A 72089-nucleotide genomic window follows, 5' to 3' on the forward strand; every position below is an offset into this window, starting at 1 on the left:
CTCCTTATTTATCTGCTTATTTGGGATTTTACAAAGAACAGGAATTTATTTTTTACATAATTAGATTATTGAGGTTGATATTTATTAAGTTGAGATTCTCAACACATTTAGTAACTCAGCCAACCATGTGCTAGACCTTTTTAATATAATTGTGACTTTTTTGTCAAGAAGATGTCTTCTTCTGCTGATATATGCCATAATAAGCATGGATCATGTGTTTTATTTCACACATAGTCTCCACACTGTCAAGGATATTTACATTCATTAATAGATAATGTCTCTTGAAAAAGTTGATTTATATTCCAAGAAGATGTTTGAAAGGACTATCCGGCACTAGGTGATTACTGCAGTCGAGAACATAGGACTATAACCCTGCATGTGAGCTTAGATTACAGCTTTTTACTCTGTCCTATAATGTGGGTCAAAGTTAATAACATCCCCTCTGATTGTCCAGATATGACCAAATATTCATTGCATATGAACAGTTTTGATGCATGTGTTCTGAATTACAGGGAATGAATAGCCACCTGACAATGTTTGGTGAATGTGACATTTACTACTTTGTAAAAATGCTTCCATGATACGTTTGCATTTTTTGGTACACTGTTTTAATAAAACCCTGTTTATTATAGGGTGACAAATGTGAGCAAATGTAAAAAACAATCTACTTTTCAATTATTTTTTTTAATACTGTACAATCATGGATGAAATTAAAAACAAATTACAATGAGGCCTCAATGCTGTCAGTTTTAATCTGCAGGATAAAGGCTTCTATTTTTTTATCCAACCTGTATGGAATAACTATGTTATGGCTGATATTACATGTGATATCATGATCCAGAATCACTCTGATTGGATCATCAGTGGAGGCCCAAGCTTTCAATGACAGATGGGATTGAGAGCCAGCTACCATGCAACTGTTGCAACTGTTGGTAGGGGTCTTTTGTTGTGGGTGTTAGTCAATTGTTGCTGGGATGGATCTGTTGTGATGGCGGGATCTATTGTTGTTGGCTGCTAGAGGATCTAGTGATGATGGCTGCTGGGAGATCTATGGTTGCTGGCAGGTGTCTATTGTTGCTAGGGTGGATCTATTGTTCCTGTGGGGTATTTTGTTGCAGGGGAATCTATTTTACTGCATTTTTTTTATCATTAACAAATACCATACAATTTACTTAGCATCACAAAATGATACCTGGTTCTGTATTCTCTGAAAGGGGTAATAATGGTAGGTGAGTGGGAATAGAAACAAAGGGATGGTGCTTTGAGGTGGGTGAAGACAAAGGGTGATTTGGAAGTGGGGAGTACCTGCACCTGTTCTCTGATAAAAAAAAAGCCCTGTGTGATAGGGTGACAAACTAGATCGCCATAGTTTAGTAATGTTTATCTTTGCTGCTGCCAGAATGTGTACGATAATAGTGCGTGAGCGTATGGGGAATTTTTCTATCATTATATGAAGGAGGGCTAGACCAGGATTTGGGGTCATTGGTGAATCTATAATTGAAGAAATTATTTGGAACACTTTATTCCAATACGACTTGATGGATTTGCATGACCATAGCAAATGGAAGAGCGAGCCAGTTTTGCCACAATGTCTCCAGCAGGTTTGTGACTGCTGTGGATAGTATAAAGATAATTTAGCAGGGGTTAGATAACATTGGTGGAGAATTTTCAAATATGATTCCCAGTGGGAACTACACTTTGAGGCTTTGTATGTGATGGTAAACGTTGTTTGCCAGGATTGTGAGGTTGTTGGGAGAAGTAAATTCCTCTCCCAGTTAGTCAGAGATGACGTATGGGTTATAAATTGCGCTTCAATTAGTAATGTATAGAAGGTGGATATTCCCTTCTTTGGATAAATAGTCTTATGGAAGAAATGGTGTGCAGTAGCAGGAAAGTCTATTTCAAGTGGCATGTTTGTTTTATGGAGCAAGTAGGTTATTCGCATAAAAGTGAATTGCTCTTTATCAGGAAGATGGAATCTCTCCTGGAGGGTCTGAAAAGAATCTGGTTTTTGAGTATTGTAGAGATCTTGAATATGATATATACCGCACGCTTTCCAAGATGTCAAGTTCAAATGGGGGGAAAAGAAGTGCAGAGATGATATTGGGGTAGGGATTCGTAGATTAGCCTTATGGGAATGCATATATGTCAGGAAATCATGCCAAACCATCAGAGAGGCCTGGATACATGGATGTGTATGTAGAGGTCTAGTCTGAGCTATATGGGGCGTAAAAAGTAAATCTGTTAACGTGCCCGGCGAGTACAGGGAGGTTTCCATGATAGTCCAGGTTTTGTCTTGGGTAGGGTGCCACCAGTAGAAGAGCTGGTCTAATAAGACAGCTTGGTAATAGGATTTTAAATGCGGGAGACCGGCTCCCCCTCTGGAGGGCAGACGTATCAGGAGGTTTGTAGTACATCTAGGCCGTTTGGAGTTCCATAGAAATTTATTCAGAATTTTTTGAAGTGAGGAAAAGAAGGAGGAGGGTATAGGAATGGGCAGCGTACGGAAGATATATAATATTTTAGGCAATATGCACATTTTGATAGTCGCTATTCTGCCTAACATTGATAAAGTAGCCGTACGTAGGCTTCTAAGCTCCTGTGGAATTATGTCGAGTAGCGGTTTAAAATTAGCTGCATAGAGTTGAGTGGTATTGGCAGTCAGTTTAATCCCCAAGTAGGGAATATTATATTTTTCCCACTTAAACGGGAATCGTTTTGTAAGCAGGTTTTGGAGTGGAGCAGGAGTATACAGGTTTAAAATAGAAGACTTGGGTTCGTTGAGTTTATAGTATGAGACGTCTGCGTAGGTTTGTATGTGGGTGCGTATCGAAGTAAGTGACTTGTAGGGGTTCGTAATCATTAGAATAATGTCATCTGCAAAGAGGCTGATTTTGTGTTCATGCTTAAGAAATTTGATTCCGGAGAAACTGGGGTCATTTCTGAGGTTGGGTGCCAATGGTTCGATGAGTAAAGCGAAGATTATGGGGGAAAGAGGGCAGCCTTGTCTAGTTCCGTTAGAAATTTGGAACGGTTGTGAAAGCGTGCCGTTGGTGAGAACTCTAGCGGAAGGTTTGGAGTATAGGGATAGAATTGCAGACAACATCCAATCCGTAATTCCAAATTTTTGGAGAGTTAGCTTCATGAATTGCCAGTGAATGCGATCGAATGCTTTTTCTGCGTCAAGTGATAGGAGGAGTGAGGGTTGATTGTCTGATTCAAGGTGGTGCAGTAGTGATATAATTCGTTGCGTCGCGTCGGGGGCCTGTCTACCTGGTACGAATCCTACTTGGTCAGAGTGGATTAGGGTGGGAAGGTATGGAAGCAGTCGTTGAGCTATTATCTTGGCGTATATTTTTAGGTCTGTGTTAAGCAGTGAAATTGGTCTATAGTTTTGAACTAATTGGGGATCTTTGCCTGGTTTCGGGATAGCAGAAATAATTGATTGTAGCATATCAGAGGGAAATTCCCCTTTAGAAGCAACGTAGTTGTAGAGAACCGAGAGGTGTGGCTTGAGATTGGGTGCGAACGTTTTATAATATTCATTGGTGAAGCCGTCGTTACCCGGTGATTTGTTCAAGGGGAGTTTGTTTATGGTTTTCTCGATCTCCGTGGGTGAAATCGGCACAGAGAGGGAGGCTAGTTGGGAAGGCGTAAGATAGGGGAGATTGGTATGATGTAGGAAATTTTCAATCGATGGGGTTGTTGATTGGGTCATGTTTAAATCATCTTTTATATTGTATAGAGATTGATGGTAACATGCAAACGCATTAGCTATGTCTTGTGGGTTGGTCAATGGAGCACGTGAGATTGGGTGTTGGATCGTGGAAATTTTGTTTTTAAGCCGTTTTTGTTTGATGATTTTGGTAAGAAGAGAGTTTGATTTGTTGCCTAGCGCATAGAATTGGGATTTTGTTTTTTGGAGGTTCATATCATAAGTATGTAATAGAATAGTACGTAGTGCATTCCTATCTCGGTTTAAGGCCGCGGTCGTGGTAGGGTTCGGATTTTGTTTGTTAGTGTCTTCGTTTTTGCGTATAGAGGCTAGGAGTTGGTCAATTTGCTGTGACCGTTGTTTTTTAATGCGAGAATTTAGTTGGATGAGGATACCTCTCATATAAGCTTTATATGTTAACCAAAGTGTGGTAATAGAGATATCCGGAGTAATGTTAGTTTCAAAAAAGAGGTGATGAGCATCTAATATAAATTTTTAGTTTTCCGGGAGTTTCAAAAGTGTAGAATTGAGTCTCCAAATAGGTGGAATCGCTGACCGTTGGTTATCGCCTAAAAATATGCTGATCGGAGCATGGTCGGACCAAGCTATAGTACTGATGTTGGATGATGACACGTGTTGTAAAGTCCATTTGTCAGTGACGAAGATGTCAATTCTAGAGTACGAGAGATGTGGGGGTGAAAAATAGGTGTAGTCTCTCTCCGAACCATGTTGGCATCTCCAGATGTCGTATAAGTCATGGTCATGTAAGAAGCGGTTGAGGTCAAGGTTGGTGGGTTTCTTGTTAGAAGATGAATCTAAAAGTGAATTGCTAAGAACAATAAAGTCTCCACCAATAATGAGTCTACCTCGTTTGTGTTGGGAGATGAGGCTGAAGAGTTTGCGGTAGAATCTTATTTGTTTGCTATTCGGACCGTATATGTTCACCAAGGTATAAGTAATCTCGTTAATTTTGCATATCAAGATAAGGTATCGCCCTTGTGGGTCGATTATGGTGGAGGTAAGTTGGAAAGAGAGAGTGTCATTAACAGCGATAATAACTCTGTGGCGAAGTGAGATTCTTGTATAAAGAATAGGTCTGTTTGAGATTTTCGGATTTCTCTTGCTAGCATCGATCTCTTGAATGGGGAGTTGAGGCCTCGTACATTAAGAGATGTAATGGTAATCATTTAGAGGTGGAATTTCGGAGTATAGACATATTTGGGGTGTTCTTTGGCAGTATTCGGGGTCAGGAGGCCTAAATCCAGTGTCAGAGATATATAGCTGGTGGTGCCATGGGAAGGGATATGTGGAGAGGAAAAGAACAACAGTAAAAAAAACACTTGCGTATAACGCAAGTAACCAATGTAGCCAGGATCGCTACTTCAAAAATGGGGGAGTCAAACAGGTTTTGACCTCCGGAAGGGTCATACCTATAGAAAATTTTGAAAAAGAAAGTCATTGGGTATAGGCCGATCGCCAGAAATAGGAGTGTTCAGAGAGAGCCTCCAGGAAAAAATATAACCGTGTGTAAACGCGGCTTGTGCCGCTAGGCCCTTCAGGTCACTTCCATATTTTGGACGGAACCAGGGTTGTTCTTCTGTGGATCTGCAGGCAAAATGCTCCAGGCCTTAAGAAAGTCCAAGCCAGCCTCCAAATTCTTAATAGTATAAATCCTGCCTTGGTGTCGTACTATTAATTTTGTTGGGAAGCCCCATTGATAGGCCATACCATGATTCCTGAGCGCTTTCGTGATTGATATCATTTTTTTCCTATTGGAAAGTGTGGCCTTGGATAAATCAGCATAGAGACGCAGATTCGCATGAGAAGGTGGGAGTGGAGGTGGATTTCTAGCCGCCATCATAATTCTCTCTTTAATGTGGTAGAAATGTTTGCGGACGAGCACATCTCTAGGGATGGATGCTGACAGGAATGAAGGCTTAGGAAGTCGATGTGCGCGATCGATCATGGCCTCTACTTCGGAGAGTGTTGGGATTAAAAGTTTGAGGAAGTGTTGCAGATACGGCAACAGTGCTTCGGTAGACACTGTTTCTGGGATCCCTCTGAATTTGATATTATTATGGCGCAATCGGTCCTCCATGTCAGCCAATTTTAGATTAATTTGTTCGATGTCCGATACGTGATCTGTATGAGCATCAATCAAATCATTGTGTGCCTCTATGATGTCTGCTATATTGGTCTCAATATGGCGGATTCTGCGTTCCTGTCTTTGCACCAAGGCAGTCATTTGGGTTAATGGCGCAGAGATATCATTATGTAGAGTTTGGCGCAGTGATGTTAGCATGTTCTTCATGCAGATTTCGGTCAGTGGTTGGTCAGACGCTGGAAATGCATCTATGTCAGGCAAGGAGGGATGTGGGGGCTGAGGCAGAAGGTTTAGGGCCTGGCAAGTGTCCTCAGGGTCACTCTCTAGCCGTGGCCGTGATTTTGCTGGGCTGCAGGTCGTGGGTGACAGTGGGGGTGACAACTCACAAGGGTCCCCTGGGTAAAGCTGGTGCTGCAGCCTGGGATCCACACTCTGGGACCTATAGTCCTCCTCCTGGCCGTTGCTGCCTCCCCGCATGTCTGTATGGCGGCCGCCATCTTGGTTTCCCGGCATAACAGCCGGGAAGAAGTTTGTTAACTTCCCTGGCTGCCCCGGGCTCTTTTTCCTGCGGGGCATGTCTAGTGGGCTGCGGGCACACTCCGGGAGCTGCCGTGTGCTCTTAGTTTTCCCTGGGGTCTGAGTGAGCCGCTTCAATGCTGGCGGGTGGATGGAGCGGGAACTATCGCGCGTCCATGCTCGAGCCGGCCGCGCATGCGCCCCCATAGGTGACACTTTAAAAGCCTTTGCAGGTTACCAGTTTATAGTTAAACGTGAGCTCTGGCATAAGAATAATTGTTCTCACTCTGATGTTCATGCTGTTATGTCTCATGTGTGGTACAATATTTACACATGTCTGCAGGACCTATGTGTGCGTTTGCATTTGCGCATGAGGGACAGGTGTGCTTTAAATGTTTTTTTATTTAAATGTACTTTTTTTACACTTTTTTTTTTTATGTAGCCTCACAACCCTTGTTATTAAACATCTTCCCTTGTAATAGCTGTGGCAGTGACAGGTCCTCTTTATGGGGAGATCTCGAGTCTATTGGACCCCTGATCCCTCCTCTGCCCCCTAAAGCATCTGATCAAATGAAGATCGTTTTTTTAACCTTGTAAAAGTGATCAGGTGGCTGTAGAGTTGCTCAGATAGCTATTACCTGAAAGCTGTTCCCTGGTTGTAAAAATTTATACCAGGATCATGGATGCAGCTGCAGCCATGATCCTAGTATAAAAGCTTCCACCCGAGGACACCCTGGAAGTGGTTAAAATCCAGTGAGGCACTGTCTCATTGTGCTCTGCACAGCCTTAATTGCTCTCTATTTTGGCACAGTGCCAAGAATCAGAGGAGTGAGTGAGTCTCACTAAAGGCTGATTTGCTGACAGCTTTGAGATTTACTGCTGCTGAGAGGGGGAGGAAGCAATAGGAATAACATAGACTGTGCCAAGAATACACAGATTAGAAAGAGGGAAAAGAAAATCGGGGGAGGTTACAGAACAAAATCTGCTGCCAGGAAGACACAAAAGAGTTAAAGTGATTGTAAAGGCTCAAGGTTTTCTAGCTTTATACATTCTATGCAGGAAAAAAAACCTTCCCCCTCGGCCCCCCCTAATACTCACCGAAGCCCCCTCTCCCTTGCACTGGAGTCTCGGCTATCCTGGGACTCCGTCTTCTCATTGGCTGAGACAGAAGCAGGAGCCATTGGCTCCCACTGCTGTCAATCACAGCCAGCGAGCCAATGAGAAGAATGAGGGGGTGAGGCTGAGTCGCAGCTTTGTGTGTGAATGGACACATGGAGCAGCAGGTGCCCCCATAGCAAGCTGCTTGCTGTGGGGGCACGCGACAGGAGGGAGGGCCAGGAGAGCCTGCGGGGACCATGGAAGAGGAGGAACCGAGCTGCTCTGTGCAAAACCACTGCACACAGCAGATAAATACAGTGAAAGAAATAAGTATTTGATCCCCTGCTGATTTTACATCTTGGCTCAGCTAGAGGGGAAGGCTGATAGTAGCAGTACAGTACTCCAATTCACAGTGTTGCTGCTGCTGAGGGAATACGGAGAGAGAAACAGAGAGGTAAGCGTAGATATTATCCTTGTAAGTTTAAAGTGATTCTAAATTCTTATTTTTTTTAAGAAAAACTTTATAGACATGTTTGTTATTTTTTTCTTTAAAAACATAAGCATTTAGAATCACTTTAAACTTACAAGGATAGTATCTACTCTTACTTCCCTGTTTCTCTCTCCATTTTCCCTCAGCAGCAGCAACGCTGTGAATCTGAGTACTGTGCTGCTACTATTAGCCTTCCCCTCTAGCTGAGCCAAGATGTAAAATCAAGGTTAGAAATGCACACATTTTAAATACAGATGGGGGTTGATTTACTAAAACTGAAGAGTGCAAAATCTGGTGCAGCTGTGCATGGTAGCCAATCAGCTTCTAACTTCAGCTTGTTCAATTAAGCTTTCACAAAATAAAACTGATTGGTTTCTATGCAGAGCTGCACCTGATTTTGCACTCTCCAGGTTTAGTAAGTCAATCCCAAGGAGAGAGGGGAATTTTCAGTGAGGAAGTGACTACTTTTGGCCAGAAAAATGGTGGCCTCAGGCCAGAAGAAACAGGAGCAATGTTGAAGGCAATATACAGCACACACACATTTTGATAGCGTAATTCTTAATGCTTTTGTTATAGAACATTCATTGTTTTCAAATTGTTATAGTAAAGTTCTGCTTTAAGTTAACCAATAAAGGGAATCATTTAAACTCCAAACCTTAGAGACGGAGGAACCTGGGCAGAGGGTGCACTGACTCTGAAAAGTTTATTTGGACATGTGAACTGGTATGCAGCTCACAAACTTTTCTTTATGAACATATTGTAAACTGAGGTGAGAGGCAGCAGGCAGGCACCTGGATTGGGTGTAGTGCTCATCGGGCAGTTATCACTTCACTCACTGTCTTGGTGCAAGTGCTGTCACCGTGACAGGAAGTAAGGGGAAATCTCCAATGGACACACATAATGCAGACAATGGTTCTACACTTCAGGTCTGTATCTAGAAATAGAATTCTGAACACAGAAAAATCTATTTTTTGATTTTCTGAATGGCCCTAAACACAGCCAAATGACCAGTCTGAATGATACTATTGAGAAATCATTATGTGAATTTATTTATCAGGATTGACATTGCAAGTGTAAGTGAGTCCTAAGGTGCAGCATAAACCCAGCATAAACCCATGTACAGCCGCACACAGCCATTCATTACTTTGGTCAGCTGTACGCAGCAGGTATGTCTTCGATGCAGATATAAGAGCCCAATTCACATCTCAATCTATCTCTGTAGAAGAATCAATATTTTAGTCCCTCTTTTAAAGGCATTCACACTCTTTACGTCTGGAGGAAAATAAATTTAATCTCCAAATATGGAAAGGTTTCTTCACAGTAAGAGCTGTGAAAATGTGGTATAGACTCCCACAAGAGTTGGTTCTGGCCAACTCAGCGGATTGCTTTAAAAAAGGCCTGGATTCTTTCTTAGATGCACAGAATATAACTGAATACTAACATTTATAGGTAAAGTTGATCCAGGGAATATCTGATTGCCTCTTGGGGGATCAGGGAGAAATTGTTTTCCCTGCAGGAGCAAATTGGATCATGCTTTGCTGGGGTTTTTTGCCTTCCTCTGGATCAACTGTAGGTGTAGGATTATAACTTTTTTTTTTTTGGTTGAACTGGATGGATTTTTGTCTTTTTCAGCCAGGCTAACTATGTAACTATGTAAGTATATGAAATAAAGAAAAATAGTAGCAGAGGTTATATTATTCAAATAGAATTATAATTGTATTACTTTTCTCTAAATTTAAAAAAAAAAATAAGAAAATGATACAGTGTTGTTTACGCTCTATTCTATATTTATCTATTTTATAGTGCAGATAATCATTTATATTCTACTAACACTGACAAATAATGGATACTTATGATTCCCCTTATTGTAATATCCTTTCAGATGATCTCTGTTGTTTTAGCCTCCAGCATTCTACTCCAGGAGTCCTGCATTTCAATACAGTCCCTAGAGTGTCTTATTTCTACATGAAGAACAGGAGTGAAAGTGCCTGATACTGGAAGGGCAGGCCAAATCTCTAAGGTAATACCAGCCAGCAAATAGAAAATACTGGAAGGATTTAAATCAACTGTATAACTATAACATGTTCAGTTGTGTTACATGCAATTTGTGTATCATTCTGTGTTTCTTAACCTTGTGCATTTCTGCGTACAATTTAAGTATTGATTAGCAATAAATAATTATCGGAATGTCCACACATAATGTTATAGCTAATCCACTGTGTTGATTCTTTGCACCAGAAACTGAATTGTATTGAACCTAGAACAAATGACTGGCAAGCTGTCATAAATGTGACTTGGAAATTGTCCCTTACTCTAAATGAGACATCTCTTTTCTGAACACTTAAAGTGGAACAAAACCAAACAATTTAACTGTTTTCCATGTCAATTGCATTTAAAGCATGCATACTTTCATGCATACTTACAAGCCAGCTTGTATGGTGTAGAGTTGAAGTTCAACCCCACCCACCTTCTGCATCTCACTATTGATCACCAATCATTGTTAGGTTGCATTCACATCTGAACATTGCATTTTTGAGCATTTTTTTTGGGCACTTTGTTGAGCATTTATATGTATGATTTTGCATGTTTTTATATAGTGTTTTTAAAGCATTTTTGAGCATTGGCTTTTTTTTTAAAGAAAGTAGATAAAAATATATATTTCATCATTTGTTGCTAGGTTTGTAGCTTTTCCATCGGCTTTTATTTAACTTTTTATTTTTATTCATTTATATTTTTGTTTTGTTAGGGTAAGGGTTTAGAGTTAAGCTTGGGTGTTAGGGTTAGGATTAGGGTCTGGGGTTAGAGTTAAGGTAGGGGTTAGAATTAGGGCTAGGGGTTCGAATTAGGATTAGGGGTTAGAGTTGGGAATTAGAGTTAGGGGTTAGATGTTGGGGTTATGGATAAATATTTTATTTATTTTTGTATTATTATTATTATTTATTTATTTCTTAACTTATTTTGTTAGGGTTAGGGCATTCATTTTTTATTATGTTTATTTATTTGTTGTTAGGGTGATAATTTGTGTTTATTATTAATAATAATACATTTATTTCTTTAGTTGTAGGGGGTTAAGGTTGGGGGGGTTAATTATTTATTATTGCATGTTATTTGTTTATTTATTATTTATGATTATGTTTTATGAGAGAGAGAGAGAGAGAGAGATCATTTATGCTGAGCACTGTATGTATGTATATATATATATATATATATATATATATATATATATATGTGTGTGTGTGTATATATATATATATATATATATATATATATATACAGTGCTCAGCATAAATGAGTACACCCTTTTTGAAAAGTAAGATTTTAATCAATACCTCAATGAACAATTTCCAAAATTTTGACAAAACTGCGTTTTATAGAGCACTTGTTTAGCTCATTACAATTAGGTCATATGGTGCCACATGCGCCAATTCCAGTGAATGGGGGAAGTACAGGTGCTGTAGAATTTGTGGGCTGTCAATCAGGATTTGCAAGCACATTCGGAAGGACACTATGGGCTCTACAGGCCTGTGTTCAAATTCTTGATGGCTGCGGGACACTTCTTGTGCTAGCCTCCACACCAGCTTGTACTGCACTTATGGGACTCACCACGTCATCAAGTGATGCTGCAGTGCTGGTATGAAAAAGACCAGGATGTACTAGGCCGCTAGTGCTTGTCAGTTCACCAAAAGGTAGTGCGGCACTAGTACTGGCACTGCATATGAGAATCATCATGCAATTGTAACATCTCAGCAACCTGGGAATGGGGTTGGGTACTCCATCATCTGAGCTATCTGTCAGGGTGCTGCTGCTCTCTACAGGTTCATATTCTGAGACGGATTCTGTAAGTGAGGTTTCCCCTTCGCTCTCATCTGACTTGCTCAGAATCCTGTAGGCTCCTTCACTAGTGTACCTTTCATTGGACATTTTGGCCACTAAATTTATAGGTACCTAGTGTGACTCATGGGAAAAAGATCACCTGGCTGTCAGGGACTGCTTGAACCGCTACAACAAAAATTACCTGCTAGTGCTAGTAGAGATCAGGCCTGATCTTGCTAACCTTGCAGTTTTGTGTGCAATGTTTCAAGTGACAGCGATCTACTGACACTGCACTTGCTGGGGGAGAAGGGGGGGGGTTAAGAGTAGGGACTAATCACTGGTGCTGGCAGGCGCCAGGGCTGACCCTGCTAATGCTGCATTTTTGGGGCCACTATACTATTGTGAACGCTGGTATAGTACTGATTTGATCAAAGATATTGATCTGTTCAGACATTATACTAGCAATGAAGGTGTGTATGTGAGCATGTTCCTGGCAATCAAAGGGTTAAATGTGATGACTGATGTAGTGGCAGGCAATCTGACGCTATCTGGGAAGAATGCTAACTGGCGCTAATGCTATCTGAAGTCACCTGTGACACTAAAACAGTGGTCAGTGAAAAAATCTGTACACTGTACTAATGACACTGGTGACAGGGCAGTGAAGGGGTTAACTGGGGAGTAATCAGGGGGTTAAATGTGACCTATCAGTGCATTTACTGTGTGTATGTAGTGCTTTGAATCACATGGATCTGCTTTCTTCTCTCTCTGGAACAGAATGTGCTCCAGGGAGAGAAGATTGCATAATTTCCCGTGCCTGTGTAATGTAAACACAGGCACAGGAAGATCTGTGATAGGGCACTGATCACTCAGCAAATCCAGGCCGCACATCACTGGCCTGAATCTGCTGACAGTGCTGCACCGAATCCCAGCACCGCCGAGTCAGCGGGCGCGCACCCCATACCCACGAACTGGATCAAGTTTATATACATGATTTTGTGCTGGAAGTCCACCCCGTAGCAGTAAATCTTTAATAGGGGTGGAGCTTAACTGGTTAATGCATGTGTTGTTTTTGCTGCAAATATTGGACTGATAGTAATCAATATATTGAAAATGATCAGTTCATGTAGGATTGCTTTTTTATGAATGTTTTGTATAGTGAAGATGTATTAATACACTCACGAGAGGCTAGAGACATTTTTGCAAGTTAAAACATATTCAGAATACAAATATTCAATATTACATTTTAAACTGAGTTTCATAATCATATTAGACAGCTTCAATACACACACTATTTGCTAGCAAATACTTAATTGCAACTGAGACAAGTTAGCAGCTACACAACACACATCATAGACAATGTAAAGATCTTGTTGTTTCTCCATGGAGCCTAGGGCATCACTAAGGGGCCAGGCTGCTTGCTAGCCTGTATAGGTGGTCTCCTTCAGATGAACTATGTACATACACTATAGCAAAACAGTTTTACAATTTCCTAAACTTCTTTTTTGTTAAATAATTCATGCTTGCCTTACTCTTTTATCTCTATTTCACAAACCAAAAAAAGTGTTCAATAGTTTGGAGGAAGCCAAATACTTAGGGTATATCATTGGCTGAGGCCTAGTTTAAACCCCAGCAAAACTGAAACAGTTCAGAAGTGAGCCCAATTTATAAATAAAAACAGATTATTTCTTGGAATTACAAGCTACTATAGATGTTTTATCTCCAATTTTACTACCATTGCAGCACTTCTGACAGATCTCCCAAAAGGGTCAGTTATGATCAAATGGAAACCTAAAGCTGAAAAGGCATTTCAGACATGCCAGCTTGTGGGCAACCAATATTAGTAAATCCTAACTTCACAAAAGAGTTTGCAGTGCAGATAGATGCCTCTGATGTGGGAGATGGTACAGTGCTATCGCAAATCAGAGATGAGAAAGAACACCCTGTGGTGAACATAACGTAGATTAAAAAAGTATGCTATTTTTTTAAAAAGAATGCTTGGTTATCAAATGGACATTCAAGTGCCTGTCTATTTATGCTTTTGATTCTAAGTTATGTCAGGGATTGGCAGGAGAATTTCAGGCTGGGTTATGTGACTCAGAGGTCCAGTCTGGGTGTTGACTTCTGCCGGCCCACAGTCACAAGTGTAGTTAAAAAGCCAGTCCTGCCGACAGGGTGTGTTCTGACCTGGGACACAGAAGAAGAAGGTGTGTATGATCAAACTACTATCAATAATTGTTCCTCAAGAAAATTTAGAATTGGTTCAGATACTTCCAAACTGAAATTAGAAAAAAAAGAAAAAAAAAGAGCGCACTGACATACTGTAGCATATCATCATTGATTTTGGTAATGAACAGAGAGAAATACAGATTAGAAAGCCATAGTGAAATTATAAGTCATGATCTGTATCAGGGGTGGACTGACCATTTGGAAACTCGGGCATTGCCCTAGGGTCAGTAGGGGGCCCCATGAGATGCCCCTGGTACCTTTTCCATAGGCTTTTTTGAGTTTGGGCAAGAACACAGGGGCCCCATGATCCCCTATTGCCCGGGGGCCTCATGAGTTGTCAGTCCGCCCCTGATCTGTATACATGTGCCAGGTTGTGACCCAGAAAGTACTGAAACCATCTTTTTACCTAGATAACCAAGCAACTTGCCATCTATTCTAGACCTTTTCACCTAAATAGCATTTTCAGAAGGCTGTTTAGCAATGGCAATCTCCATTCTTTCTCTTTACAACTTTCCTTTAAAAGCACTTGAACATTTAAAGGAAGGTGGCATGAAGAATTGTCAGGGCAGGGCTGTGGAACGGACAGGTAGGCCTAGTGGCAGGGTAAGGCACTGGCTGACGACAACCACCACCAACAGACCGAAGTCCCTCAGGGCGCGGAGTCTAAGACCCAGGGTGCCCTTCACCAGGGCCCCTGATGGTGGGGATGGACTTGACGCAGCCAGGAACCAGGTCGCGGCCCCCGAGACACCCCGGCTGCGGTAATGGCCGCCGCCAATGGCGTGTAGCTGGTGAGAATGACAATAGCGTAGTCAGGCAAGCCGAGTCGACAACAACAGGACAAAACAGTACAGAACAGTAGACAGAGAATCACAGGTCACGGGCCGGGTTCAGCAACGGAAGGTCAGATCGAAGGAACACACAGAGAATGGTCTTAGTCACAAGCCGAGTCAGAATACCAGAAGAGTCACGAGCATATACACAGAGCTGTAGCAAGACCAAGACACAAGTGCAAAGAGCATGTGCAGATCACAGGCTTATATGTACTCAGCCACACCCCTCTGGGGGATGGACCTCAGAGGCCTGAAGGCATAAAAGCTTCCCACCATGCTCAGCAGAAATCCAAGATGGATGCCAGCACATGGAGTAACATAACCTCTGGGAAAAGGTAGGACCTTGACAAGAATAGCCTATCAGATTTGGTCTGCCACTTGATCAGTATTTTACCAGTCTGGCAGAGGACTTGATACTAATACTAATACCAGAAAATAGACAATAAGGTGTTTTTGTCTAAACAAGTGGCACTCCTTCTAACATTCCTCCACTTCCTACTGGACCAATAGCAGACCAATAGGGTTTCCCTACGCCAATGCTTTAAGTCATTTTCTTTGGATCCCTGCTTACCAGCATTTTCCACAAGCTGAGCAAACCAGAGGATAGGTGTAGAAAATAGACCTTTTCTTTATTGGTTTAGTATGTCAACATGCAATTTAGGTTTAATGGCTTTTTAACAATCATTTAACAGAATATAATATCAAATTATTGCTGCTCATTGGATGGTATGACTTTAAAGTGCATTGTGATATCTGTGTCTCAGCTTATGACAATTGCATTCAAGCACAATCCAATTATCCTCATTTTACAGTAGACATTTCCACTTCTAATCATAGCACAATTTTTTCCTGCTTTTGCATTCTGCAGATATTATGCTCTGTTGGAAAGTGTAATAAAATGATTAGTTTGAATGATTATTTCTCTCTCTGCCTGGCATTGATCTGCAATCTGTTCCTGAGCTGACCTTTCCTAAACTCAGCCCTTGCTTGTCATTGAATGAACATGAGCTTATTTCCAATATGAATTGCTTTTTATGTTCACTCAATATATTTCCTACTAGCCTTTTGTTCCAAAATAATGATGACATATGATACACGTTAGCTTTATTACCATAGCTTCTGTCCTCTACAATAACTGGAGGGTACAGCATGCTAGTGAAAATGACCATGTAAAAATCACAACTTACTTAGGGTTCTACTTTTTTATATAGTTTGTGCCTTAAATATATATTTTGTGCATTCTTTCACACAATCTTACTAATGTAATATTGTTTTATTGCCTTTAAGCAATTCTGTCCTGAAAAATGTTTGCTAAAACCTGCTTACCTGTAAAAATAGGAAGTATTTCCCAGGGAATGCATTGCCAAATTACACTCTGGTCATTAGAACTTGCCCCGCAAGTTCCACTGAGAGACCTACATTGCTGGAAATATCAATCATCCTGGGTCCCCTGCATCCCTCACTGATTTATCCCTCTGACCTCGCATCACTTTATAAGAAAGTAGTGACATAAAGTCAGATGGAGGAATCAGATTATCTTTACTTTCTTCCTCCCTAGCTACACTACCAATAAAACTACTGAATGAAAAAAAAAATTATGGACAGTATTTTTTTTAATTTCCCCCCAAAAAGCAGAGAAGGGCAGGGAGTAAGTAGTTATTATTATTATTGTTATTATTATTCATGATTTATATAGCACAAATAGTTTGCTCAGCTCTTTACAATATAAAGGGAGACAACACAGCAATGATGCAGTGCAATACAAGAGGGTTAGGAGGGCCCTGCTCCTTGGAGCTTACAATCTAAGAGGGAGGGGCTGGTGGTACAAAAGGTAATAACTGTGGGGGATGAACTGATAGGAGAAATAAAAGATTTGGCTGTCAGCTGAAGACAGGATAGGGTTCCCTGAAGAGATAGGTTTCCAGAGATCACCTAAAAGTGGGCAGAGTAGGCGATAGTTGGAAAGATTGGGGTAGAGAGTTCCAGAGGATGGGGGAGGCGCTGGAGAAGTCCTGGAGGAGGGCACAAGGGAGCTTGAGAGCAGGAGGTCTTATTTGGGTGATATTTGGAGACGAGATTGGTGATGAAATTTGGGGCAGAGTTATAAATGGCTTTATATGTTATTGTTAATATTTTGAATTTTATTTGTTGGGCAATGGGAAGCCAGTGGAGGGATTGGCATAGAGGGATGACAGATATGGAACAGTTAGTAAGGTGGATGAGTCTGGCAGCAGCATTCATGATACCCTGAAGAGGGGATAGCTTGCGATTAGGTAGGCCAATGAGGATGGAGTTACAATAGTCAAGGCGAGAGATAACAAGGAGTGAATAAGTTGCTTAGTGGTTTCAGAGGTTAAAAATGGGTGCATCTTGGAGATGTTGCGGAGGTGAAATCTACAAGTAAAGTATGGTTAGTAAAGGGTTAAACTGGAAACAATTTTATTTAAAACTAAACTTTTTTATCTGCTTTCATGGCTTCTTCAGTCCAGTGTGAAAAAAAAACTAACAAAAAATCACACAAATCAGGTGCATTTAGATCTCATTCACGTGAGCGGGGGGAAGCTGGACAGGTTGTGCAGCTGCAGCAGTGGCAAATATTAAACAGTTTTTGGCATGTGGAGGAGGATAAGTGAGTAAGACTGCACTGCAACTGCAATGTATGCGGTAGCTGTGTGCTGAATTGGCATTTTAAAAGTGAAAGAAGATGGTGAGAAAGTGCCATATCACCTCCATGACACCTGACAACTGCCCTCAGAAAGTTGATTCACTGTGTGTGTTTTCAAAAGTGACAACACTAAAGCCACGTGTCAACAACCCCTTAGTTTTTCTGACAGCTAGAGATTAAACATTGTATTAGTATGTGTTTGCATTTTAGCAGACATTGCTAGGTGACACTTGTTACTGTTATTTATTTATTTATATTTTTAAAGTGGAACTTAATCCCTATACACCTCTGGCCCTGATACTTGGGAATCCCAATTTCACTCTGGGTCTCCACCCCAAAATTTTTCCTGGTGGACTAATAAGGGTCAATTACAGATTTCTGAAATATTTAATCATAGGGGTATCTTGTCGAGGCAATATCTGCAGGAAAATCTCCAGCTTCCCAGCTCAGAATTTTATCGCTATACTCAAATAGCACACTTTTTAAATACTTTAAACCAGACCTCCAATTTAACATCCTCTACCACAACAGAACTATTATGCAGGACCTTCAACAAGCACACCGTTCATATATATAAAATTTACAATATTCTAGCCTCCACCAAGTTGTTTTATATGGATTAAGGGGAACATGATGTAGGAGAGGTCTTAGCAGTAGATGAATGGTATAAGTTGGCATCAAATACCTCTAAAACATTTATCAACATTTCCTTGATAAAAGCAAATTATAAAGTTCTCTTAAGATGGTACATGGTTCTGGTGAGAATAGCATCTTGTGTTCTGGGAAATTCCCCACTGTGCTTCCGTAGCTGTGGCCAAGATGACACAATATACCATACCTGGTGGACTTGTCCCAAAGTCAGAAGATTTTGGATTCACACCTACAATTTTATTTACTCTCTCACATATGTAAATCTTCCTAAATCATCATTACAAGCCTTACTTGGACATCCAGTGGAGGGGGTACCGGGACACACAAGGAAGCTCATTATATTCATATTTGCAGCAGCTAGGATCTCCATTGCTGGATCCTGGAAATTGCCTGTGATTTATTTTTACCTATTGAAATCCAAGTTGTCTTGGATCATGGTTAATGAACACCTCTTGGCAATCTTGGAAGACTAACTGGATTTCTTTGTAAAGATTTGGGACCCCTGGATCAAATATCTCTCAGATGTCTAACACGATACAATTATGTCTGTAACTTCTCTCTGGGTTGGGTGCACTTCTCCCTTTTTCTTCCTCTTCCTTTCCAACTCTTTCCTCTTCTTGTTTCCTTTTCTGTTAAAGCTCTGATATGGCCCTTAGGCCACATGTTGTGAGGTATAATCAAATAGGATTCCACTTTAGACTCCCCTGTTTTTTGGGTGATGGGGGCCTACCTGGGTCTAAGCTCGTACTGTATATCCTCACAGTATAAGGATTAAGATTTTGGACTGTGTTTACAGTGAATAATAATTGTTGATAATATGTTACCTTTGTTTAGCTAATTTGTTGCTGTAGTGTAATTATCGAATTCTATTGTTACATTCCTATTGAATATCTAATAAAAATATTGGAAAAGAAAGTGGAACTTAAAGTGGTTGTAATGGCTCAAGGTTTTTTACCTTCATGCATTCTATGCATGAAGGTAAAAAACCTTTTGTGTGCAGCAGTGTCCCCAGCCGTCTCAATACTTACCTGAGCCTCATTGCGATCCAGCAATGTGATTGACAGCCTCGGCTGTGCTCGGTCTCTGCCTTCTCATTAGCTGAGACAGCAAGTGGGAGCCATTGACTCCCACTGCTATCAATCACAGCCAATGAGGAGAGAATCACTTTAAGTGGAAGTCAAGTTTTCAGCTTCACCAGAATTTTGGTGGGTGTTGCCCCATGGCACTAAGGGCTCATTTATACTTTATTACTTTGACTTTAACACACTTTAAAGTGCCTACCTCTTTAACATGCTTTCTTGATGTGTTTTTGATGCTTCTGTAATGCTTTGGTGATGCTTCAATTATGCTTTGATGATACTTCGGTGATGCTTCTTTAAAGCTTTAATAAAGCTTGGCAAATGCCATGTGTGTGTGTTGATTTTCAATTTGTTTTAAAAAGGCTGAGCAGAAATTTGGCTCAGTAGTCCCCCCACTTAGCAGATCCCCAGCTCATTAGTACCCCTGTTCATTAGATCCATAGCTCATTAGTACCCTCGTTCAGCATATCCCCAACTTATCAGTACCCTCATTCAGCAGATACCCTGCTTGGTAGTACCCCCACTCTGCTGATCCCCCACTCAGTAGTAACCCCCAGCTCTGCAGATCCCCTGCTCAGTAGTGACCCCCAGCTCTGCTGATCCCCCACTCCATAGTAACACCCAGTTCTGCTGAACCTCTGGTTTGCTGTTCCTTTTCCATCTCTGGTCCCCGCTCACCTCCTGCTATATTGCTCCCACTCTGTGCACCATGTGTGACATTGTTCATTTCTCCTGCTCCGGTCTCCCAGCTCTGCTGATCCTCTGCTGCTTTGTCCTCTCTCTCTGGTCTGCGCTCAACTCCTGCTATAGCATTCCCATGTTGCACTTCATGCGTGACTTCTGTTAGTTGCTCCGTTCCAGTCCGGCCCCCACTCACCTTCCTGCTCCTCCATGCTGTACACCACATGTGACATCCGAAACAGACACTTCCAGAATATATGCACATGAACCGGAAGTGACTGCTGATGATGATTTTTGGTTTGCTTGTTGATTTACCAGTGCCTCCTGGGATATCTCATACCTGCAATACCTCCAAAACAAAGCAAAGGTAAAGCTGAATAAATGCCTCTCAAAAGCTGCAATCACTTTACTATAGACTTCTATGGAGGCTTTGAAGGCGCTTTGAAGCACTAGCGTATAATTTTTGAAGCAAAGCAAACACAGCGTGTAAACAGGACTGTAAGCTAACAATTTTATTTAGTGACAGGTGCTTAGATTGGCATTTAGAGTGCTTTAAAAAGCAATGTCCAATGCCACATTTTGAAGCAAGTGTAAATGAGTCCTTACAGTAGGAAGGCTTAATACACACTTAATTTACACACGTTTACCCTTATTTAGCCATTGGAGTTTATTCATTTAATTGGCCAGAGTACTTGCCATTAAAATGAATTAATGTCCAAGCACTAATCGCAGCTAGCGCTTAGGCACGTTTTCACAAGTTTTGGTGTTTCTTGATCAAAACATTCCTCTACTGAATGTGATTCTTCTGCGTTCAGGAGAGGGACGTTTAACTGCCCCTAAACTCTGCTGCTGCCAAACTCTGATAAAAGCCCATGTGTGCATGGACACAGGGCTAAAACTAGGGGGGGCATGTGCCCCAGGCACCAACTGAAGAGGGGTGCTGCCGGCCCCCAGAGCTAGATGACTGTCTGCGCATAGACTGACCTGAGCTGCATTCACAGGGAACCACCCACACTCTACTGGCTGCTCTGTGTGAGTCCACACTGCCATGCCACTGATTGCAGGGGAGCGGGGATCATGGTCAGATCTAGATTCTAGTTGCTCCCTCCCCAAAAAACAACCACCCCTCCTCCTGTCTCCTCCCTGGCTCGGCCCACTGAACTCCTCCTTTCAGGGTTGGGATGGGGCACAGCTGGAGTAATGTGAGGGAGGGGGGTGCCAGTAGAATTACTAGCGCTGGGATCCAATTGCTTCCCCATTGCAAACGCTGGCACTTGCGTGATCTCTTCCAGACTATCTCACCAGGGAAGATTTTATTAGGCTTCTCCTATAATAGAACATGAGGAGGAGCCTGGGAAAAACAAATCCTGTCCCGCCATTGAGTCATCTGAAGTCTGTGTATGGAGAGGATAGAGGGAAGTGTCGAGGATAGAGGTAAAGGAGCAGGGGCGGACTGACAACTCATGGGGCCCCAGGACAATAGGGGATCATGGGGCCCCTATGCCCTTGCCCAAACTCAAAAAAGCCTATGAAAAAGGTACCAGGGGCATCTCATGGGGCCCCTACTGGCCCCGGGCCCTCGGGCAGTGCCCGAGTTTCCAAATGCTCAGTCCGCCCCTGTAAAGGAGAATGTCCAGGGTGCAGAGTATGCAGTTAAAGAGGAGAAGAAACACAAAAGTAGAGGGAATAAGAGTATTTATGGTGGCATTAGTACAGAAAGGGGGGGAGGGCAATTGGGTGAGGAGGACAGGATCCAGACTTGTGTGTGTGCTGGGGGGGTGTAAGAGGATTGCTAGAAAGAGGGGTTGGGGGTGGAGAAGTTATTCTCTGTAGATCGGGAGGGGGATTTGGGAAGGAGTATATAGGATCTGTGCTTGGAGAAGAATTTAAAAAATGAAAAAGGGGTTTATGTGGATTTTTGCTAGAAGGAGGGATTGGGGGTAGGAGAATTTATGCCGGAAGCCCTTCCCCTATCCCATGCCTCACTTACTACTGACCCCTGAAATCTGTTTCACTTACTACTGACCCCTGAACTCTGCATCGCTTACTACTGAACCCTTAGCTCTGCCTCACCTTCTACTGACCTCTGCACCACTGAACTCTGCCTCACTTAATAACTGATCCCCGCTCTGCTTCATTTTCTACTGCACTCCAAACTTTGCTTCACTTACTACTGACCTCTGAACTCTTCCTCTCTTACTACTGACCCCTGAGCTTTGCCTCTCTTACTACTGACCTCTGAACTCTGCCTCACTCACTACTGACCCCTGAACTCTGCATCACTTACTACTGACCCCTGACCTCTGCCTCTCTTACTACTGACCTCTGCACCACTTACTACTGACCTCTGAACTCTGCCTCACCTACTACTGACCTCTGAGCTTTGCTCCACCTACTACTGACCTCTGAACTCTTCCTCACCTACTACTGATCTCTGACCTCTGCAGCACTTACTATTGACCTCTGAACTCTGTCTCACCTACTACTGACACCTAAGCGCTGCCTCTCTTACTAACCTCTGAACTCTGCCTCACTACTGACCCCTGAACTCTGCACCACTTACTACTGACCTCTGAATTCCACACCACTTACTACTGACCCCTGAACTCTGTCTCACTTACTACTGACCCCTGAGCTCTGCTTCACTTACTACTGACCTCTGAGCTCTGCCTCACTTACTACTGACCCCTGAACGCTCACCACTTACTACTGACCCCTGAGCTCTGCCTCACATACTACTGACTCCTGAACTCTGCCTCTCTTACTACTGACCCCTAAGCTCTGTCTAAGCTCTGTCAATCATTCATACCCCTTTTACATCCACTGATATAGCCTATACAAATACTGAAATCATTGATACCCCATGACATTTCATTGAGGGAGCATTTTAGCAATCTTCAACTTTGCCATTTTATCACTACCATTTCTTCATGAACGCCTTACAGATTGACTCCTTTTGAAAGCCTCTGCAGAACCAGACCTCACTCTTTAGGCCTGATATCATTGATCTACTCTTCCATTATTTCCTACAAAAAGCCCCCGCTACGACCCAATCACCAACACTGGCAAACTGAATTAGGAGGCCAGCTCGACCAGCAGGACTGGCAGATCATGACCCAAATATTATCCAAATGCTTGAAAAATATACTTATTTTAGAAAATGCCTATAAAATCCTCTATAGGGGGTACTATACACCAGGTCGACTGGCCTGTTTCATCCCATCTTACTCACTGAATTGTTTTCAGGGTTGCCAACAGGTTGGCACAATGGCCCACATTTGGTGGTCCTGCCCTAGGGTATGCAGACTCTGGGACAGGGTTTATGCCCTCCTTCACACTCTTTCACACAAATATTTAATGCAACCCCTACGAGGCGCTATTATTTAAACCAATACAAGATCTACTCCGCCCTGAGCAACAACCGGCATCACATTTATACACAGCCACCAAATTGACTATTGCAAAAGCATGGAAGACCCCCCTCCTCAGTTTCGAGGTAGTCAAACATTGGATGAACTTTATAATGGTTAATGAGAAGTTGACAGCCATACTGCTGGACAAGCATGACAAGTTCCTCCGGATTTGGCAACCTTGAATTAATATAGCCCAGCAACCCAGGTTTGACAATGCCCTTCTGTCTTTTTAGCGACCTTCTACTGTGATCCCCCAGGACCCTATTTCTACCTCCTTTTTTTTTTTTCATCTATTCTTCCTTTTCATTCAGTAACTGAGCTGATTATGATCCTTTTTTCTGGATCCTGAAGTGTTTTGTATGATCACTGGACTCACTCCGGGCCCAAAGGATTGGTGTATCAACACTTCTCCCATGGGGTTTTACATAATGCCTCGCACGTTGTTTTCATGTCTACCTACAGATTTATACGGATGAATCATAGGCCTTCACACGTTAATCAATACTGTAAATTGTTACGTATCTTAATTCTTATTTACATATTGTAATCACATTTCTTGTTTGCTTCTGTAACTCAGTGCATTTACTATGTTTTTTGATTATCAGAGGAACTGCATGCTTATTTCCTCTGCACTGTTATTTCTGACCTTGGATTTTTTTGATGACTTGATACTATCAATAAACACCATTGTAAAAAAAATCATTGATACCCCATGTACATCCACTTATACCCCCATATGACTACTAATATCCCATCCCCATGTACATCAACTGATACCCCTCTTGTACATACAGTTATACCTGACATACATTCACTGATACCCCTTGCACATCCACTGATACTATCTGTACATTCACTGATACCCCCATACCACTACTGATACTCCTTGTACATCCACTAATACCCCTTATACGTACTCTGATATCCCTTGTACATCCACTTATATCCATTTTACCTCTACTGATACCCCTTGTGCATCCAATGATACTCCACGCCAGGGGCGGACTGACAACTCATGGGGCCCCCGGGCAATAGGGGATCATGGGCCCCTGTGTCCTTGCGGAAACTCAAAAAAGCCTATGAAAAAGGTACCAGGGGCATCTCATGGGGCCCCCTACTGACCCCGGGCCCTCGGGCAGTGCCCGAGTTTCCAAATGGTCAGTCCGCCCCTGCTCCACGTGCATCCAATGATAGTCCTGTAATTCTACTGATAACCCTTGTACATCCACTGACACCTCTGTTATGCCACTGATACCCCTTGTACATGTACTGATACCCTTCGTACATCCACTGATATATATATATATATTATTATTACCTTCATGTGGCTTATTTATTTATTACACTTGAACTTCTCTCACTGAGCAAGGGGCTGGGGGTGAGTGGATGGAGAACTTCTCTCTCGGGTTTGGGGAGGCACCAAACTAAGTCTTTGCCCCAGGTGAAAGAATGTCTAGCTTCACCACTTCTTGGACACATAGGCCTTTATTGAGTTGAGTTCAGGGGCTTCGGCAAAGAAAAAAAAAAAAACGCCAAAAGCTCCTAAACTCATGTTTACTGTAGGAGCAGCAGTGCACATGAGGCATAATGGGAATAGAAAGAAGGGAAGCTGGAGAGGGTAAAAGGAAATGGTGGGATACAGAGAACAAAAGAGGGTGGGAACAAACACCCAACGCCCTCACCATTACTAATATATTGCTTATGGATTTACAAAGTTATGGTCACCCTGTATTCTCCATAGAGTTCTGTGGATTGTAATACACTATATTGGTTGTGTGCCTTGTGATTTTTTTTCTGTAGCCTACACACTATATTACTCTCAGTACAAGTTAACTTTAAACTCGGGGAATTAAACAGCATAATCTAATGTGTAGTAAATGTGCAGTAAATTAAATTAGTTCTTTGTCTATTTTTATTAATTGTTCTTGTTAGTAATAATAATGAAATATCCTGTCTAGACCTGTCATAATTCTTCATGTTGAGTATGTTTAATTTAGTTTTAGATGTCCACATGCTAAGCACCATTACATGCCACTTTTACAATGCACTGTAATAGATTGCAGTTTGGATGGATACCATTTTTACTAAAGTGTACTTCTTTTAAAACAATCACTAGCAATTTTTAAGTTTGTGATATGTTACAAGCAGGGGCGGACTGACCATTTGGAAACTCGGGGACTGCCCGAGGGCCTAGGGTCAGTAGGGGGCCCCATGAGATGCCCCTGGTACCTTTTTCATAGGCTTTTTTGAGTTTGGGAAGGACACAGGGGCCCCATTATCCCCTATTGCCTGGGGGCCTCATGAGTTGTCAGTCCGCCCCTGGTTACAAGGGTACGGTAGCATGCTGTAATTGCTGTACGTGAAAGATTTGTGATGTGTAAGTAATAACAAACCACATATGAAAACTCCAAAATTAGAAAAGCTAGCTAGAAATATAGGGGTGGCTCATTTCTTGTGTGCAGGTATGGTGGCTGAGAGTGGTGGTGGTGCACAATGAACTGATGGTAGAACAGAACAATTATCATGCATGGAAAGGATTTACTGGAGAAGTAATTAACCGCACATTTTTTTCTTCCTTCTTGCATGGATGAAATATGTTCAATCGCACTTCTGCATAGGAAAAATTCCTGATCCCATGTCTCTTTGGTCTGCTATATACCAAATTAATGGCCAAAAAACCTATATCATATGTAAAAATATGATATGGCACAGTGCAACCAGACCAACAGCAGTGAAGAGATATAGTGGAATAACATAATTGCTCGGTGTACTATCATAGACACTTCTGTGCAATTATGATAAAATCCTTTTCTATGCTCTCTATACATTCAGCTGTAGTAGAAACATCTTACATTTACTATACATAAAAATAAAATTTTCATCCATGGCTTAAACTACTCTTAAAAACCTCCTGAATTGGTGTTTTCAGGTAAGAAGGCCCAGTTGTCTGTCCTCTGTAAAAGGGTGCACCTTCATACCCATTTTACAGTTGTGGAATACAACCAGACCGACAGCAATGAAGAGACATTTATTAATGTCTCTTTATTAATGAAATTAATAAAGGATTCTATAAATTATTAATATATGTCAGCATAGTTTAGAATGATAGTTTAATGTTGTAGGATGTGGATATATAAAAATAGTATATAATTAGAGTATAACGATTTATGTACTAGGTGGTTATTATAATAGAAATCCCTGGGAGCAGGCTTCAAGAAAATGGCGGCGGTCATGTACATGCAAATGAAGGGGAGGGACATACACCTCCTCAGGTGTATAAAATAGATCTGCGTCTCCATAGCAATACCCCGATGAAGTCACGAGATCACGTGATGTAACGCGTAGGCACGCAGAGATGCAGTTTCCAGTGTCCGGAGTGACGCACTTCCGGTACAGGACGCCATTTTTCCAAAGTAACACATGAGTGCAGTTTACCCATGCAGGAGAGAAGAAAAACGCTGTTCACAAATGTAAGTTACTTCTTATTTGCCTTATGAATAAAAACTTTTGCTGAATTGGAAACTATTACACTATGGAGGATCTCTTTTTTTGAACTCACTATTATGAGAGTGAGCATCCACAGAGGATCGCTGTAGAGGACTCCATAAGGCGTAAAGGTGAAGGTGTGGAGGAGGTCAAATAGGAGGATAGCCTGAGAGGTACCATCCAGGAGTGTTGAGGATCCAAGGAGATCCTAGAGGCTTGTGGGCCCCTAGGGGTCGCTGAAAGGAGGTGAGGAGGCACTGCAGCCAAAGTGGAAGAGTGTGTTTACACGAGTGGCACTATGAATATACACTGCATGTGTATATAAGCATCACTTGGATTCTATTGTCTTACATTGTTTTTGATTTATTATTTGGACATTGGACGATGGATTAGTTTATAGTGACTTGGCACGATCACATGATATATGTTTATTTGAGGTGGCACTATCACAAAATATGTTTAATGGTTAAATACTAAATAGCACTATTATGATATATGTTTTTTAAATATTATTTATGAATTAAGTGACACGCGTGAAGAGCACTTAGAGTATTACAGGCATTGTGAGATCTCTCACAAGGTCAATATATTTAATTTTATTATTCACATAAAGATTGTTTGGATTATGTTTTTTAGCGCTACACTAATGTAATATTTATTTAGTGAAGAGACATAAGTCTCTCGGCATCTGTGATAAATTCACAAAATGATATGCATGCTCCAAAAAAAATTCACCTTCATGAAGGTAAATTTTTTTGATTTACTATACATAAAAAATGACATTTACATTCATGGCTTAAACTACTCTTAAAATTCTCCTGAAGGTAAGAAGGCCCAGTTGTCTTCTGGCCATTCAGAAAACCTTAGACTCCAAAGACATGCTGGTAGGTTAATTGGATCCTGTCTAAATTGTCCATAGTATGTGTATGTATGAATGTGAGTTAGGGATCTTAGATTGTACACCCCTTGAGGGTTAGGGACTGATGTGAATGTACAATATATATATGTAAAGCGCTGCGTAAATTGACGGCGCTATATAAGTACCTGAAATAAATAAAAAAATAAAAATTAAATGTCAATACAGACCAGTGCATACTTGTAAGATCCTGACTCTGGCATCTGGATTTATCCTTTTGTAATCTCTGGAAGGGATGTTCAGCTTTGGTAACAGGTAGAAAGGAGCGGTATATTCAAAAATCACTGTGGTGAACCCTGGTGCTATCCCATGCTCATTTACTAAGGCAGCCATAACTGCTTCTGACTGATGACATGGTCCATGTGTCAAGCTGGAGGAAAAAGAGTGCCTGGCAGACATAACATATCATCTTTTTTCCAAAGTCCTGTTTCATAAGAAGTTGCTCTCACTGTGGACCACTTGTTCTTTTTGTTCTGGGGTCCTCAAAGTTTAATTACTAATCCCAGCTCTACTGGGCCAGACCTAGGGTGGAATCTGTGAGTTTTACAATCCCAAGCAAGTATGGGGGGCTGTAATGTAGCATTCTTAATCACCTGGTCTACTTCCAATGTGTGCATCTTAATTTTAGTGTGGCTACCTCAGCAAGAAGCTATAAGGCTGAAGACAGCCAATCAATTAAATTAGAATGCTTGATTGGTTTACCTGCTGAAGTATTATTATTATTATTATTATACATGATTTAATTAGCGCCAACAGTTTATGCAGTGGTTACAGAAGTAAAAACTTCAAACCTTTCAAATGGAACTAAAGTCCTGCACCACCCCAAAAGCTCTTTAATTCTCTACTATCCATATAAATGTAGACTCTTCTGATAGCTCACGGGCTTTGCTGGGGAAGAAGCATCCAATGACTCTGAATACAGAGCATCTTCTGGGTGATAACTCGTTTCAGTATGGGTCTTGCCATCCTCAGTTTAAAATCAGTATCCATCTACAAAAAATAAAATATCTGGGTCTTTACGCAGTGTGTGCTGCACTGGGCTCACAGTAGCTGATTCTTACGTCATCAATTTAACACTTGTTTTTTCTTTGTCTCCAGCCTCCACCAACACAGGTAATAAGGTGGCTGGGTTCAATTGTACATACTTTTCATTGTTAGATTTTGTACATAAATAACAATACAAATAATATTTTGTGAACCTTGCATTAGACAAATATTTAATTGGGCTGTTTGCAATAATTACTGAACAGAATATGGGACCATTGTTGAATAATTGAATAATTGACTGAAATAATGTCTGTACCTTTGTCTAGTAGCACCTTGCATATAGCTACTGCTGTGATATAGCCTGGGTGAACCCATGGCTCAATGGCTTGTTTTTTCCTATCATGCTCTTTGTGTAAAAAGTCTAATTTCATTTTCTAAAAAGACAACCTTTTCCTAGTAATATTATAATTTATCCTTACTTGCTCTGTTTTTAGTTTTAGTTAGATAACACAAGTTCATAGTTTCCGTCTAATATATTTTCCTGATGTCACAACATATTTTCCTGATGTCACAACATAACATATTAATTAATACACCATAACATTACTGTGTAGTCATGCAGAGATGTCCGTAAATCCAAAGTTTTCTTGGGCTTACCACTGCACTTACAAGGGAAAGAGACATACCATTTCACAATCAACACATTCTGCTTTGGATATAAAAATGAATAAAAACAAAAAGTACCAACAATCTGTATGTGAAAGATAAGAAAATCATCAGCCAGATCAAAAAACTTTAAACCAGCTGGCTGCAGGTGGCATCTATCCTAACAGGGTGTGTGGGCTTGGTAAATATAGTCTGTAATTTTATTTATTACTCTCACATGGACTTACTCTTGTGGACCTTGCATCAAGTTATTATCAGACCTTTAGATTTCTTTTTTATAGAAAAAATGATAATGTATTCCGTCCACCTAGGCTCTGTGAAGTATTAAGGCAGCTGCAATATAACCACCTCATGTTAATCTAAAGTAACCCCATATTGCAAATTATCCCAATACCCTGTATTTCATTTCCAACCAAAGGTTGTCCAATCCAATTAAAATCTATATATATCATTAATAACATTTTTAACATCACATCAGAAATTAATACTCGAGTGATGATCTCAAAATCCCACTCCAATTCCATTTACACAGATACATCTACATTTACCTAATTTCACTTTTTTAAATGCAACGTTTCCACCATCAAAGGATATTTAATTTGTGTTATTTTATACTATATGCACTTTTAAGTTTAACCTTAATTTTACCATGTTTGGAAAACAGATTCAAAATAATTGCGATCACATTGTTCATCAGATTAATTAAGCTGGCACATAATATTTTTTTTCTATCAGTAGTCATATTATCGGTAACCTTACAAGCTTATCACACGTCTCATCCCAGCACATTCTTCTCATGGGAAAAAGAAAGGGTGGGGGGAAATCTACACAGAGCTACAGGACACACAAAAAATGTAGGACTAAAAGGCCCAGCACACCCACTCACACACATACACGATTATCTCTCTAAACCGCTTACATTTTACCCATTTTTTTCCACAACACATGCATATCATTCTCTCACTTTCTTTTAACTCTCCTCAGAATTTCCCTGCTTAAGTTAGTTTTACTCCCTAAACTCTGCTTTCCCTATTTTGTTCTCTGATATCCCTTGCATCCCATGTACTGTAATCCCATACTCATCTTACCCCAGCTCTTATGATCAGATGGGCAGCCATAGTGCTCATCCATCTTCCTTCCCTGACCACATATAAAGTATTCTGTTTGGGCCAGGGCCAATAATTTTATTATTTCTATACAATTTGACTCTGGTGCCTGCCCCTAAATTCTTTCCACAGCTTAACATCAAAATTTCCCTTCATGTCTAATGGTACATTGTCACCCTTCATCCATCCTGCTCAAATAGATAGCTGTTCCTCTAAATGTTTAATCGGCATGAATCTTAGTCCCTGACTTGGTAACCCTGTTATCTATTGTGGATCTCTGTCCACTTTAACCATTTATCTAGGAGCTCAGTATAGGCAGAACCGCACCTTCAGTTCATATATTCTCTCTAGCTCCTCTTGCGCTGGGCATTTTCTGAAGGTGTCCTATTACCTTTTATTTCCTTACTTGATTTATTACCCGTAATGACTGGCCAGTCTTCTCTACATGTGCCTATACCCTCTCACCTCTAAATCTATTAGAGCAGATGTGTGCTTCATATAACCTGTTAACCAGCACTATTCTTCCTTTTCTTTCTCCGATGGACAGTAGACAGTGACATTATAATATATAACCACCAATCAATACAGTTTGATTAAGGGGAGTAAAATAGGTACCCTTTGTCCCAAAAATGCCTTACTGATCAAGGAAGTCTGATAAATCAAATGTAAGCAAGGGGCTTACCCCAGTCGGGTGATTATCAGAAATTCCAAGATTGTCTCAGGCTCCTTGTTTCGGATTCTTAGGGTCACCTGTAAATCCCCTCCTAGGCAAAGCTCACCATCTGTTACCCAAAACAGGGGGTAACTCTTTGTTTGCTGTTTAAACTAAGATATGTTGTAGCTTTCACATTATAAATCCATTTACATTCTGACATAGATTGGCCAGATCTGTACCACTTTATGGCATTTTGGATGGATCAAAGCCATCACTATGTGCAGAATGGAGTGTGATTGGAGAACGTAATTGATGCATTTCCAAAAACACCCTACAACATACATACCATTTTGTTTAAACATTATGTAAATGTTTGAAAAGCAGCAATATCCGCATTTGTTCTTGACCTCCAGCTAACACTCTTTGGGAAATATTGTTCAAATGTGTGGTATTGCACTAGAGGTCAGGGATTTTGTATAACTTGTATGTATTGAAAGTTATTTCTTTGTTATCCCATTTAATTTGTTTGTATGTTTATATACAGTATTTGTATCATAACATTTCTAGGATTAGAATGGGCAATATACTGAAAATCATAGAAAATCTCCCTAGATTCAAACATCTACTGCTTTTCACAAACTCAGCAAACCTTTGGAAAAGAGATCAAATCTTTACTGGTATGTGAAATAGGTTAATAAGTATAAGAAAACATTACTTTAATGGCCTTTGCATCAGACATTTTGATGACAACCTAAAAAAAATCAGGAACAGAATGTTAACTTACTGTATGTTGCCATAACATGATATATCAATGATCTGGGGAAGAAATCACAAAACTTAACACAACGACATTAAAATTGATGAAATTATTAGAATTATTTTATCCTTGCAAAACATAAAAAAAATCAGCTGAGAAATAATTGAAGGTGTACATTACAATATATTATCAGAAAATATTAAAAAAGAAAGAAAAATAGATCAAGACAGGATGGCTTTTCAAATGGGCAATGCATTAATTGGGATCCCATTGGTGAGCATACTTTCTCAATTAGGAGGAGAGAACAAGGTCACACATCTTCTTTTTCTTCACAACAGGACTCAAGACAATCACAGGCACGCACTTCACAGGCAAATCCCTGCGCACAGTTGGGTAAGAATAATGGGTTTTATGAATCACATGGGATACTAAGATGAAATTATTATCACTTGACTGAGGATGGTAAAGTTGTGTATTTGAGAAGTGCACAAATATAGTAATTGGATGGAGATATTTACACTAACAGTTAAGAAAATCCAGTTTTTTTTAGGGGCCATTCCCAAATGGCAAATATCTTTCTTAGGCACCCAGACAATGGCTTTGTATGTTATTGTTAATGTGTTGAATTTTATTCATTGGGCAATGGAAAGCCAATGGAGGGACTGGGAGAGAGGGGTGGTTGACATAAATGGTTGGTAAGGTCGCTGAGCCTGGCAGCAGCATTCATGATAGACTGAAGAAGGGATAGCATGCAAAGAGGTAGGACTATGAGGAGGAAGTTACAATAGTCAAGTTGACCGTTAACAAGGGAGTAAATAAGTTGCTTAGTGGTTTTAACGGTTAAAAAGGGTTGTATTTAGGAGATGTTACAGAGGTGAGGTCTACAAGGTTTGAACAGTGATTGGATTTGAGGCTAAAAGGGCAGGTCAGAGTCCAGGTTTACACCTAGTACCCTGGCATAAGTGGAAGGACTGATGGTTGTATTATTGATCTTGATGGAGAAGTCAAGGGAGGAATCACGAGCAGGAGGGTATATTATGAGCTCAGTTTTAGAAAGATTTAGTTTGAGGAAGTGGTGTGACATCCAAGCTGATATGTCAGTTAATAAGTTAGTAATGCAAGAGGAGACTGAAGGAGTGAGACAAGGAGTAGAGAGATAGGTTTGGGTGTCATCAGCATAGAGATGGTACTGGAAGCCACGGGAATTTATCAAGTGAACAAAGGAGGAGGTGTAGATGGAGAAGAGGAGGGGTCTGAGGACAGAATTCTGGGGACTCCTACAGAAACAGGAAGTGGAAAGGAGGAGACAGAGTTATAGGTAGCGCTTTGGTAGGTAGGAGGAGAACCAGGAGAAAACAGTCTTGATGGCCAAGAGAGTGGATTTTTTTTAGGAGGATTATTTTTTATTATTATTATTATTATTATTATTACTATTATACAGGATTTATATAGCACCAACAGTTTGCTCAGTGCTTTACAATATAACGGGAGACAATACAGCAACAATACAGTTCAATACAAGAGGGTTAGGAGGGCCCTGCTCCTTGGAGCTTACAATCTAAGAGGGAGTGGCTAGTGGTGCAAAAGGTAATAACTGTGGGGGATGGACTGGTAGGAGGAGTAGAAGATTCCATTATTAGCTGAGGGCAGGATAGGCGTCCCTGAAGAGATAAGTTTTCAGAGATCGCCTAAAAGTGATTATTTGATTTTGAACAACAAAGTAGGTGATAAAATAAACATACTGATGACAAATATAAAAAATACAAATTCTGCTGACAAAAGGAAACATGAATGTTACATTTTCCAATAAAGTTGGTATTATGCTTATTCATCAGTATTTGGAGATTTATTTATCTATTTATTTATTTATTTCAGGTACTTATGTAGCGCTGTCAATTTTTTACACAGCGCTTTACACATATATATTGAACATTCACATCAGTCCCTGATGTGTAATATAATCTTGTACATTATAAATGGTACAGGAAGATCCCTATGTACCTACTTAGCAGATCCCATCTATTATTAAAATAGCGGTATATGAAAATGTTATCCCCAAATCCAAAGGTGAATTTCTTAGCATCCTATTGAGCTTACATTCCATGCACTCTGAAATGAACATAACAAAATGACTACACCACCTGAGCGGCCAGTTATCTCAGGTACTGGCTTATTTTTAAAACATACCAGTAAATGTATTGATAAACAACTTAAACCACCTGTTAATTTTTTTTCCTACCATGAGATACACTCTACCCTTTAGGTCATTTAGAGGGCCTTCTCTTTCCACAAGAAACTATTAGTAGCTATATCTGTGGGGATTCCAAAATCATGAGTCACCACAAGGGAATAGCAATTGTACAATTTTTTTTTAACAAATGGACCTGTACAAGGTGTTGTGATCGGGACCTTGTGTGCCCTGTCACACACAAACCTGTACCTGTAGGGGTGGAGAAGTGCTATCTTTAGTGCTCAATATACCTGTGCCACATTTTGACCTGGTACAGGTATATTGATGACATATTCTTTATATATGCACAGCCAATAATAATCATTTAGTTGATTGAGAATCTTAATGTAAATAATTTTAATCTTTAATTCACAATGGAATGTAGCAGTGACAGTATATAGTATTGGGATATAATTGTATACATTGTCCAGGATAGCCAAACAATAGACACATCATTTATCTGTAAAAGCACATCCACTAATAGTATACTTCACACTGTAAGCGTACATACTATGCCTCTCATTAAATTGATCAGATATGGTCAGCATCTTAGATACCATTATAACTGTTCCAAAGAATAAGGATTCAAACAGGAAGCATATTACCTATTTATGAGACTTAAACTGACCATAGATGGATCAAAATTCAGGTGGTTCAGCAGGAAATGGATGCATTTTAATCCATGTGTGGCCATCCCTACTTAACAGAAGTCAACCACCTGTAGATCAACTTCCATCAAACAGACAAGTTGGTGTTGATCAGCAGCTGCAGACACTGATCACTGTAATACAGTGTCCTGGTGGAGAGATTCCTCCATCCACCTTGTTTGTGTGTTCACTGGCTGAACAAAAAAACAAACTACACATCTATGGCCAGCTTTGAAAAGAGAGTGTATGTTAAAATACAACCCTCATAGAAGGGTACATGAGGGCAAAAGGAAAAGTTAACAAGGATCTAATCTTCAAACATAATAATTCTTACTGGCTGCCTTGAGGGAAAAAAAAGGAAAGCCAAGGACACACAAGATAAAAGAAGATAAGTTAACTGGAGGAGCCCTTATGTGTAGTATTGTAGATGAAAGAGAGAATGTAGAATGCTGATCTGCAAAAATGTAGTTGTGTAACTTACCTCTGATGAGGTTAGGGGCAAACATGTAAATAGTTTATGCAACTTAGGTGCTTGAGATATAAAAACTCCTGTTTCCACACAGGTTGTTTGAGTGGTTGCTTTCAATACTCAGGCGATGTAAGGTGGATTTAATAATGTGGCTGTAGGTAAAACATTTGGTGAGTACTACTACAGAGACTCGCAAGCTTCTGTGTCTATACCCATAATATTTTCAAATTAGTACATACCAGGAGCCAAAAGAGCCTATAGAGGATGCATTATTTGGTGTTTGAATAAACTAGCTAATGCCCCACACCTCTAATAGATTTGGGGTACAACCATACTTTCCATTATTTTTCCATGCATCCTATCGATCTGATAGATTAGTGTGTGGTCTGTCAACTGGACTGTTCCTAAATTGTAACTAGAAACCTCTAAGTCCATCACTGCAGGCGATTCCAAGGTTTATTGAGGCTCCGTCATTTTGTCCAGGCCTGCCACACCATCAACAGGTCACCTGACTTCAAGTCCACATACAACTCAACCATTCCTATTTAAACATTTATTATACTGGTTTTTTTTTAGACCTTGTTTCCATCAGGAGACTGTAGTTATTAAATATAGTATGAGGCCAGTCTATTTAGAAAAAATGCAAAATGACTATGCTTCACTGTTCACTGCATACTTCACTGATCTTTATATGATTCAAGTCAGACACATAGGGGTTGATTTACTAAAATAGGTGCACTGTGCTTGGTAGTCCATCAGCTTCTAACTTCAACTGGTTCAGTTAAGCTTTGGCGATAAAACCTGGAAGCTGCACCATATATTGCACTCTCCAGTTTTATAAAATAACCCCTATAGTGACTGAATAAAATACAACTAGTTAACTTATCATGTATTTGAATTTATCTCAGCAGCTAATCAGCAAAGATTCTAGCCTTACAAACAAATGACAACTGCCCCAATCTATAACTGGCCTTTGCAGCAAGGAGCACATGGAAGAGCGGTGCATGTCAAACAACAGAGAAAAATTCCCAGCTCAACTTAAAAACCAACCCACTTGTCCTGTCTAACAGTTCACATTAAAAACAGGGGTTGCGTTTGCACACATTTGCAAATACATGCATAAGCTGCAGAGTCTCTTCACGACACCCCAATATTCTGCATTTCCTAACTCTATAAATTTTGAAAGCCTCCATAGTATAAGTACATGTACAATAATGGATAGACTGAGGGCAGGTAAGCCTGGAGGAAGCCCATGCTTCCTTAAAGGCACAAGGGCACACTGGGCACCCACTGTATAGCACAATGGCAGCCAAGGTGTCCAGTGCATCCCCTCACAAGTATATCAACAGTACAAACAAATGGCAACTACCCCAATATATAACTGGCCTTTGCAGCAAAGATTCTAGCATGTTGAATTGATTTTCCAGCATAAAAATAGAAAATATAGGAAAATATAGCTAGATCAGTTAAATAACTCTTAATAACTCTTAAATACATTTGTAGTTGACTCATATAATTTGTCACTTTCATATGATAATTGCACTGTATAAATGACCCACATGGCACGTCAAAAATAGAGCTAAACTGACTGGATGAGAAAGAACATTTTCCTCTATTGTTATCCATTTTAATCAAAAAGATAATTTGGTCTTTATTTTCACTCTGTAATCTTTTGATGTGTTCTATTTAAAGAATCAATTTAGTTAAATACTTCAAGAATCAATTTAATTAAATACCTTAGGTAGCCAAAACAAATAGCAAGTTGTTACTATGAGAAAATGCTGTAACAAAATAAAATAAGTAATAACTGAAGTTAGTTATCTTAAAGTTAGTTAATAAAATCTTAAAGTAGAAATCCAGACACAACTCTTTTATTTAGTTTTGGACAGAGTGATCAAGGATTAAACCAAATGCTATGGTTTTAGTTCTGACTGTGGCCCCTTTGGAGAGATTTCCCCTTAATACCTACTTCTGACATGGAAATAGAAATAAAAACACTTTTTTTACTATTGGAATTTGGTAAAGCTAGAATGTCCATCAGGATTTTGTGCTGTATACTGTATGTCTTTGTTGGAGGTTTCCCTTTGCTTCCTGTCTTGGTCATATACCTACATTTTTTAAACGGCATAAACACAGCAAGAACAGAAGCTGTGGCTCATATGGCAACTACCTATGTTGTGTTTGATTAGGAAAATCAATTACATATTGAGTACTTAGGCTCTATTCACAGCAAATTCCAACAGCAAGAACCTATGGACTCCTGTGGCTGGAATTGACAGAAGTGTGCAGATAGCTGCAGACACTGAGCCCCTACAATTTAATGACACGTTGTTGGTGGCCACAGCTATTTGTGAGTGTTTGCACAGCTACCTACAGTAATGGCGGCTGTACGCACACAAAAATGAGCAAGGGAGAAAAATGAGCAGGACATAAAATGTACACCTTAAGCATTTATATGAGGTGTTTTAAAATGTACTCCATATTATCTAAGTGATATAATTTTTGTTCAATAATTTCAATAAAAGACATGTTCCTGCCATACATTGTTTACGTTGATAACAAAAAAATTAAAGGAACACTTTTTAATCAGAGTATAGCATCAAGTCAATTAAACTCCTGGGATATTGATCTGGTCAGTTAGGTAGCAGAGGGGGTTGTTAATCAGTTTCAGTTGCTTTGGTGTTAATGAAATTAACAACAGACACACTAGATGGGCACAATGAAGTGACCCCCAAAACAGGAATGGTTTTACAGGTGGAGACCACTGACATTATTTTCCCTACCAGTGGTGGACTGACAACTCATGGGGCCCCTGGGCAATAGGGGATCATGGGGCCCCTGTGTCCTTGCCCAAACTCAAAAAAGCCTATGAAAAAGGTACCAGGGGCATCTCATGGGGCCCCCTACTGACCCCAGGCCCTCGGGCAGTGCCCAAGTTTCCAAATGGTCAGTCCGCCCCGTTCCCTACTCATCTTTTCTGACTGTTTTTCGCTAGTTTTGCATTTGGCTAGGGTCAGTGTCATTACTGGTAGCATGAGGCAATACCTGGACCCTTCAGAGATTGCACAGGCAGTCCAACTCCTCCAGGATGGCATATCAATATATGCCATTGGCAGAAGGTTTTCTGTGTCTCCCAGCACAGCCTCAAGAGCATGGAGGAGATTCCAGGAGACAGGCAGTTACTCAAGGAGAGCTGAACAGGGCCGTAGAGGGTCCTTAACCCATCAGCAGGGCTGGTATCTGCTCTTTTGTGCAAGGAGGAACAGGATGAGCACTGCCAGAGCCCTACAAAATGACCTCCAGCAGGTCACTGGTGTAAATGTCTCTGACCAAACAACCTGAAACAGACTTCATGAGGGTGGCCTGAGGGCCCACCATGCTCTAGTGGGCCCTGTGCTCACTGCTCATTTTCAATTGAACACCAAAATTGGCAGGTCATAGTTAAGAGCAAGTTCACCCTGAGCACATGTGACAGACATGAAAGGGTCTGGAGAAGTCTTGGAGAACGTTATGCTGCCTGTAACATTGTTCAGCATAACTGTTTTGGTGATGGGTCAGTGATGGTCTGGGGAGGCATATCCATGGAGGGATGCACAGACCTCTACAGGCTGTTCAATGGCACCCTGACTGCCATTAGGTATCGGGATGAAATCCTTGGACCCATTGTCAGAGCCTACGCTGGTGCAGTGGGTCCCGGGTTCCTCCTGGTACACGACAATGCCCGGCCTTATGTGGTGAGAGTATGCAGGTAGTTTGTGGAGGTTGAATTGAATGGTCCCACTGAATGGCCCCCACGCTGGCTTGACCTAAATCCAATAGAACACCTCTGGGATATCCTGTTTTGATCCATCTGGCGCCACCAGGTTGCACCTCAGACTGTCCAGCATCTCAGTGATGCCCTGGTCCAGATCTGGGAGGAAATACCCCAGGACATTATCTGTCATCTCATTAGGAGCATGCCCTGATGTTGTCAGGCATGCATACAAGCATATGGGGGGCATACAATCTTCTGAATATCATTCTGAGTTGCTGCAATTAAATTTCAGCAAAATGGACTAGCTTGTTGCATAATTTTATCACTTTGATTTTCAGGGTGTCTTTAAATTTAGTCCTCTGTAGGCTGATAATTTTCATTTCCATCAAACGATTGGGCATCCTTATGTTCCTAACACATTGCCCAGTCCATATCAGTATAGATATCCAGCATGATATTTTTCCCCAGTGAGATTTGATGTGTTTTCAAAGTAATCCTTTAATTTGTTCGAGCAGTGCAGTTATGATTTAGATGTCCACACTATGTAAGAATTAAGTAAGTAACCTAAATAATTGGCTAGCCACAGTTAAGAAAAATACTGAAGGCAGGCAATATAGGTACAAGATGAGAAGGGATGCTTAAATACCAAACTCATTGCAGTCTGAATTCCAGCTGGATTATTCTAGATTGGTTTGCCCATCTCTGCTTCTTACTTCTATAACATATTCTTTTATGTTTCTTTTTTGTGATTTATATTTATTATCGGTTTATTTTAATTCTACAAATGAGGTGCGCCTGTTCCGTTGTACATTCTGTCAGCCGTTTTTTCTTAATATCTTAGTCTTATAGCTCTCTCAGCAAGAGAAAGCTTTCAGAGGATTATTCATAGTTCTGACGGTGGGAGGGTTGGGATAATAAAATACTATTATAATTTCCTTAAGGAGTTTAGAAGAAATAGCTAAGCTGGTAACTCCCTTTTAGTTTTCTGCATATTTTAGCTTCGAAAAAAGAAAACAAAAAAAAACAAATACCTTTAGAGAGAAAAAGAAATATCAAGGGAATAAAATATAAACTGGTGATTTAAAATGTATTTACATTTACAGCAACTGGGCTGATTCATGGCCACATAGGTTATTGGATCAGCAGGAATAATTTCACAGAATAAGCTACCTCTATGCGCTGAACATTGCACTGTAGTTATTTTAAAAGCAATTTTGCACTTTTTTTAATTGATCTGTCTTTTTGGTAGTTTAACCCTTTTGCTTCCATAGTTGTTTTTATGTGTTTTTTGTACACATTCAAAAAATAATTTTAGGCTAAAAGATTAGTTAAACTCTCAAACGATATATTTTTTCTGGAAGAAAAAAACCCTGGAGAATACAATTTTTATGGTTCCATTTTGTATGCCACATAATATAACTTTAGGACACACTAAATATTACCAATATTACCAATATGTTATCAAAATGAGATTACGTGGAATAAATAGATACCCAATGTATCAAGCATTAAAATGATGCATGATTGTGAAATGGTGACAAATGCTGGCACCCTAAATTTTCCATAGGCAACATTTTAAAAGTCCCTAGACATTACATTTATTTTAGGATAGCTATTGGGTGCTTTAGCATATACAGTGGGGATCGAAAGTTTGGGCACCCCAGCTAAACATTTGTATTAATGTGCATAAAGAAGCCAAGAAAAGATGGAAAAATCTCCAAAAGGCATCAAATTACAGATTAGACATTCTTATAATATGTCAACAAAAGTTAGATTTTATTTTCATCATTTACACTTTCAAAATAACAGAAAACAAAAAAATGGTGTCTGCAAAAGTGTGGGCACCCTGCAAAATTTATAGCATGCACTGCCCCCTTTGCCAAGCTGAGACCTGCCAGTGTCATGGATTGTTCTCAATCATCGTCTGGGAAGACCAGGTTATGTCAATCTCAAAGGTTTTAAATGCCCAGACTCATCTGACCTTGCCCCAACAATCAGCGCCATGGGTTCTTCTAAGCAGTTGTCTAGAAAACTGAAACTGAAAATAGTTGACGCTCACAAAGCTGGAGAAGGCTATAAGAAGATAGCAAAGCGTTTTCAGATGTCGATATCCTCTGTTTGGAATGTAATTAAGAAATGGCAGTCATCAGAAACAGTGGAAGTTAAAGCAAGATCTGGAAGACAAAGAAAAATATCAGACAGAACAGCTCACAGGATTGTGAGAAAAACAATTCAAAACCCACGTTTGACTGCACGATCCCTCCAGAAAGATCTGGCAGACACTGGAGTTGTGGTACACTATTCCACTATAAAGAGATACTTGTACAAATATGGTCTTCATGGAAGAGTCATCAGAAGAAAACCTCTTCTACGTCCTCACCACAAAAATCATTGTTTGAACTTTTCAAATGAACATATAGACAAGCCTGATGCATTTTGGAAACAAGTTCTGTGGACCGATGAGGTTAAAATTGAACTTTTTGGCCGGAATGAGCAAAGGTACGTTTGGAGAAGACGGGGCACAGAATTTAATTAAAAGAACCTCTGTCCAACTGTTAAGCATGGGGTTGGATCAATCATGCTTTGGGGTTGTGTTGCAGCCAGTGGCACAGGGAACATCTCACGAGTAGAAGGAAAAATGGATTCAATAAAATTTCAGCAAATTCTGGATGGTAACTTGATGCCATCTGTGAAAAAGCTGAAGTTAAAGAGAAGATGGCTTCTACAAATGGATAATGATCCTAAACACACCTCGAAATCCACAGGGGATTACATCAAGAGGCGTAAACTTAAGGTTTTGCCATGGCCTTCACAATCTCCTGACCTCAACATAATTGAAAATCTATGGATAGACCTTAAAAGAGCAGTGCGTGACAGACAGCCCAGAAATCTCAAAGAACTGGAAGACTTTTGTAAGGAAGAATGGGCAAAGATACCTCAAACAAGAATTGAAAGACTCTTGGCTGGTTACAAAAAGCGTTTACAAGCTGTGATACTTGCCAAAGGGGGCATTACAAGATATTAACTCTGCAGGGTGCCCAAACTTTTGCAGATGCCATTTTTTGTTTTCTGTTATTTTGAAAGTGTAAATGATGGAAATAAAATCTAACTTTTGTTGACATATTACAAGAATGTCTAATCTGTAATTTGATGCCTTTTGGAGATTTTTCCATCTTTCCTTGGCTTCTTTATGCACATTAATACAAATGTGCATAAAGAAGCATAAATGGGCTGGGGTGCCCAAACTTTCGATCCCCACTGTATATATGTATATATATATATATATATATATATATATATATATATAACAACGCAAAGCTCTGCCACTGTGAAAATGGTTGTAGAAAGCACAGACGGTCTGTATGTATGCAGTGTGTTTGGCTCCAGAGTATTGATTATGAGTGGGAAAAAAAAGCTTTCTACAGCTTTCTCTAGGTGTTGGTATCCCCAGACTGTGTTCTGGGGATTGAAGATTTTGAAGAATTTTGGTAGGGGAGAAATTTCCAACCCAGTGTCCAGGTCTTGCATACGACTGACAGGCTGTGAGTGCAGGTTCACACAGCCCTCATAATGAAGGACATGACCATAGCTCAGAGACTCAAAAGACAGCATGCCATTCTGGAAGAGAGATTCTTTACCAACATGACTGAGAGGGTTGAGGCCGCTAGGTGAGTCTAGGAGACTGGGAAAGCTGTGATGACCTGTTGAGTCCAGGGGACAGCAGAAATCTGGAAGTCTTGGAGGAGTAAGACAGCTCCTATTGAGTGGCCAGGGAGTGGGCCTGTGTAGCAGGGTGTTCTAACTACAGGCTAAGTGAGCCAGGAGAGCCCAGAGAGGCAGGAGATCTGGGTGAGATGGTCTGAGGGACCAGTGAAAAGAGCAGTGGTGCTTCCAAAGAGGGAGCCATAATGTTTGGCATTATTTTGTGGCTGTTTTGATTGAAGAAACCCCTATTTGGGCATGGGCTGACAATTTTAGACTGACAGGATCTCACTAAAATTACTACTACCACTGCTTTATACTACTTTTTACTGCTTTTTAATTACTACTAATCCTGCAAGATATATATTGTAAAACAGATTTGATATAAATAGAACAAAAAAGATTTAAAACATTACTTTAAAATGTATAAACATACAACAACTAAAGAAAACTATAACATCCCTTACATCATCTTGCTTCTTTAATCTTTAGTGTAAGAACACATTTTGCAGATATTTACAGGTTAAAAAGCTATGTGGCTGTGTATGCTAAAATGTGTTGTATTTTTATTAAAATGGTAAGCATTGCTTTTATGGGTACAGCTCAATGTTGTAATGCCACTGAAGTGTGAGATATTGCATCTTTAGTTCTTGTCATTCTTCCATATTAAAAAAAAGGGTGTGAACGAAGCCTTAAAGAACAAATACGGAAACATCTCTTTCAATAGTAACATTAATAAATTAAAGCATTGTGTTACCTTTGAAAAAAAATATTTTTTTGTTTTGTGTATTTTATTTATTTCAGATTGACATGCATTTATTAGATTTAATTTATAACAATAAAGAACAAATGATATAGTAGCAAAAACAACATACAACCAAAAAGATGCCAGTTATACAGTTATCTTTACACAGGGTAAATATAGTACCCTAACCAAGTAGTTGAAATACTGGAAATATACTCCTAGATTAGGCCCATCTACACTCCTCTTCTTCCCATTATTAAATCCCATTGCCCTTGAACTTTCCACTGTCAAGAATCCAAAGGTCTGATATATGATCTTTCTCAGCTCACTTTCTCAGCAATTCCTTTACATCTAATCAATATGACCATTGTCAGAAAACTACAACACCTTCCCCTGTTACTTGGCAAAAAAAAAGATTATTGCAAATGCCAAACTAATATGTCTCCTCAGCAGCTTAACCATTCCTCAACTCTGTTGAGAAATATCACGTGGTTTAGATCTGGACAGAAGTACACACATTTCAAACAAAGCAGATCCTTCTCCCCAATCCATTTGCAGTATCTTGCTGTAGAGATTTAGGCTTGGTCAATTTATTTGAAGTAAACTTTTCTATAATTGGTTCCCACAGTTAGCTTGTATGCTTTTCTGTGGCTTTTCTTCAGTAGTTCGCCTAAATCCCCTAACTTGGGAAAAGTATGCTTCCACTTCTTATTGTATAGGTTTTTAACTTTTTGGTGATTTTTTTCTCCCAAACCCCCCACTAGTTGGGAAATTTTCTAGAATAAAGCCCCCTACACGTGGGCCAAATATTTGACATAATCAGCCTGCACAGTAGACACCAGCCGACATTCGGCTCGTGTGTACAGGTCCTTGTTTGATAGAAGCCAATCTCACAACTGGCTTCTGGCGAAACAGCATGCTGGAAAACCAACAGCCGATGCGCATCCAATCAGCACTCTCAGCCAATGCCTGTGAGCGCTGACTGGTGTGTTCTGGGGGTGGGGAAGTGCCCTGTTAGAACACAATAGCGCAACGGGAAGACTGCTGTATTAACATTGAATAGTTAGCACAGAGACTGCCTTGAGAACAACTGAGCTGAGGCTAACTATGGCTGCTGGGCTAAGCCAAAAAAAATCTTGCCATCCATACCAGTATTTAACCTCTTCCCTACCTTGCTATAGCCGAAAGATGGCTACAGTGAAGTTGCCTAGTTCTGTGATGACGTTCATGGACGTCGTTCCAAAACATGCCCCCTGTGCGCCCCTTGTGCCGCCAGTGATTGCTGTGTCCTACGGACACAGCTGATCATGTGCTACGGTAAACGGCCAACTACTGCGGCATTTTACCACATGATCAGTTGTGTCCAATGACACAGCAGATCACCAGGTAAATACAGTTGCTGGTTATTTGCTGCACTTTCCACACGCTGTCACAGCGTGAGGAAAGTACTGCCGATAGCCGGCAATTGTCAGAGAAGTGATTGGCACTGATGATCAGTGCCCTGATGATCAGTGCCCAGCAGTTCCGCCCACCTGTGCCACCCAGCTATGCCCATCAGTGCCACCCACCTATACCCATCAGTGCCTCCCACCTGTATCCATCAATGCCACCCACCTATGCCCTGCAGTGCCATCCACATGTGCCCATCAGTGCCACCCACCTGTGCCCTGTAGTGCCACCCATCTGTGCCCAGCAGTGTCTAGCAGTTCCACCCACCTGTGCCCAGCAGTGTCATCCACTTGTGCCCAGCAGTGCCTAGCAGTGCCACCCACGTGTGCCCAGCAGTGCCACCCATCAGAGCTGCCCATCAGTTCTGCCTATCAGTGCAGCATCATCAGTGCCAGCTCATCAGTGCTGCCTATCAATGCCACCTACCAGTGCCTCCTATCAGTGCCATCTCATCAGTGCCCATCAGTGCTGCCTATCAGTGCCCATCAGTGCAGCCTCATCAACGCACATCAGTGAAGGAGCAAAATTACCTTTTTGCAAAATGTTATTAAAGAAACAAAGAAAAACTTTTTTTTCAAAATGTTTTGCTATTTTTTGTTTATAGCGCAAAAAATAAAACACCCAGCAACAATTAAATACCTCCAAAATAAATTTCTATTTGTGTGAAAACAAGGATAAAAATGTCATAGGGGTACAGTGTTGCATGACCACGCAATTGTCATTCAAAGTGCGACAACACTGAAAGCTGAAAATTGGCCTGGGCACGAAGGGGGTATAAGTGCCCAGTGGGCAATTGGTTAAGATTACCATATCTTGGCTAGTAAAACACTTTTCTTTCATCATACCGATATATTCCATTATTTGTTTACAAGAAAAACAAAAATCATTAGCAATTCCCAGGTGTGCCACAGTGGTGGCATATAGGATAAGTTTACTTTAAAAAAACAAATCCTTTGGTAAACAAATTCCCCACTTTCTCTATTTAGCAAATATTTAAACAATATTTCTAGGGTATACCTTTTGTTGATTGTAATGGGCAAATAATATGAGTTCTTCAATGTACGTTCTTGACATTTCTACAGTAAATGTTATGCCTTTAAGAATTCTCTAAAAAAAAAAGTTGGGATCTTGACTTTCTAAGGTAAAAGGATAAAGTTGTTGTCCCTCAAGCCAAGCTAAAGCTATTCATATTAATGCAGCCATGTTATAGTTCCTTATATTTATCCCAGCCCAAGCCTAAATACAGGAACAAATGAGTACATTCCCTACCTGGAGGACTATATTCACTATCAGAGTAACCTTGTAGCCTGCAAAGGATCCAAAACTTTCAATCAGTTCCAAGTAAATACATGCTTGGTTCACCCATATACAGTATTAAATCATCTACATAAAATGAGACATTAACTATTTTGTAACCTTCTGCTACCCCCAGAAGACATTTACTAAGTACAATTGCTAAAGGATTTACTGCAAGATTGAAAATCGAAGGTGATAGTGGGTACCCCTTTCTCACCCGCCCAGAATGTATCGACCTTATGAGAGAAATGATTCCTAATTATCAACATAACACAGGAGGTCTGATTCCCCCAAGATGTGTAAGAAATGACCCTTAAATCCAAATCTCTACAAAGTTTCTTTAATATGTTCCCACTGGATGCTAACAAAAGCCTTCTCGGCATCTGCTGAGTAGACTAGGATATTTATTTCTGACCTTTCTCCTATTTGTAATTTGTTTTCAGTAGAATAATTCTTTATTACTGCAAAGAGTTGTCTTATATTCCTTACTGATGAAGGTCCTGGCATAAATCCTGTCTGGGTTTCATGGATCAGACCTCCAATTACATACTTCAAATATTCTGTAATAACAGCCATCATAAGCCGTCAGAATTTATAGTTTTTATATACTTTTTTAATTTCCTTCCTTCCTGGACTTTTTATATTTTTCTTTAGTCGAATAAACACAAAATATTACATTATAATATGCCCTATTTACCAATTGCTGATAGCAAGTGGAATTCTAATTAAGCGTCATATGAACAAGATAATATTCTCTAAATATCTGGTCTCCCACAGTACACACAACATGGAAGTGCAATTATTTTAGTAGATATAAACTCTAAATACCTTTTTTCATCAGCAGTTAGAGTGGTTTTGTGACTTCTATCAGTTTCCAGCCGAGTACATGTTAAAGCTTGTAGGAGGACTTTTCATTGTGCTCTGTAAGAAGCAGGACCCCTGAGCTCTGTCTGGACAGTGCTGATTGGCCCTGTGGTGATCACATGCACTCTCGCAAGAAAACCCTCTAGCAATACACACTAAACTGAGCATGTGCAGAGTGATTCCACATGATATGTCTTATAAGGAGGTAAGAGGGGGACACTGGAAGAAGGGGAGGATCAGAGAAGTCAGGGTCAGACAGCGTTTTTACACAATGCAGAGGATTAACTCCTTAGGTTCCACTGTGAGTATAACAAGCATGCTTTACTGCATATACAGACTGATTTTACTGTTGTGGGTTTAGTAACACTTTAATGCAGCAAAATGTTCGAAAAAGCCTTATTGTGTATAATAAAAAGTTAGTTTATTAGGACTAGTCTTAAACATTAATTAAAATTAAAACTAAAATGCACATATAGAGAGGCAACCAAATGATAGGAGAACATAACAGTTCTATACAAATCAACAGAACCTATGTATAAAGAACATATAGCAACGCCCCGCCTCATTAGGCCTCATAGAAAAACGATTGAGTTAAACAATAGTGGGACACACCTCTTCTCTGCCAGAATATTTTTTAAAATAACCTATCATTCTAACATATATTTTTACATATATTTGCCAGAATATTTTTAAAAATATATTTTTTTAAAATATATTCTTCAGATTTTTTTTAACATATAAAAAAGTCATTCTAACATATTTTTACATATATAGAGGGACACACCTCTTCTCTGGCAGAATATTTTTAAAAGTATATATTTTTAAATATATTCTTTAGATTTTTTTTAACATATAAAAAAGTCATTCTAACATATATTTTTACATATATTTGTAAATGCATTCCAAAAATGTAGATTTGTATTTTTAAATACATATTTGAAATGTATTTTTAAAAATATTTTTCATATATTTTAAAATAAAAAGGCATTTCAATATGCAGTATATATATATTGAAATATATTGAATATAGCCAAAATTGTAGCGTTTCAAATATATGTCAATATATTTGGGAAGAATATTTTAAAATATATTTCAAATATATCTTTCTTCTATATGGGGAACTGGTGTAAAAAATGGTAAATACATAATTAATTAAAAAATGGTATAAAGCTGTAAACCTAACAAAATAAAATTTTACCAAAAACTATAATTTTTTCTTTTAAAAACTATGGAACTTCATGGAATGGGCTTTCATGGTCAAGCAGCTGCATCCAAGCCTTACATCACCAAGTGCAATGCAAAGTGTCAGATGCAGTGGTGTAAAACACGCTCCCACTGGACTCTAGAGCGGTGGAAACGTGTTCTCTGGATTGGCGAATCACGCTTCTCTGTCAGGCAATCTGATGGATGTGTCTGGGTTTGGCGGTTGCCAGGAGAACAGTGCTTGCCTGACTGCATTGTGCCAAGTGTAAAGTTTGGTGGAGGGGGGATTATGATGTGGGTTGTTTTTCAGGGGTTGGCCCCTTAGTTCCAGTGAAGGGAACTCTTAAGGTGTCAGCATACCAAGACATTTTGAACAATTTCATGCTCCAACTTTGTGGGAACAGTTTAGGGATGGCCCCTTTCTGTTCCAACATGACTGCACACCAGTGCACAAAGCAAGGTTCATAAAGACATGGATGAGTGAGTTTGGGGTGGAGGAACTTCACTAGCCTGCACAGAGTCCTGACCTCATCCCGATAGAACACCTTTGGGATGAATTAGAGCAGAAACTGTGATCCAGGACTTCTCATCTGACATCAGTGCCTGACCTCACAAATGTGCTTCTGGAAGAATGGTCAAAAATTCCTTTAGACACACTCCTAAATATTGTGGACAGCCTTCCCAGAAGAGTTGAAGCTGTTACGGCTGCAAAGGGTGGGCCAACTCAGTATTGAAACCTACAGACTAAAACTGGGATGCCATTAAAGTTCGTGTGTGTGTAAAAGCAGGCGTCCCAATACTTTTGGCAATATAGTGTGTGTGTATATATATATATATATATATATATATATACAGTCATGGCCGAAATTGTTGGCACCCTTGATATTTTTCCTGAAAATCAAGTATTTCACACAAAAAAGGTATTGCATTAACACATGTTTTGCTATACACATGTTTATTCCCTTTGTATGTATTGGAACAAATATAAAACAGAGGCAGAAAAGCAAATATGACATAATGTCACACAAAACCCCAAAAATGGGCTGGACAAAAGTATTGGCACCCTTAACTTAATATTTGGTTGCACACCCTTTGGAAAACATAACTGAAATCAGTCGCTTCCTATAACCATCAATAAGCTTCTGACACCTCTCACCCGGAATTTTGGACCACTCTTCCTTTGCAAACAGCTCCAGGTCTCTCTTATTGGAAGGACACCTTTTCCCAACAGCAATTTTAAGATCTCTCCACAGGTGTTCAATGGGATTTAGATCTGGGCTCATTGCTGGCCACTTCAGAACTCTCCAGCGCTTCTTTGCCATCCATTTCTGAGTGCTTTTTGACGTATGTTTGGGGTCATTGTCCTGCTGGAAGACCCAGGATCTTGGACGCAAACCCAGCTTTCTGACACTGGGCCCTACAGTGCGACCCAAAATCCTTTGGTAATCCTCAGATTTCATGATGCCTTGCACACAGTCAAGGCACCCAGTGCCAGAGGCAGCAAAACAACCCCAAAACATCATTGAACCTCCACCATATTTTACCGTAGGTACTGTGTTTTGTTCTTTGTAGGCCTCATTCCGTTTTCGGTAAACAGTAGAATGATGTGCTTTACCGAAAAGCTCTATCTTGGTCTCATCTGTCCACAAGACGTTTTCCCAGAAGGCTTTTGGCTTACTCAAGTACATTTTGGCAAACTGTAGTCTTGCTTTTTTATGTCTCTGTGTCAGCAGTGGGGTCCTCCTGGGTCTCCTGCCATAGCGTTTCATTTCATTTAAATGTCGACGGATAGTTCGCGCTGACACTGATGCTCCCTGAGCCTGCAGGACAGCTTGAATGTCTTTGGAACATGTTTGGGGCTGCTTATCCACCATCCGGACTATTCTGCGTTGCAATCTTTCATCAATTTTCCTCATCCGTCCACGACCAGGGAGATTAGCTACAGTGCCATGGGTTGCAAACTTCTTGATAATGTTGCGCACTGTGGACAAAGGCAAATCTAGTTCTCTGGAGATGGACTTGTAACCTTGAGATTGTTGATATTTTGCCACAATTTTGGTTCTCAGGTCCTCAGACAGTTCTCGTCTCCTCTTTCTGTTGTCCATGCTTAGTGTGGCACAGACAGACACACAATGCAAAGGTTAAGTGAACGTCTCTCCTTTTTATCTGCTTTCAGGTGTGATTTCTATATTGCCCACACCTGTTACTTGCCCCAGGTGAGTTTACAGGAGCATCACATGCTTGTAACATTCTTATTTATCCGCAGTTGTGAAAGGGTGCCAATACTTTTGTCCAGCCCATTTTTGGAGGTTTGTGTGACATTATGTCGAATTTGCTTTCTTTCCTCCCTTTTTTTGTTTTGTCCCAATACACACAAAGGGAATAAACATGTGTATAGCAAAACATGTGTTAATGCAATACGTTTCGTGAGAAATACATGATTTCCTGGAGAAATATCAAGGGTGCCAACAATTTCGGCCATGACTGTATATGAGAGAGATCATCCTGTATACTTATTATTTCATGTTAAAATGCAATTATTATCAGTCATTGGTATCCTAACAGGAGATTAAGCCAGGTGAGAGAACAATTTAATACCACTAATTTATAAAGGTACATAGCTACATAGTTAGATTGCAGTTCATCCACAGGAAGGGAAAAACCCTATAAGTCATGGTCTTATTTGCTTCATCGAATGTTGTGTTCATTCAGGAATGCATCCAAGTTTTTTATAAAACAATCTACTGAGCTGGCCAGAACCAGTCCTTGTGGGAAAGATTCCATAGTTTCACAGCTCTTCCTCTGAAGAATCCTTTCCATGTGAGAGGTTATGGGGAGGTTACGTCTGTTTTCCTCCAGATGTAAAGAGTGCCACTTGCCCTTTGTGATGACCTTTAAGTGAATAATTCTACACTAAGTTCATTATATGGACTACTTATGTATTTATACATGGTGATCATATCATCCCGTAATCACCTCTTCTCAAGAGTGAATACATTTAGATCAGCTAATCTTTCCTCATAGCCTTGCTCCTCCATGACTCTGCATACTCCATATGAGAGCTTACTAATGCTTTGCAGAGAGGCAAATTATTTATCTTTCTCTGCAGCCTATACCCTTTTAATACAAGAAAGTATTTTGCTTGCTTTAGAAATTGCATCTTGCCATTCTAAAGTCTATGATCTAACAGAACACCAAGGTCCTTCTCTGCCTTTGACTTCTCCAGACATTTGTAAGGATGTTATTCCATTGCACAGCTTGGTGTCATCTGCAAACACAAAAATTGTATTGATAATCCAAAGCAGCATTCATGATAGACTGTAGAGGTAGATAGGTAACTTCAGTCATGATAGACAGAAATAGTAGCTTGATGGTTTCATTAGTTCAAGAGGGGTGAATTTTAGAGATGGTACGGAGGTGAAGTCTACAAGCTTTTGACAGCATTTGGATTTGGGGCCAAAAGGACAGGTCAGAGTCTAGGATTACACCTAGTACTCTGGCGGGATGGAAGGGACTGATATTTTACTATTGATCTTGATGGAAAGTAGAGAGAGAGATTTTGGTGTCATCGGTGTAGAGATGGTGTTGGAAGCCGTGGGAGGCTATCAATTGATCAATAGAGGAGATGTAGATAGAGAAGAGAAGGGTCCAAGAACAGAGTCTTGGTAGACCCCTACAGAAAGAGGAAGTGGAGAAGAGGGGACAGAGTTGTAAGTAACACTGAGAGTGCTTTGATAGACAGGAGGAGAACCAGGAGGGAGCTGAATTTTGGAGGCCAAGGGAATGGAGCTTATTTCTTAATAAGCAGGTGGTCAACAGTATCAAAGGCCACAGAGAGGTCTAGTAGTAAAAGTATGGAATAGTGGCCATTGGTTTTCAGCAATTAGTAAATAGTTAGTGAGTTTTAGTAGGGCAGTCTTTGTGGAGTGCTACGAGCAAAAACCAGACTGTAAGGGGTCGAGAAGGATGTTTTCAGTGAGGTAGGAGCTCAGATGGCTGTAGACTAAGTATTCTAAAAGTTTAGAGGTGAATGGGAGCAAGGAGATAGGGCTTAGGTTGTTCAGGTATACAAATATACATACTGTATATACAAATACTATCTGTGCAGACATTATTGAGTATTTTAAATCTACATACAGTCATGGCCGAAATTGTTGGCACCCTTGATATTTTTCCTGAAAATCAAGTATTTCACACAAAAAAGGTATTGCATTAACACATGTTTTGCTATACACATGTTTATTCCCTTTGTATGTATTGGAACAAATATAAAACAGAGGCAGAAAAGCAAATATGACATAATGTCACACAAAACCCCAAAAATGGGCTGGACAAAAGTATTGGCACCCTTAACTTAATATTTGGTTGCACACCCTTTGGAAAACATAACTGAAATCAGTCGCTTCCTATAACCATCAATAAGCTTCTGACACCTCTCACCCGGAATTTTGGACCACTCTTCCTTTGCAAACAGCTCCAGGTCTCTCTTATTGGAAGGACACCTTTTCCCAACAGCAATTTTAAGATCTCTCCACAGGTGTTCAATGGGATTTAGATCTGGGCTCATTGCTGGCCACTTCAGAACTCTCCAGCGCTTCTTTGCCATCCATTTCTGAGTGCTTTTTGACGTATGTTTGGGGTCATTGTCCTGCTGGAAGACCCAGGATCTTGGACGCAAACCCAGCTTTCTGACACTGGGCCCTACAGTGCGACCCAAAATCCTTTGGTAATCCTCAGATTTCATGATGCCTTGCACACAGTCAAGGCACCCAGTGCCAGAGGCAGCAAAACAACCCCAAAACATCATTGAACCTCCACCATATTTTACCGTAGGTACTGTGTTTTGTTCTTTGTAGGCCTCATTCCGTTTTCGGTAAACAGTAGAATGATGTGCTTTACCGAAAAGCTCTATCTTGGTCTCATCTGTCCACAAGACGTTTTCCCAGAAGGCTTTTGGCTTACTCAAGTACATTTTGGCAAACTGTAGTCTTGCTTTTTTATGTCTCTGTGTCAGCAGTGGGGTCCTCCTGGGTCTCCTGCCATAGCGTTTCATTTCATTTAAATGTCGACGGATAGTTCGCGCTGACACTGATGCTCCCTGAGCCTGCAGGACAGCTTGAATGTCTTTGGAACATGTTTGGGGCTGCTTATCCACCATCCGGACTATTCTGCGTTGCAATCTTTCATCAATTTTCCTCATCCGTCCACGACCAGGGAGATTAGCTACAGTGCCATGGGTTGCAAACTTCTTGATAATGTTGCGCACTGTGGACAAAGGCAAATCTAGTTCTCTGGAGATGGACTTGTAACCTTGAGATTGTTGATATTTTGCCACAATTTTGGTTCTCAGGTCCTCAGACAGTTCTCGTCTCCTCTTTCTGTTGTCCATGCTTAGTGTGGCACAGACAGACACACAATGCAAAGGTTAAGTGAACGTCTCTCCTTTTTATCTGCTTTCAGGTGTGATTTCTATATTGCCCACACCTGTTACTTGCCCCAGGTGAGTTTACAGGAGCATCACATGCTTGTAACATTCTTATTTATCCGCAGTTGTGAAAGGGTGCCAATACTTTTGTCCAGCCCATTTTTGGAGGTTTGTGTGACATTATGTCGAATTTGCTTTCTTTCCTCCCTTTTTTTGTTTTGTCCCAATACACACAAAGGGAATAAACATGTGTATAGCAAAACATGTGTTAATGCAATACGTTTCGTGAGAAATACATGATTTCCTGGAGAAATATCAAGGGTGCCAACAATTTCGGCCATGACTGTATATGTCAAAACTCCAGATTGTGTGTCATCCAGCTCAGAACCCCTAGAATAGATCTGCAAAAAAAAAGACAATACAAATCTCAGTTACTTTAAAGGTAAAAAATCTTGTAAAGTGTTACTAAACCCACAACAATAAAATCAGTCTGTATATGCAGTAAACTATGCTTGTTATGTTCACTGTGGAACCTAATATGTTAATCCTCCGCACTGTGTAAAAAGGATGTTTGATCCTATCTTCTCTGATCTTCCCCTTCTTCTACTGTCCCCCATCCATCTGCTTATAGAAGAGAGCCTTGGGGGCAAGCTGCACATGCTCAGTTTGGTGTGTATTGCTAGAGAGCTTTTTTTTTTTCCTTGGGAGAGAGCATGTGATCAGCCTAAGGCCAATTAGCGATGTCCAGACAGAGGGTCAATGGTTATGCAGCCTCATAGGACAATCATGGGAAAATGAAAACTCTTCCTACAAGCTTTAACCAGTGTTCTGCTGGACACTGATAGAAGTCACAAGACTGCTCTAACTTCTGATGAGAAATGGTATTTAGCAGTTTATATTTACTAAAATAATTGCATTTCCATTTTATGTGTACTGTGGAAGACCAGATACTGTGAATGCAGGGTCCTGGGTTTAGTAACAAATTAAGGAGTTACAAAAAGTAACTACTTCTTTCACTTTAACTCATCAGTAACTGTTTTTTACAGATATGCAGATCAAAATCTGTGTTTAAGCTGGTGGGGTTTAAATGATAAGTTCACCTTTTGCAAAAAAATAATAAATGCACATTTTTTTCTGGGCTTTTTGGCTTCAGGAGTCTGTAAAGCATTCCACCAGAGATCAGCGGGATGTACAGGCAAGCAGATATACTAACAGGAAGATTCAATTAACTACCACGGCTCTCCAGAGTGCCGTGGTAGTTCATTGAGAACTACAGGCCGACAGTCACTAAGGCTGTTGGGACTTGTAGTTCATTCATTCTTGGAAATTTGTGAATGAATGACGTGGTCATGTGGGCAGAACCCCGCATGGCTAAGCTGTTTTTAAATACTGACAGCTATTGCGGGGAACTTCTCCCTGTACTTCTGTCATGGGGGTGGTGGTGGGGGGTCAGTAGGCAGCAGCTGCATCATTGGGAACATGTTACATGTTCCACCCTAGAAACAGGTGGAACTTATCGTTTAAAGATTTGGATCCACCAAACATCTTGTTTCTTTAATATTAAAAATCAATAACTCCCTTTCTTGGCTCTAGGCATCTCTTCAATAATAATAAACGTAAGATCACTATCTTGATGTCCCTGCTCTGTGGAATATCTAGAAACATGGATATTGGGTTGTCTGTCATATCGTGTAGCAATGTTGAACAATTGTGTCTTTAATATACTATGTGGTTTCACCCACATAGATAAAATTGCAGGGGCACACAATGACATAAAACACAAATGAATAGTGACAAGTGAAATGATTTTTAATGTGGCATGCCTTATTTTGTAATGGGATGCGTGAATGTGCTCCCCTTAATTAGGAAAGAACACTGAAGATATCCCAAGCATGAATAAGCTTTTCCCTCTGTAAGTCAGCTCTAATCAGCCTATCCCTCAAGCTACCATTGCGTCTGAATGCCTGAACTGGTAGATGTTGAAACGTAGAAATTTCAGAAAAAGCCTCCTGAAATAATTTTTTTTATTTTGGGGGGGAAATCTTTGATTTTGGTTTGATTATCACTGTAAGGTCGATGTAAACCCAATCCCAAAAAAGAACCTTTAACATTTTAATTTAATTTTCAATCTTTTTAAATGTACTGCTTTCATTAAAAGAATACCAGATGATCTTGCCATGAAGGGCACTCCGGGGACTTCTTGTTATTGCTTGACATATTTCCAATTGTTATCTTGCTCTGACAATCTGTTTAATGTACTTCCAGTGGATATAACAGGGAGTTGAGCCTGAGATCCCTTGTCTGACTTTATAATAGACAAGAAGGTGGGGGTGGGGGTGGAAATAGGATTTCACTCTATGGGAGGAGAGAGAAGATAAAAGAAGCTGAATCACCCAATTGACATTTCAGATTGGTTGGTCTTAGGGCCCCATCCACACCAGTGGGAGCAGGTTATGCTGTGTGTAACGTGCACACAATGGTATGCATTGTGCTCCCTGGCTGTGATTAAATGTAACAACACTTTACAGTGTTTACATTTTTCTTTTCTTTAAACTGTATTGAAATTTAACAAATACGCTTCATTCAACTTTATATACAACAGCTGCAGACAAACTAGATTGCTCTGCTCAAGGCACTCTACCTCCTGCTCCACCAGTTGATAGGTGTTGGCTTCAAGTGGTCCATGGCCTGTTCCACAATAATAGCATACAAAAAAGCCACTCTCCTTCATAAATGATTGGTATGAATATTTGAATCTTCAATTAAGCATTTGGCGGAGTGAAACGCGTTAGAGGTCAGAGGAGCAGGTGGAACAGCCTTTATGCCAAACAGTACTATAATTATTTCATACTGGGCCTTTATGAGAGAAAGTGACATTTATACAAAACAGCACGTTGTGCAGTGGTTTGTTATGCTTTGCATTGCATAAAAATCAGATATTCTGCATTTTTATGCAATGCATACCAACACACTTGTATGGAGTAAACAGGACATATAGAAAAAAATTGCTTTCTCAGTGTCCTTACATTGAACCTGTGTTAATCAATGCAGATAAATACAGTTCAACCAACCTGGTGTCAAGAAGCCCTTCTTCTTAGTTCCATAATGAAGTTTTGTTGTTAAATATGCATATTTTTTACATTTTTTCACAATTGTGCTGTGTATGTTTGGTGGGTTTTAAGACTGTGGAACTAAAATTTCTTTAATTACAGAGAACAGTGGTAAACAACAGATAGCATCTGATGGTAAAGGACACATAAATTTACTCCCTAGCAATTGAGAGGTTTGTTCAGAGGCAGGAAAGCAATCTCACAGATGCAGAAAGAAAAGTTGATAATGCCATGATACAACACAGACGGCGATCTCTCTTAAGGGAAGAGAAATGCACCATAAACATTCTACAAAATAAGACTGATGATTCTGGGAATGGAACAAGAAGAAATAATTTGTGAAATGTGGGATTTCCAGATGATGCTGAGGGGAGAGACACCATTACTTTCAGAGGACAAATAGCCTGTTATCCTGAATTTGACAATCGAGCCTGCTTTAAGTACCAAGAGATTGCATAGATCTGTCTTCCTCCCTCTGAAAAAATACTGCACATTATTGGCCAGACTTCTCTTCTGCAGCAATGAATTGCTAACAAGCTACCAGCTCTAACGAATGATGTCTGGTTTAAATAGCAAAGTTAATTACTATTAGAGTCTACTGCTTTAATTTCTGCATTTACGTTGTTTTGTTTCCCGTGGACCACTCACCGCTGTTCCCTCTGAGCTAAATGATTTACAAATGATTTTTTTTCCTTAATCACAGAGATATTCAGTGTATGGGATTACACTAAACAATAGGGTTTATTGCACATCTTCAAAATTATTTCTTATTAGAAAATACTTTAACGCATTTGTTTTTAGATAGGTAATGGAAAGTAAAAGTCTGATTTGAAGAAAGCACTAATTAAGGCAATCATTACATTTTCTTTCTCTTTGCCTTTGAAAAATCTTTAAGAACTGTGCAGTGTTGTGCAAACTATGGGCTCTGTATAAAAGCAATATATTATTTTTATATGTTGAATCATTTGGTTTACTCCAATGAACACCATGCTATATTATGTTATAATAATTTAACATTTTGTGTATATATCAAGCCAAACACTGAACTACAAGGTGCACTATAAGAGAGCTGTGAAGGGACGGTTTAATAGTGTCAATGGCAACATGAATTTAGAAAATAAATTCTAAAGGAACGTTTTATTCAAGAAGATCAAACTTTTTGATGTCCTGATAGTAAAAATAACATCATTATTCATTCTAATGTTTACTTTTGTCATTCTTGGTGCTTGTTTCAAGAAATATTGTTTTTTTTATCCTTGCCTATGTCCAGCTATACCCAAAGGTTCTCAGGCTCCTTTCACATGGATGAACTCCACCTCCGGATCGACCTGCTCAGTGGGGGATCTGTCCACTCATCCTTGCTGAGCAGGCAGGTGACAGGTCCGTGTCTGCTCCGCTTATGTAAAGAGGACACAGACACAGCCTGCTTTTCTCTATAGGTGGTTGTATGTAAATAGACCGCCTGTCAACTTACATCTGACTGTCATCCTATCCATTCCGCTAGACGGATGAGGAACAGATCCCCATCCATCCGTTTTTTAATGCATAGGATTGGATTGGATGCAGGTGGGTGTAAATGAACAAACACAAAATCTCCTGTGCTTGAGAGTGTGCCCAAAGATAATGTTTGGCTATTTTCTCATTCTGGCTTGCTGGATAGCTCTCACCTTGCTGCCCTCACAAGACTGGGGAAGTTAGATGAAGGAAACTGTCTTGTTAGCTCTGAGGAAGTCCTCGAAATGTGTTAGCCTGTTGGAGGTCCCTTTGTCCTGCAATTTGTCATGGCGAATCGTAGACATCCAGTTGTTGTTTTTATGACAAGCTTTTGACGCATTTGTCACTTTGTGAGTATACCACTTACCACCTTTGATTTAATAAAAATATGTTTTAAATATAATGCACTAGGCCATTGCTCCATCTGTTTTGTTTTGTAGCTAGGGATTAAACAGACACGTCTGTTTACATCCACTTCTCTATAGTGGGCAATGGATGGTCCGATCTGGTCCGCCTCAAAAACGGACAGGCGGACCCTATCGGTCCGCCCATGTGAAAGGAGCCTTATACTGTATGTTAAATATATAAGTTATTTCCTACTACAAAGGCATTCGTGCAGTCATACATTCTAACTGTCCTCAGGCAACATTATTGGCTGATGAATAAATTAAATATTGTGAGAGCTCTGCACAGGTTTCTTTCTATGGACTGCAGAACGTCTCCCTTGATCTTATGGAGAGGGAGATGTTCTGTAGTCCTAACATAGTACAGGCATACCTCAGTTTACGAACACCTCGGTTAACGTAATTTTCGGTTTATGAATGAAAATCCATTGAAAATAATGCCTGGGTTTATGAAATTTTTTTGCAATATGAAGCAAGTTTCCCCAGGATGCATTGCACCTGGGAGGTTTATGCACTTTATAAAGAGTTTTGAACAGATAAGACTTTTTTTTCCTTTTTTCTGACTTCTGTAACGGATTAATTGGTTTTCAATGCATTTTCAATTTTTTTTAATCATGTCCCTGTACAGTATTTATGCCTTTAAAGTGCACTTTATAAAGAGTTTTGAAAAGATAAAAGACTTTTTTTTTTTACTTTTTTCTAAGCTCCAGAACGGATTAATTGGGTTTCAATACATTCCTATGGGAAACTGTGTTTCGGTTTACGAATTTTTTGCAATATGAAATGTTCCGGAGAACGCATTAAATTCGTAAACCGAGGTACGCCTGTACCTCTTCTGTTGTCCTAACACAGTACAATGAGTAGGCATTGTCACCTTTGTAAAGGAAGTATGTTACCAGCAGGATCACAAGGTGAACAGAAAGGAAAAAAATTAACAGAAAACTTACATAGCCACCACATCTAAGGACTGTTAATTTAAAAGATAATAAACTATTGCTCTTGGGTTTAGATAAGCTTTAAGCAGAGTCCTAAAAAAAAAAGCAGGCCCACTTTCCAATTTAGAACATGTTGGCATTCTTACTTCAGTGATTTGCTACTTAGGTGTTTAATGTACACTCAGAATATGTTTCTTCCATTCTCTAGAGGACATTTTGGCTTTTGGCAGATGTTCCTTTCTATACACCATGCTGCTTTCCTTCCCCTGCTGAAAGACACTTCATAATTGTTGCTAATTTAAATAACAAACAAGTTAATGCGACATCATATCTTTTGTTTTACTGTAGCTGAAGACTGGATGGTAAATGATCACCCCCTTTTTATGAATAAGGAATATTTCATTCAAACAAACCTTTACATATTAATGATACAAGCAGTTCATAGATTACATTCTATGTCCTATGGATGCATTATGTCTTCTGTATAGTAGAATTGTGGAGCCTGCAGATCCCTAGTCGCTGATGCATTTTGGGATTGGTGGTTATTTTTGCTCAGCTGGAAGCTCATACGATTTCGTGACCCCCTGTTGCATACAGTGCTTTGCAATCATTGAATATACATGGAATTTTCCCCAGTGTAATTGAAAACGTGCACCGTACTGTTCAAACACAATGTTATAAGCAAGGATGAAAAGACATAACAAAATGCAAACAAACAAACAAAGAACGGGTGTTTCTGTGGGTAAGTAAAGTACAAATAGCTTTGATGTTGGTACTGTGTCAGATATATACTTATTATCACTGCAGGAAAGTACCATTTAGTTGATCATGAATTACTTCTCATGAGCCTGTTTTTAATTGAATCCCTGGTTGGCAGTGGAATTGGAAGTGTTCATGCTGCTGCATCAATGATTTGTGCTATCAAAAGACACAGTTAGTCCTGAGGATGGCTTCCAAGCTTCCAAGCGAATGTAAATGCATCCTATGTTTGAATAGATTTTGCAAAATAAAACTGTAGATGCACAAAATAAAAAATGGCCTAACTTTTACACTTTTTTCATTAAACTGACAAGAAAGTACAGTTTCCATGAACATATTGGATGGCAAGAGTAGAAACTGTAGATTTAGCCATAACACTGGCATCTGAGTAGCAAGGTAATTTTGCTCTGGTAGTTGTGGGTGCAGTCACTTAGGTACAAAATATATTTAAACACTAAAGTATTGAAACAGATATAAAAAATAAAAGCATTACGTTTCATTTAAAGATAACCCTAATCCAACTTCTCCAAATTTCCAACTTCTCCAATTCACGCTCTGATAGTAGCTGTAAACCTAACCTACCTTTTTTTTTCACCTCACTTACTGTCTCTGTGGGAGCAGGATGATAAATGGTTAAAACAATTGCCATTGGATCATGAAAACACATGTCGTAATAATAATATGACAAAAGTTCTAGAAAAGTGTTTGATTACACTGTGGGGGAGATTTACTACAACTGAGAGTACAAAATCCAGTGCAACTCTGCATAGAAACCAATCAGCTTCCAGGTTTTATTGTCAAAGCTTGCAGGGGAACTTCAGCCAATGTTGACTATTTTAAATCCTTATACAGTTAGCATTAGTAAATAGATAGGAAAGTATATTTTAACCCTTTTTTAACATTTCTTTAGTTACTTCCTGGTTTCTAGGTTTAGGCAAATTATGTCATACATCCCAGGAGTCTTCAGGAGGGGAGGAGGGTGGAGTTTTTCTTAACTTTCCTCCTGCTTGCATGCCTGAACTACGGCACAAGGATTCCAGGATGTAAATGCTATATGAATCACCTGCCCTTACTCAAGATGGCCACAGCCAGAAATGCTAAGGGGGTGTTTTTCAAAGTGATTTCCTAGCAAAATAAAGCATGAAGACATGCATGGATGGGTGAGCTTGCATTGAATAACAAACATGAATTAAATAGTTTTCGTAAGTTCCCCCCATGTGTCCCAACTGAAAAGGTTTCTGCTCTGCACAGGCTGAATATCAGTGTGTATGTACCCAGCTTAACCCTTTCACTGCCAAGCCCTGCACTCTAATTTTAAACTCAGGTGGCCAGATCATTTTTGCAATTTTTCCATTGTTTTTATTTCTCCCTTACAGCTTTCAGAGTTTGCAAAAGTCCCCCCCCCCCCCTCAAACCACACATTTTCTGAAAGTAAAGAACTAGTAGAATACAAATAAGGCACTACTGATTTTTTAGGTCCTACCATAGTTGTGCAAATGTTTGTCATGTTGATATTTTGGCAAAAAATACACAAAAATCATTACTAGTAGACACAAACACAACAAAACTTACAAAAAATACTAGTAAAGATAAAACTGATAAAACAAATATATGTAAAATGTAAATTATACCTTTTTGCAAAATGATGAAAATTGAAGATATGCAAAACTGTACATAAACAAATTACACCAAATATCTGGAGATTATTATTTTTTACTTACAGCTTTCAGAATTTTCTTTAAAAAAGCTACACAGTAGTTGACAGCATAGGACAGGTAGAATAAAAGGAAGGTGCAACTGATTTGTAGGTGCAAATAGCTGTGCAAATGTTTATCAAAGTTATATAACATATCTGCGTAGATACATGCATATAGAAATTTAGTAGTCCATTTATTGATTTATTTGCATCCAGGATGTATGATTACATGCATACAACCATAGTGTTTGTCAGCCTGTCATTGATTCATATAGGCTACTGCCCATGACTGAATGCAAACACCTGGGACCCTTGGGCACAGAAATGTGCTCTGTATGTAAATAAGGTCTTGGGGCTCCGTAAAGCATGATGGGCTGTTTGTTTAGGCGACTGGAGTCACCTAGATCTGCATACAGACAGCCTATGTTACTCTGTGGGCATGCTGTATGAACACAGCCACAGGTCCCAATTTGATGAGCGTGTGGGTGCGGTGCCCAGAACACAGACAGTGTACATTGGGGTTGCTCACCCACACCTGCACACCTGTGAAATTGAGATCTGTGTTCATACAACCACTGTGTCCCCATAGAGGCTGCCTATATACAGTGCCAGGCAACTCCAGCCACATAAACAAACTGCTCATCATATACGGACTAGAGCACTCATATGAAAGAGTCCTTCATTTTTTAAAATTGTAACTATTTTTTACAATTTATTTTTTAATTTTTTTATTTACAATTTTATTTTACATTTTCTATTATTATTATTATTATTATATACAGACCTCCGGCAAACTGAGCCGGACGTTCTGCCCCCCCCCCCCCCACGGCCCTGTCGGACACTTCCAAAGTCCCAGAGGACTGCGGCCCATTCCAAAAGTGCAGCACGCTTCGCGCTTGCACAGTAGCAAACTGGCAGTGAAACCGTAAGGCTTTACTGCCTGTTTCTCTTAGCCAAGATGGCTGTGCCAGCACCTGACAACCGACTGAAGAATCGGCTCGGGTTGAGGACACTGCTGGATGCCTGGACGCGTAAGTGCCCTAATATTAAAAGTCAGCAGTTACAGTATTAGTGGGTGCTGACTTTTAATTCTTTTTTTTGGGAGACGGTAGGGGCCAGAATTCTGCCTTTAGATGTGGTGGATTCACTAGTTTTCTTTTTTCTGGCTTTTTTTCCCTTGATTTTTACCTGGTGAACCTGCAAATAACGTCCTGTCCCTTCATCTGCACTCACTATCTATGGAAGGAACCATGTTTGTTAAATAGGCTGGACTTCTATCATGTCTGCCTTTGCTAATCACCAATATAAGCTGGATTGATGAGACTAGTAGTTTACACAATACATTTAAGGATGTTTGTATTGGTTTTGTCATCTCACAGGACATTTGCATTTCTGCATTTCTGGCAAAATCAACTTGTATTTTTTAGTTGCTGAAATGAAAAATGAAAATGTATGCAGACACAATATCTAAGATTCGGTAAGCTGAATTATATTAAACATTTTTATGTTTAGATACTCTTTAAAACAACCATTTTCGTACCTTACAGTACCCACTAAATAACTTTGCTTTATAGTGCATTTTAGTTAAACCTAAATTTCCCACTGTCCTGAAGCATACTGTTATCATTGTTTAGTTGTTGCGATTTTCATTTTTGCCTGATATTTATGTTGATTCCTTATTTTATTTTTCTCACTCTACAGCTACATGCCCCGCTCTTGTAATAGCTTCATTATACCCTGTGCTGCAATCTAAGTCTTATTTATGCACCTTAGCTCAGCAAGTTGTTTGAATGGCTGTACTTTTATGACACCTTATGTGGTGTGATTTTTTTTTTTTTTTTTTTTTACCAGGAGCAGAAGGATTTGTTGTGGATTTTATTACATGCATAACCAGAGTCTGTATTCTGAACACTTTTGTCTTGAAATAAACCCCTTCAAGCATAGTTTTTTATACATGGAAAGAATATGAGTTTTGGTGATTTACAACTGAGTTTTTTTCAATGCAGCTATTTCTTTAGGCTTTTTACTGATTTATTTAGCTAGAATTACCTCTCCCATCATATCATTGTTTTGCACAGTTGAATAAGGAAGACCAGCAATATTTGTTTAGAATATGTAGACCCGGGGCAGAGGAGAGGGACCCCCAGACAGCTCAATTCTTTGTGGGGTAGAGAAAATTGGGTGGAAGTCACTTTAGAACATTTTACAGAGTTTACTAGACACAGCAAACTCAGGGAGTCAACTCCCCAAGCAAGTGTCAATACAGAAAAAACAATCTTCAAGACGAGATCAAAAATCTGTACTCTTTAAACTCTCAAGCAGGTTCAAGTAGCACAAAAATGCTTGTTGAGCTACCAACAAGGTTCTAGCTTTGCTCCTCCTGGATGCATGCTCTAGCAAGGCACTGCAAACTCTTTAGGCCCCAGACTTAGGCCCACACTATGCTTCACGGCAGACCGGGAGACAAAGGTTTCCAACAAAGTCTCCCCTTCTGATGACAGCCCAGGAGGCAAGGACAAAAGACTCTCTCTGGAAGGCCATCCCAGATATTTATAACATTCCCTAGCATGCTCCACTGGCAATAAACATCCTAGTGGTTGGACAGGTAGACATAGATGTTTGTAACTCAGTGTTATTGGGGTAAGACAAATAGGCTATTACCTTTGCAAGGGAAGTTGCATTTTCCCCAAAGCCTAGTGAATGTTGTGTCATTTCATTTTGAAAAGAATATCCAATTACATGCAAGAAAAAAAAAAATATATTTTTGCTTGCACATGATTGGATGGTGGAAGTCATGCACTAAGCTCTGGGGAAAACTCCCTTTCAAAGTGAAAATTCTGTTGTCGATAGGTTTTTCACCTTTAGTAAAACAACCCCACTGCATCTTCTTGCGCTATTGGAGACACTTTCAAAAGCAGAAAGAAGCAAATGATAATTGTGTTTCGGGGAAACCCCAACAAAAGCACAACTATAACAATTCTGAGCTCAGATTGACTGCAGCCTAGTAGCAATGCTAAATTTAGTTAGGAACACTGCTGTTTAAGGTAGGTTCTTACAAACCAAAAATTCAATACTGTATATTCAAGTTAGTGGAATATTCATCTTAATATACAGTATTTTAAAATAATTAACTTAGGACTCTATGCATAACTAAATTAATAGCCACATTATTTTATTATTACTATAATCTTTATTAAATACGCCCATTAGTGTGTTAAAGGACAACATCACTTTTTAAAGTAACATGAACAAATAAGCCACACCATGGCTAAGTTCCAATGATTAAAGCTCATTAGTACCATGGGCATATTCCTCTTTGACTAAGCCATATCAAGGACAAAACACAACATTGGGAGATATGTCCACAGTAGTAGTAAACTTTATCTTTAGAATTTAGAGGTAGTACAGTTATTTGTTCATGTTTCTTACTCTGGATGTTTGACAAATCATGGCTGGTTCCTATATATATTATGAGCCTGGAGTGGTACATAAACCCAAGGACAAAAATATAATGTTTCAGTTTACCTCTCTTCAAATATGGTGGCTGCTTTAGTTTTTTTTCTAGTTTTGACAGGTTTAGGTTAGTAAGCTTAGATTAAATGTTAGGGTAATGGGGTTAATTTTTAAGTGTTAAATGCTAGTGCTGGGAGTTGAAATATATCTAAACCCATGATCAAAAACGGAATATATTGCAACTTACCAGTCCTTAAACATGGTGGCTGCCTTGGTTTCTTAATTACCCTTTATTTTTTTTCTGGTGGTCCTGCAACCAACACCGTTCCTGTCCTAGTGTGACAACCTTCATTCACCGTACTGCATCTGTGGAGGAGCAGCATTGTCACTTTAGAATAGGAGGTATGTTAGCACTACAAAATATCTCCCTCCTCCTCATCTCTGTGTTTGTGGGTGTGTTCTGTATTTATCAGAGCTGAATTGAGAAGGGCTGAGAACACTGAATTTCTGGTAAGATTAAGAGGTTTTTTTTTGGGGGGGGGGGCGTGGTCTGCCGAGATCCAAGATGGCCATGTGATACAGGAGCCCCTGCCAGCCTGAGACCTTGCATCGATATTAGCAGAGGAGCGGGTGAGACAGAGCCATTACATGATGGGAAAAGCAGACCGGAAGGTCACCGTCTCCCGTTCCAGCTCTCCGCGGGCACATAACCCCCAGCAATCCAGACATATTCAGGAGAGGGACAGGCCACATGCAGCATCCCCCCCCCCCTCCCTCCACTACAACAACATGTGCTCATAGCACAGACACTGGGGCTGGCATGGAATCTGTCCCACAGCATGATCTCTCTTCAGACACTCATACACTTTCTTTAAGAGATCTGCAGGCAGTTGCAGCTGACAATAAAGCTACTTTTACCACAGCCCTCAGTGACCTAAGGGAAGACCTACATTTATTAAGTACAAGAATAGAGGAGGTGGAATTCACAAGCAGATCTAATGCTGATGCCATAGTGGAGATACAGCAGTTGTCAGTATCACACACATCTCATATCCGTGATTTTTATAGACAGATTGAAGATCTGGATAATAAAGGTCGCAGACATATCAGATTGCGTGGCTTGCCTGAATCTGTGGAGCAGAGCGACATCCCCAAAACAGTAACTGCGATCTTCAATGATCTGCTGGGCCATCCACCTGCTGCACCCATTGATCTAGAATGTGCACACAGAGCGCTTCGCTCCAGAGGCAGAGATTCTGACCCCCCAAGAGATGTGGTGTGTTGCTTGGTCAGCTTTCCAATCAAAGAAGACATTCTCAGAAGGGCCAGAGAAAGAAGATGCCTTTTATTTCAGGGTAATGAGATACACCTGTTCCAGAACCTCTCCTCCATAACCTTGCAGCAAAGGCGAGAACTTCGCCCCCTGCTGGACACACTTCGCTCTCATAACATACCATACAGGTGGCGATTTCTGTCTCTCCGCTCAAGCTCAGGGGTGCACAGCCTACCTTCGAGTTCCAGAGGATCTCCCCAGCTTCTGTTCCGCAATGGACATTCTTCTAGTTGAGCTTCCAGATTGGTACAGATCTTTGCGTCTTCCAAATGCTACTGAATCTGGTCGAGTACCAAGTGACATGCATTGGCAAGGCCCCCATCTCTGCCACCGCCGATCGGTCCCTTCCACTCCTTCGAGACTTCCTGCCAGAGGTTCCACCACCAACAACAGCCCAACGTCCTCTCCTGCACATCGCAGACCCCGCCATGATGCCTAAAGGCCTTTCTTTGATCTTTTCCCTGACTTTCTCTCATCAGCAATACTTAGCCTCATCGATCATGAAGACCTTTTCCCTCTCCGTCGCAGCTTCTCCAATGGACTGCCAGTCCTGATGTACCTCCGCAGGCACCCTCCATGTCAATGGCCTTTTGATGGAAGCCTGGGGGATGGTCCTACAGTCTTTCTCTAGCCCTGTTTGTAATGTATATGCTGATTTCTCCGCTGCATAAAGTCTCTGGAGAGTATGGATCTCCAGACCCTCTATGCCCGGCCCCTGTTTGGTTGTATGGCCTCCCAGGGGTCTTTTGATGATCTTGCAGTGGTCAGAGGTGAATTCCATGCCCTCCATTACATATTGTCTGTAGCCAGCTCTCCTTTATACCTTTTCCAGGGGTGGTGTGGGATGGTGGGGGGAGACTGGGTTGGGGGGGGCATCTGGGACCCGGGCTGTCATTTACATACTATTATTATGTTACATATCTGTTCAAAATCAAGTATCACCTCGTTACACTCTCCAGGTGTTGTTCCCTGCGGGGTCTGGCCCCCTCCTTCACCTCATGTCATAACACCCATCTAAACCACATTTACTGCTTACAGGTTTTGAGACCATCATTCAGAGTTTCTGCTGAGCTCCCCCCCCGGTTCCATCCTCTTCCCTCTCCTCTTGCCTAGTTACCGCTATTTTTTCTTTTTAGACACGAGGTGCTACTTGATTTTTAGAATGTCGTGGAGTTCTGCGGGATTTGGGTGGGAGATGGATGGTTTGAGTTTTTGAGAGGGAGTTGGGAAGAGAAGAGTTAGGACAGATGAGAGATACCTTAGGGTTCCAAAAAGAAATGGTGCACTATGTCTCATATTTACCAATTGTTTCCTTTGATGGTTGCTTTTTTTTTTTTTTTTTTTTTTTTGAATGGTTGCCCTGCTGTTTCTGTGATGTTGCATTGTTTTTGCCATAAACAGATTATGATACGATTTGCTTTTCATCTTAATGATGTGCAGGTTTTCCATCTGGCTTTCACTGATGTTTTATTTTCAGCATGGACTCGCACGCTGGCCTTACCACGGCACACCTACAATACCACAACTCTGCCCATAACTTTAGGATCATGCTACGACTGCATTCCACTTAGATGTGCATTTTCTCATTTCCCTACATACAATGCTTCCACCACTATACGCCCTAATGATATATATTCGGTTTCCTTGCCCTCATGACATTTATTACATTTTCCTTCTGATATTCCTAAGCTTGTTGCTGCGTCTTACCTCAGCCATTATGTCGGATGATGGCGGTTGTGCCCCATCTATATCTTCATTCAAACGAATTGTGCTCACCCTCCCCTATTTTTGCATTTTTTAAGGTCCATGGCCCGGCGGACTCTTTCTTTTTGGATCTAAGTCCACCGCGTTTCCCACACAGCGAGCTTTGAGAGCTCTCGCTGAACTTTTTCCGGCCGTCTTTACTCCCCTGCCCTCTGCCTCTCATCTCCTTTCATTCCTTGTTCCTCTTTCTGCTATTTCCCTCCTACCCCTTCTTCTTTCTTGTTCTTCTTTCCTCCTTCCCGTATCTTGGTGGGTCAGCTGGTCTACCCCTACTGCCGGTTATCTCTCACTCTCTCTCTTTTCTCTCCTCATTTCCCTCTTACTTTTCATTTCCTTTCTTTTCCTTCCCCTCCCCCCCCTTCCCCTTTTTTTTTCCCGGACATGCCTTCTTTCAACTCCCTGTCAGGACATCTTTCGCTGAAAGTTCTGTCTATTAATGTGAAGGGTCTGAATACCCCTGAAAAGCGCTCTCTCCTGCTTTTGCACCTTTTTAAACAGAGAGCAGATATTGTTTTTCTTCAGGAAACTCACTTTCGTCGCGATGTCATACCCAAGCTTACTAACTCCCGTTTTCCGACAGTTTATCATGCTCCTAACCCTCATGCTAAATATAAAGGCGTTTCCATTTTGATTGCAAAGCACCTCCCTCCGGTTATCTCAGAGTCACTTCCGGATCCAGATGGTAGATTCCTGTTTCTAAAAGGTAATTTTGCCAATAGACCCATCACTTTAGCAAATCTTTACGCACCCAACACTAGACAGGTATCCTTTTTCCGCTCCATTACCTCTTCACTCTTCTCCTTCCAGACGGGTATCCTAATCTTGGGAGGTGATCTTAACGTTCCCCTATGCCCTTTATTGGACTCTTCCTCGGGAAGCTCTTTCTTGCCATATAAATCCATTAGACAGATTCACACTCAACTTCAAGATCTGCAAATTCACGACTCTTGGTGAGTCCTCCACCCGAATGTCAAAGACTATACATTTTTCTCCCCTCCACACAACAAATATTCCAGAATTGATTACCTCTTTATCAAGCAAGCTGACCTCTCTTTCCTCCATGATTCTTCCATCGAACCGATGATCCTCTCTGATAATCACCCTATCACTATGACATTACGATTTCCGGAGAAACATTCCCGTTCTAAGATATGGCGTTTGGATGCCTCTCTTCTTTCAGACTCGGCCAATGAAGCAGAGGTTCGCTCCCAATTAACGGACTACTTTTCAAACAATCAAACTCCAGATACCTCTTCGTTAACTCAATGGGAGGCACATAAATGCGTCATTTGAGGAGTCCTATGGCCACAAAACGTAAAAAAGAGAGACAGACTCGCTTACAACAACTCTTAGATCGCATTTAATTCCTGGAAAAGGTGCACAAACATAATCAGGCCGCCTCGACTTTATCTGATCTTACGGACACCCGCACACAGTTCTTAAACGAACTAGGCAAGGCAGCTAAGCGCAGATTCATTTTGTCGCACAAACTTTTTTATGAATTTGCTAAGAAAAGCGGGAGATTCTTAGCCAGATCCCTCCAGACAAAAAAGTTGAGTTTAACGGTTCACAAGATTAGGGGCTCGGATGGCTCTTTGGCCACCTTAAATGTGGATATAGCATCTCTCTTTGAGCAATACTACAAAACATTATACAATCTTCCTCCAGAACGTCACCCTTCTGAGGCCAATAAGTCTAGAGACACCCTAATCTCTGACTTTCTTCGCCTCTAAAGTCCTTCCACTGTACCTGATGATACTGTTCAGGATTTGGAACATCATATCACGGCGGAGGAACTCTCCCGAGCCGTCCAGCAAATGAAACCTGGTAAAAGCCCGAGCCCTGATGGTCTTTCTGTGGCATATTACAAGGAGTTTCTAGATATTTTGAGTGGACACTTCCTCTCTGCCTTCAACACTTTATCTTCACCCCCCACGCAACATCATCGCCTCCTGGAAGCTCATATCACTGTCATCCCCAAAGAAGGTAAAGATGTCACTTTGGTTACCAGTTATAGACCCATCTCTGCTTTAAACGTAGACATCAAAATCTATGCAAAGATCCTAGCCAACCGTCTCCTTCCCTTGTTACCCTCCCTGATTGACCTTGACCAAGTGGGCTTCATCCCGGGAAGGGAAGCAAGAGATAACGCCATCAAGGCTCTTAACCTTCTCCACTGGCTTCACAATTCTCGCAGTCCAGGATTTATTCTTTCCCTAGATGCCGAGAAGGCTTTTGATAGGGTGTCCTGGGATTACTTAAAGGCATCCCTACAGGCGATTGGTTTAGGGGACACCATGCTCAATTTCATTATGGCACTGTGTTCTGGTCCAACGGCTCAGGTCCGTGTGAATGGGCATCTATCACATCCATTCCCTCTTGGGAATGGTACACGCCAAGGTTGCCCCCTATCCCCGATTCTTTTTGTGATATCACTAGAACCATTGATATCACTTGCTGCGTACGCAGACGACATTCTTTTGTTTTTGATGGAGCCCCAGATCACCTTGCCCAACCTACTTAAGGATTTTTCCTTTTTTCAATATATCTTGAACCTCAAAATTAATCATTCCAAATCCTATGCCTTAAACATTACTCTTCCTCTAGACCTGGTTTCCTTTTGTCAGTCAGAGTTCCCGTTTTAATGGGAAAGGGACTCCCTTACCTATCTGGGAATACAGCTTACGAGTAACCTCTCTGATCTTTATGTCAAAAACTTTCTTCCAACCGTTGGTGCCATCCGAGCAGACCTAACTAGGTGGCATCGCCCATGCTTCTCCTGGTTTGGTTGGGCTGCTATACTAAAAATGAATATCCTCCCGTGCTTCCTCTATCTATTTCAAACCTTACCTATCCATTTACCACCCGCCTTTTTCGTTTCATGCAGAAGAATGTGCTCTTTTTTTCTCTGGAATCATAAACGGCCACATATTTCCTTCTCCCAACTTGTGCTCCCCAAATCCAAAGGGGGGATTGGACTACCTGACCTGCAACTCTACCATCGGGCCTGCCATCTTACTAGGATAATCAATTGGAATATTCACCTTACCACCAAAGTGTGGGTCCAGCTGGAAAACTCTTGTTCTACTTCCCCCTTGGCATCGATCCCGTGGCTTCTGACCAAACACATGGGTCCTTCCCTGAAAATCTTTCGCTTAGCCTGTAAATCGGCCTCCATTTCGGATGCTCCCAACCCACTAACTTCTCTTCGCCTCAATCCGGACTTCCCTCCCGGTATGTATAAGTCCTTTCCATCAGCACATTGGCCACACAGTCAAGTTTTAGCGAACCATTTTTTTCACAAAGGTCAGCTGAAGTCTTGTTCTTCCCTGGCAAGTACTATATGTGATCTCACCTTTCCCTTTTGGACCTATCTTCAAATCAGACATTTTCTTCTCTCTCCTGCATATCGCCATAAATGGGTCCGCCCTCTCACCTCCTTTGAGTCACTCTGTTCAGAGGCTGAACCACGGAGGCATTTAGTATCATTTAGCTATCTG

This window comes from Staurois parvus, unplaced genomic scaffold (genome assembly GCF_062004578.1).
Source record: "Staurois parvus isolate SC_StPar_1 unplaced genomic scaffold, SC_StPar_1.0 ptg000354l, whole genome shotgun sequence".
Taxonomy (NCBI): domain Eukaryota; kingdom Metazoa; phylum Chordata; class Amphibia; order Anura; family Ranidae; genus Staurois; species Staurois parvus.